Source organism: Salmo salar, chromosome 03 (assembly GCF_965601325.2).
Source record: "Salmo salar chromosome 03, fSalSal1, whole genome shotgun sequence".
In the NCBI taxonomy this organism is placed as follows: Eukaryota; Metazoa; Chordata; class Actinopteri; order Salmoniformes; family Salmonidae; genus Salmo; species Salmo salar.
In genome coordinates this window covers 39,576,885-39,648,973 of record NC_138293.1, presented here as the reverse complement: position 1 = coordinate 39,648,973, position 72,089 = coordinate 39,576,885, and the positions used below count along the sequence as shown (strand labels likewise).

Sequence of the window (72,089 nt, the reverse complement as noted above, 5' to 3'; positions counted from 1 at the left end):
AGGGAGTGAACTATAAAATGGATGTCTTTGTATTATGGACTTCAGAACGTTCTCTGAATAAACTGTACGGACCTTTTGCATAAGCTGAGTCTATGCCTAATTATTATTAAACCCAGGGTCTTACAAACCTTGGGGATTGGTCAAAGCTTAAAATAATTGTTAATTATCATCATTGGGAATGAAAATTCTCGTGACATAAATAGTTATATATTTGGGAGGGAATACTGTCACCTCCAGGTAGGTGTTTGTCCCCCTGTGTGCTGAGAGTGTCAGGTTCTTGTCCAGTTCTGGCATTTAGGTCACCACAGACTAGTACATGTCCCTGGGCCTGGAAATGGTTGATCTCCCCCTCTAGGATGGAGAAGCTGTCATCGTTAAAGTATGGGGATTTTATAATCCGGCGCAAACAGACATGGCCGCCTCGCTTCGCGGTCTCAGGAAACTATGCAGTATTTTGTTTTTTTTTATGTATTATTTCATTCCTTTACACTTGTGTGTATAAGGTAGTTGTTGTGAAATTGTTAGATTACTTGTTAGATATTACTGCATGGTCGGAACTAGAAGCACAAGCATTTCGCTACACTCGCATTAACATCTGCTAACCAAAATTGTATTTGATTTGATTTGATTTATTGGAGGGATATAGGTAATGCACGAGGAAATGTTTCTTTGTTGATATAATATCCTTATAAATTTCTAGCCAGATGTAAAATATTCCTGTTTAGACTAATTTAATAGAGTGGGTTACGTCTGCTCTATACCAAATTATCATACCCCCTGAGTCTCTTCTCTTTTTCACACCTGGTAGTTTGGTGGTTGGGACTACCAGCTCTCTGTAACCTAGAGGGCAACAAGTGGGTCCGTCTCCTCTATACCATGTTTCTTGTAGGATGACAATGTCTGTATTTCCAATTTCTTTGACGGAATCTCGGTTCCTGCTCTTTAGACTGTTAGGTTCAAATTTTTCAGAGTAAATAACTCACGGACACTAGAGAAGCTTAACCAAGTTTAATTCTTCCCAAAGGGTCGTTACAGCTGTAATTCAGACAAAGAAATGGTTTCCCCCGTGGTGGTATTCATACCCCACTTTGGGTGGAGTCTCCTCCTTATCTCTTAACATTGCATCATTCTTGCTAAGCAGGGAAATAAATGATATGACCCTTCAACGGTTTCTCCCCTTATCAGTACTGTCACATGCAATTGTTTTCCTTGCCATCAGCCCCTCCCAAGCTTCATTATGGCACCCGTCATGTCTCTTATGTTAATAATGTTCCTATACTTCTGAGTATAACCATGTTCAAAGTTTACCCCAGAATCCAACAAGACCAAAGGCAGATGACCTCAGACCTTGTATATTCCAGGATGAGAGAGTAAAGGTTTTGTGTCTAGTGTTGTTTTCAAGGGGTTTAGGACTGAAACATTACAGTAGGTGCGAGCAGAGCATGTTGAGCATCTGATACATACCTCTTAGGTCGCAGGATGGGGCTTGGGGTGGTGTATTAGCGGGGGTTGGGCCTGTTGCTCTGCTCACGGCCTTGGCATATGTGCAACTGTCTCTCTCTCTCTCCCTCTCTCTCTCTCTGTTTCTCTCTCTCTCGTACACACACACACACACAAGCACACACACACACACACGGAGACACACACCTCCTGTATTCCTTTTTACCCACAACTGTGTGACCGTGCATGACTAAAACACCATCATCATGATCACAGACATCGATGAAGCCTATAGGGAGGAGGTCCGAGACCTGGCAGTATGGTGCCAAGACAACAACCACTCCCTCAATGTCAGCAAGACGAAGGAGCTGATCACGGATTACAGGCAACGGAGGGGTGAGCACGCCCCTATCCACATCGATGGGGCTGTAGTGGAGCGGGTCCCGAGCTTAAAGTTCCTCGGTGTCTACATCACTAAAGAATTAACAAGGTACACCCCCACAGTTGTGAAGAGGGTACGACAGCACCTCATCCCCCTCATCAGGCTGAAAAGATTTGCCATGGTCCCTGCTGCAACATTGAGAGCATCTTGACTGGTTGCATTACCGCTTGGTACGGAAACTGCAAGGCACCCATCTACAAGGCGCTACAGAGAGTGCTGAGAATGGCCCAGTATGTCACTAGATCTGAGCTCCCTGCCATTCAGGACCTCTATATCAGGCTGTGTCAGAGGAAGAAAAGAAATTGCACCATGGTGAAGCCGGAGGACAGCTAGCTTCTGTCCTCCTCTGGGTACATTGACTTCAATACAAAACCTAGGAGGCTCATGGTTCTTACCCCCTTCCATAGACTTACACAGTAATTATGACAACTTCCAGAGGACGTCCTCCAACCTATCAGAGCTCTTGCAGCATGAACTGACATATTGTCGACCCAATCAAAGGAAATGAGAATGAATCTAGTACTGAAAGCATAAGCTACAGCTAGCTAACACTGCATTGCATAACATGTGGTGACTAGTTTACTGAAAGAGAAAGGAAGACAATAGTAGAACTGTTTTGAACAAACACATTTTTTCCAAAATTAAGGAGAAGCAAGAGAGAGAGACAGAAAGAGAGAGAGAGAGCTAGCTATATTTTGTAATATATTTTTTCACTTTCACTTTCCCTTACTTAGCCTGCTAGCATTGAATGCAGCTAGCTAGTTCAGCCTATTCAAACACCCAGGATGCGATGTTAGCTAGCTGGCTATGGCTATCCAACACTGGAACGCTTGCAAGTCAAGGTAAGCTTGAATTTGTCCAATAGAAACTCTTGTTTGTAACTGTCGGACTAATGATTTCACTCTAGGTCAGCTAGATGCAGGCAAGAGTGTGCAAGGCAGGATTGAATGTGTCACTGTCTGTCACCTTGATGACTCAAAATGCTCTCGAACCTGTGCACCTACGTTGTATACTTTCATTCATAGGCTAGGTTGTAGTAAATGATGGCTACAGGGAAAATTCGAGCATCATGTAGTAATCTAAACCTATCAACGTTACATTGAACTTGATTAATGTAATAAGAATGACAGTCATCCAATATGCTGTAATCAAATCAAATCAAATCACATTTGATTTGTCACATACACATGGTTAGCAGATGTTAATGCGAGTGTAGCGAAATGCTTGTGCTTCTAGTTCCGACAGTGCAGTAATATCTAACAAGTAATCTAACAATTTCCCAACAACTACCTGATACACACAAATCTAAAGGGGTGAATGAGAACATGTACATGTACGTATATGGATGAGCGATGGCCGAGCGGCATAGGTAAGGTGCAATAGATGGTATAAAATACAGTATATACATGTGATATGTGTAATGTAAGATGTAAACATTATTAAAGTGACATTATTTAGAGTGCATTGTATAAAGTGACTAGTGCTCCATTTATTAACGTGGCCAGTGATTGGGTCTCAATGTAGGCAGCAGCCTTTCTGAGTTAGTGATTGCTGTTTAGCAGTCTGATGGCCTTGAGATAGAAGCTGTTTTTCAGTCTCTCGGTCCCAGCTTTGATGCACCTGTACTGTCCTTGCCTTCTGGATGATAGCAGTGTGAACAGGCAGTGGCTCGGGTGGTTGATGTCCTTGATGATCTTTTTGGCCTTCCTGTGACATCAGGTGCTGTAGGTGTCATGGAGGGCAGGTAGTTTTCCCCCTGTGATGCGTTGTGCAGACCGCACCACCCTCTGGAGAGCCTTGCGGTTGAGGGCGGTGCAGTTGCCGTACCAGGCTGTGATACAGCCCGACAGGATGCTCTAGATTGTGCATCTGTAAAAGTTTGTCAGGGTTTTAGGTGAAATAAAAAAATGATCCTCCCTCATCTTAAACGGAATCGACCACCACTGGCCAAGCCATAGACTGTTCTCTCTGTTACTGCACTGCAAGCGGGACCCTGAACAGCTTCTACGCCTAAGCCATAAGACTGGTAAACAAGACTGCTACAAAGCTTATCAAATGGTTACCCGGACTACATGCACATAAACCACATAACCCGCAAACACATAACATGCGCACACATGCATACTGACGCCACACACACACACACACACACACACACACACACACACACACACACAGACACACACAGACACACACACACACACACACACACACACACACACACACACACACACACACACACACACACACACACACACACACACACACACACACACACACACACACACACACACACCCTACCTATAGCTAATGTACCTCAATGACCTCGTACCCCTGCAGATCGACTCGGTACTGGTACTCCCTATATATAGACATTTTACACATTATTGTTATTCGTTATTCACTGTGTATTTATTCCTTGTGTCACAATTTTCTGCATTGTTGGAACAGGACCCGTAAGTAAGCATTTCATTGTTAGTCTACACCAGTTGTTTACAAAGCATGTGGCAAATACGATTTTAATATTTAGATGTGTTGATAAATAGTGTTGTTCAACATATAGAAGGTCACACTAAGGTGAGTAGCTCTCTGTTTTCAATGTTTGGTAGACATTCTCCAATAAGGCGGCTAGCTTATTAGGGTTTCTTCATGTGTGATTGCTGTAGACCGTTCCCTACGGTATGTGCCTGCACATGTGATTTGCTATCATAGTCTGAGTCCAATTGCCAGAAAGAGAGAGACACCATCAGAAGCCCATTAATATGATAATTGGAGAGGCAATTACGTTGGAAGGAACCTGGCTGTTTCCTGTTCCCTTTATGGCAAAATAAATAATGTGAATCTCGCTGTGAAATTACTCTGCTTCTTATAATGGGCAGGAACAAATAAGGGAAATGGGGTTCAGGATATCACTATCCATCGTCCAGGACTGGGCCTCATTTATCAAAGGTGCATAAATGTATTACAAAATTCTGGCATAAGTGGAGATTGTAGCGCCATACTATTAGTGCGCTGGTGAACGAGTGCTACACACCCGCCTGGAAAACACCCTCCATTTACCTTTTACGGTAACAAAAAGGCCCTCATTTTCTGTATGATTTGGAAATGTTGGAACTGGGCCATGTCTGTTTCTAAAAGAAAGCCCAACAGTAACTTTGATCACATTTGTGGGTTGTGGGCAGAATGTTTCAAACTAAAAATGCATGCCGCTTAAATCGACTGCCAACACCGGCCGCCAATTCTGTATGATCGGTTGTCTATTTGAACTATTTAAAAGTACATTCTACAGCCCACACTTCTATCCAAAAGACGAACTGTAGTTTCATATTTTGTTTATCGAAATATGATTGTGTTTCAATCTCCTGTCTTGGTATAGACTCTGAGATTATATAGGCTACAGTATGTCACGCTCCTATCTCACAGCAATACTGTAGGCTACCTATACTGTGTAGGCTACTGGTTTATTTACTTGCCAGCATGCTTGGCTATTGAATGAGTGATGGACAAATGGTAGGCCAATATTTGATGTGTAGCAGGAATAAACCAGTCATGTCAGAAAATATGATTTGGGCCCATATAATACAAGTCAAAGAAACATATTAGGCTACGTGCATGCTGCTAAATGATCCAAATTCCTTTCCAACGGCAGATGCATCTGTTTTCAGGATTTTATTAGCTTACCATGATTATAATTGCTGTGCGTCACACACCTCCGTTTCCCCCAGAATAACAGCATTTGTTTGTAATTCTTCAACCACTGGAAGTTGTGCATACACATGGTCTGAGCTGTGCATGGAGATAGGTACACTTTCCCGTGAAATTCAAAATGGAGAAATACCAACCTTTGAGGGAAACTGGCGCACGCAAGGTCAACGCCTCATGTCCACCAGATGTATTAAACTCTTTGTGTTCCGGTGGAAGTCGTTCATTGTCAATGGAGCAACTCTACGTCGGGGATGCCGCACTAGGCTGCGGTGCGTTCTGTCTACCGCGTGGTTCAATATATTCAACTCGTGCATTACTTTAGCCTGCTGTGGTACAAACAGAAGTACACACACAGACTAGTTGAAAAGTGAGGCACATGTGCATCATGTATGGGAAATGTGGGCTAGACATCTGGCAAAACAAAAAGAATATGCATCTGCAGGACATCGGGCATTAGAGTATTTTTGTCCACAAACACCTTTGATACATTACGATTGAGGCCCCTGGCTTTTGTCCTGTGGTGCTGAACGTCCGAGTTCTGAATGTCTTTCTGACATCCATTTCACCCTCTGAGGACTGGTGACATTAGCAACCTTATACACACACACACACACACACACTTTGGTGCCATAATGGAGTAATTATCATTTCTCTCAGATCAGCTCTGATTGCAATTTGCATTTTTAATTAGCTGCTGCTTTCCAAGAGCTTTGAAGCATGAAGCGAGCCATACACCAGAAACACACACACACGATTAGTCAGTGTATGGAACAGATATGATTTGCATATTTGAGCAGCTCCATTGATGTTGCATGCATTGTGACATTACCAAAATAACCTTTGCTAAAATTATGCTTGATTTCATGAATCTGTGTATAATGATGTCATAACAACCCTTCAGTAGACAGGATACAAGTTCCACAATGATGTCACAATGTCCCAATTGCATTGTAATGTTCAGATTCTGGATTTCAGTATTCATCACAATGTCAGAACAACCATATAAAAACAATACAGTTTACTATGGAATACTATAGTACTTACTATATAGTTCTGTGGTAAACTGTAGTATACTGTAGAATACTATAGTAATTATTATTATTATTCAACTTCTATAGCACTTTGCATTACAAAAATAATTTCAAAGCGCATGAAAAAGGGAAACAATAAACGGGAATCAAATAAAACAGATACTGTATGATAAGAGTAGGTCTGGACTACGATTTTCAGCCGGAGTTGAAAGATTTGAGTGTTTCAAGCCTCCAACAGATGGAACTATAGTCAATAGGGCTTGAGCAGAGGGAGGTCAACAGGGGAGATGAGCCAATACAGGGGGAGATGAGCCTCTCCATTGAAGGAGTCTCACCGGCGCCTCGCCGTCCCCGCCGTCCGACTGCGACTTCTCCGTAGCCGTGGACTCTGGTCTTGTAGAATGAGATTAATTTTGTTTTTGAGCTCTCCACTCACTCAGCATTATGATGAAAGCCTGCTCAGAACTTCGGAGGATACCTCCAGACCGATGAAATTGTCACTGTCAGCTCGCCATGCATTGTAGTCCTCCTCATTGGGTTCAGGAGACTGTAGAAACAACAAAAAATAGGCTGGTGTATTCAAATCAAAATACACTCGCTAGCTAGCTTGATAGCATCACTAGCTAGCTATCTTTAGAAAGCTGATTTGTCATTAATTCACGGGAATTAAACCAATCGATGCAATCCAGACCAGATCTATACCCATTTGGCTATTCAAAACCAAAAAGAAAGTAAAAAGATATTTACAAAAAACACATAAAAGTGATTAAATATTTACAAAATATAAAGGAGCTCTCTGCCTGGGAAACGATATACTATATATGCACTATATACTACACTGTATACGCACTGGATAATACACACCAGTGGCGGTCAGTGTCCCCTCTTAATAAAACTTCTTCAGGATTGGTGTCCCGTCCACGGGACGGTTGAGCTAACGTAGGCTAATGTGATTAGCATGAGGTTATAATTAACAAGAAAATTTCCCAGGACATAGACATACCTGATGTTGGCAGAAAGCTTAAATTCTTGTTAAACTGCACTGCACTGCCCAAATGTGCCTAATTGGTTTATTAATACATTTTCAAGTTCATAACTGCGCACTCTCCTCAAACAATAGCATGGTATTCTTTCACTGTAATAGCTACTGAAAATTGGACAGCGCAGTTAGATTTTAAGCTTTGTGCCAATATCAGATACAGTGGGGCAAAAAATTATTTAGTCAGCCACCAATTGTGCAAGTTCTCCCACTTAAAAAGATGAGAGAGGCCTGTAATTTAGGTACACTTCAACTATGACAGACAAAATGAGAGAAAAAATCCAGAAAATCACATTGTAGGATTTTTAATGAATTTATTTGCAAATGATGGTGGAAAATAAGTATTTGATCAATAACAAAAGTTTATCTCAATACTTTGTTATATACCCTTTGTTGGCAATGACACAGGTCAAACGTTTTCTGTAAGTCTTCACAAAGTTTTCACACACTGTTGCTGGTATTTTGGCCCATTCCTCCATGCAGATCTCCTCTAGAGCAGTGATGTTTTGGGGCTGTCGCTGGGCAACACAGACTTTCAACTCCCTCCAAAGATTTTCTATGGGGTTGAGATTTGGAGACTGGCTAGGCCACTCCAGGACCTTGAAATGCTTCTTACGAAGCCCCTCCTTCGTTGCCCAGGCGGTGTGTTTGGGATCATTGTCATGCTGAAAGACCCAGCCACGTTTCATCTTCAATGCCCTTGCTGATGGAAGGAGGTTTTCACTCAAAATCTCACGATACATGGCCCCATTCATTCTTTCCTTTACACGGATTAGTTGTCCTGGTCCCTTTGCAGAAAAACAGCCCCAAAGCATGATGTTTCCACCCCCATGCTTCACAGTAGGTATGTTGTTCTTTGGATGCAACTCAGCATTCTTTGTCCTCCAAACACGACGAGTTGAGTTTTTACCAAAAAGTTATATTTTGGTTTCATCTGACCATATGACATTCTCCCAATCCTCTTCTGGATCATCCAAATGCTCTCTAGCAAACTTCAGACGGGCCTGGACATGTACTAGCTTAACCTCTATGGGCAAGGCGGGACGAATTCGTCCCACCTACGTAACAGCCACCTGAATTCAGTGGCGCGATTTTTGAATCGTTTGAAATACTATTACTTCAATTTCTCAAACATATGACTATTTTACAGCTATTTAAAGACAAGACTCTCCTTAATCTAACCACACTGTCCGATTTCAAAAAGGCTTTACAACGAAAGCAAAACATTAGATTATGTCAGGAGAGTGCCCAGCCAGAAATAATCAGACACCCATTTTTCAAGCTAGCATATAATGTCACAAAAACCCAAACCACAGCTAAATGCAGCACTAACCTTTTATGATCTTCATCAGATGACACACCTAGGACATTATGTTATACAATACATGCATGTCTGTTCAATCAAGTTCATATTTATATCAAAAAACTGCTTTTTACATTAGCATGTGACGTTCAGAAAAAGCATACCCCCGCAAACTTCCGGGGAATTTACTAACAGTTTGCTAAATTACTCACGATAAACGTTCACAAAAAGCATAACAATTATTTTAAGAATTATAGATACATTACTCCTCTATGCACTCGATATGTCCGATTTTAAAATAGCTTTTCGGATGAAGCACATTTTGCAATATTCTAAGTACATAGCCCAGCCATCACGGCTAGCTATTTAGACACCCGGCAAGATTAGCCTTCACCAAAATCCTATTTCCTATAAGAAAAATGTTCTTACCTTTCCTGTTCTTCGTCAGAATGCACTCCCAGGACTTCTACTTCAATAACAAATGTAGGTTTGGTCCCAAATAATCCATCGTTATATCCAAATATCCTCTGTTTTGTTCGTGCGTTCTAGACACTATACGAATGGTAAATAACGGTCGCACGCATGGCGCATGGCGTGACAAAAAATGTCTAAATATTCCATTACCGTACTTCGAAGCATGTCAACCGCTGTTTAAAACCAATTTTTATGCCATTTATCTCGTAGAAAAGCGATAATATTCCGACCGGGAATCTGCAATAAGCTAAACAGCCGAATGAAATTTCTCCACGGGGGCGAATCGTGCATGCGCCTCATTCAATGGTCCTCTGATCGGCCACTTGGATAAGGCGATAATCTGTTTCAGCCAGAGGCTGCCTCGTCATCGTTCAGGTTTTTCCCGGGTTCTGAGAGCCTATTGGAGCCCTGGGAATTGTCACGTTACAGCTAAGATCCTTACTCTTCAATAAACAGATGCAAGACGCACGACTCCTTGTCAGACAGGCCACTTCCTGCATGAAACCTTGTCAGGTTTTGCCTGCCATAGGAGTTCTGTTATACTCACAGACACCATTCAAACAGTTTTAGAAACTTTAGGGTGTTTTCTATCCAAACCTGAACAATAATATGCATATTCTAGCTTCTGAGTTGGTGTAGGAGGCAGTTAAAAATGGGCACATATTTTTTCCAAAATTGTCAATACTGCCCCCTAGCCCAAACAGGTTAAGCAGGGGGACACGTCTGGCACTGCAGGATTTGAGTCCCTGGCGGTGTAGTGTGTTACTGATGGTAGGCTTTGTTACTTTGGTCCCAGCTCTCTGCAGGTCATTAACTAGGTCCCCCCGTGTGCTTCTGGGATTTTTGCTCACCGTTCTTGTGATCATTTTGACCCCACGGGGTGAGATCTTGCGTGGAGCCCCAGATCGAGGGAGATTATCAGTGGTCTTGTATGTCATCCATTTCCTAATAATTGCTTCCACAGTTGATTTCTTCAAACCAAGCTGCTTACCTATTGCAGATTCAGTCTTCCCAGCCTGGTGCAGGTCTACAATTTTGTTTCTGGTGTCCTTTGACAGCTCTTTGGTCTTGGCCATAGTGGAGTTTGAGGTTCAACTGTTTGAGGTTGTGGACAGGTGTCTTTTATACTGATAACAATTCTCACTCCATGGAGGGCCTAGTGTCTGCAGGTTTTTAGTTTTTTTTCTTTCAATTGAGACCTAGACAACCAGTTGAGGGGAGTTTCTTACTAACTAGTGACCTTATATCATCAAAGTACAAGGGAGGAGCGAAAACCCGCAGTCACTCAGCCCTCCGTGGAATGAGTTTGACACGTGATTTACAGTATTGTCACGCCCAGATCTGTTTCACCTGTCTTTGTGATTGTCTCCACCCCCTTCCAGGTGTCGCCCATCTTCCCCACTATCCCCTGTGTATTTATACCTGTGTTCTCTGTTTGTCTGTTGCCAGTTTGTTTTGTTCATTCATACCTACCAGTGTTTTCCCCCTTGCTCCTGTCCTGTCTATAGTGCCTGTTTTCTAGTTTTTCCGGGTTTTGACCTTTCTACCTGCCCTGACCCTGAGCCTGTCTACCACCCTGTACCTTTGCCTGCCCGTGTTCAATTGAATAAACTTTTGTTACTTCGACATTGTCTGCACCTGCGTCTTACCTTCAAACGTGTTAGTATAGCATTTTTTTATGTGGGAAGTGACATCACTATTGAGCATTGTGATTTCTCAATAACAGCTTTGACAGCTAGTGTTGGTACTGAGATTTTATACCCGCTCACAACAGTTGTTGGTGCATTTGCATTCTATATCGAAAAAGTTTCTGGCCCCTAGCATATAAGTCTTGTGACAGGACTACACACACACACACACACACACACACACACACACACACACACACACACACACACACACACACACACACACACACACACACACACACACACACACACACACACACACACACACACAGCCTGCGAGTCAGCTGCAGGGGAAATCACAGAAGCATGAAATTATTCTGTTATCATGTCATCTGTCTGAAATATATTTCCCCCTCAACTTGCAGTAGCAGGTAGGTGTGAGTGTGTGTGTGCTCACTGTGACGCATGTGTTTGTTGATTCAAACATGCGCTCTGTCCATCTGGGTCTCACACTAGACAGAGCGTGAATTATACCGTGACATTCAGGAGGGCTTTTTTCTTCCCACAGCACCTCCCATTAAACGTTTTTATGAGCCTAATAATAAAGACATGCAATATAACGTTAAAACATTTGATTACCTTCTACTGTGGCACGAACATTAACAGTCATGATGTTTTCATCTGATTGTCAAACAAATCACTTCAAAAACGAGGCTACCTGCGCGCTCCAAAATAATTCCGGCATCCATACGGTGCACTGTGTACCCAGCCATTTGATAAATGGGAAGAGATATGTTACAAAACACCAAGTGTCATGACATTTAGCAAATTGTCATTACGTCTACACTCTTGTAGCCTGAATGAATTTGATGCATCTTGCTGACCAAGGGACCTTTTTTGTAGGAAGAGAAGTCGGGACACCTGAAAAGGGGTTGAAATACAGGACTGTCCCTCAATGACAAGTGCAGCAACATGGGGAAAAAATGGTTTTAACAACGAGACAGATGTGGGGGTGTTCGTTTAATTTGGAATAAGGTTATATTTTCATATTTACCACTGTAGTAGTACAAATTGCATTTTAAACAAATAGGAGAATGGTTAAATTAGCCCCGCCCCCAAAAAAGTGTTACTTTTGTTGCATAATTCACACTCTGCTCCTAGACATTGTCATAGTTAGGGTGTAGCTGGGATGATGATCTTATACCATGGCTTTCAGGCTCCAGTATATGAAAGTGAAATTATCCTAAAAGCTGGGGGCTCATCCCTTTCTGTGGACCTGCCTCTCTCATGCTTACTGTTACCGTGACAATGCATCTTTTGTTTCTTGCAACAAGACTGATATTATCCTTTCCTACCATTTGCACACGTATTGACACAGAACACACACACACACACACACACACAGACACACACACACACACACGGTTAAGGAGCATGGCAGTAAGTGGTGGTATCCCCAAGGGAGCATTTAGAATCAGCTGCCTCATTAAGGACCAAAGTGTGTGTGGGTGTATGTGCAGCTGATCTTTGAAAGGCTGTGGAGACACACATAAATCATCTAATGGGCCTCTGTCTAGCTCCTCAACCCTGTCTTGAGCTGAACCTGCTGCAAACTGACAGCGCTTCACATGAGAGAAGACACACCTGGGGATTTACCTCTCAGTCAAACAGAGTGACGAGAAGACTCTTTTCTATGTAAATCTAAAGGCACATACTATTGAAATTCCACCATTTTATTTTATGCAGAATGATTTGAGTTCTGCATCTGTGGTTGGTAAATTAACTGACCTGTCACTCAAATGTGTTTACCTTCTCCAATTTGAATGTGGTATTTATCTGTAGGCTACTCTATGCCATAGATTAAGCTACCCTACAGATAAACTCCACTGCCCTGGACTGGTGCATGTGCACATATTTTCCGGTAAGGGTCAGTTGAGTTCATTTGAAGGCATGAGCTGAGTTCAGGTACCCATGAGGTGTGATGATGGCGACAGGTGTACCTGTGTACATCACACTCGCTCCCAAGATCGAGCCCCACTCTCCTCTTGAAGACATTGCACGCTTCCTGACCTAATAGCAAGCCAGCAATTTCTGCGAAGGTGACTTATATTGTAGAATTTTGAATAAATAGTTATTTGAACGTACTCTGCCAGTTGTCCACTTGGTTGGTCCTCATCCCGTTGGAAATTTGAGACAAAATGTCCACAGGAAAGTAAACTGACTGTTCAAATGCTGGTAGGCCTAGGCTGCCGGCTAGCAGACATTAAAACATGCCACCGTATTTATACTAGGGTGTAGCAATTAAGCGGATCCCGTTGCAAAATTTTTCATCTGTTGCCTAACGTTATTTGCAACAGAAACCATTTACCTTTTACTCTAGGAACCAAAATGGAAGCAAACAGAGCAAATGGAACAAAAAGGTGATGGACCTACCTGAATTTGTCCAATAGAAACTCTTGTTTTCATTGCAAAACGTTTTCCGTTTGGAGTAAACAGTTTCTGTTGCAAAACGTTTTGCAACAGGCAAAACATTTTTCTACGGAATCCGACTAATTAATACGTCCCTGGTGTTAAACATGTGTAGGCTAGACTGTAACTATGAAGTCTTGCTCCCCATTTCCAATTTGATTGAGAAAGTCCTGTAAATATTATGTGATGTTATGAAGCTTCTACTTTATAGTCTTCAGCTTATAAATGAGGTTTATGTGCACCCCTGCTTGTTGAGGCAATGGTTTTGCCCAGGGAGTGGCTCAATGTTTTTCTAAGCCTACCTGGCTTTGCCCCAGACCAGAAATAACCTTTGCAGAAGTGGTAACCAGTAACCAATAACCGAGGAAGATGTGGTGAAATTAAACCCAACCCCGACTCTGGTCCACACCCACAAAACTGTAAACCTAGTCAATCCCTCCATTCCATCCCCCCTGTCGTCATTAATAACTTTCACCAAAACACCTTCAACAACGACAGCAAAATAACACAAGAGATCATGCAATGCAAACCTAATATTTTATTGCTAAAACTGATTCATCTGAGGAGGAGGGATCCTTGTATTTACAAAAGGCATCCCATCACTGAACAGGCACCTCACTCCCCGGCCTGAGGACACCTTCGCTGGGTCACAATTATCATGCCGTCTAGCCCAGCAGAGGAGGGATGGACACCCACAGGAGAGGCTGACGAAACAAGTCATCATCAAAGAGCTCCACACAGGACACTCCATCAAACTCCTCCACGAAGGCTTCTACAGAGTGTAAAAGGCAAACTCACCCACCGCAGCCTCAAGGAGCTGCCCCACCTACATAGCCCTCACCACCACCACAAACCAACCCAGAACATCAAACATTCACAGCTTCCAGCCCCTCAAAGGAACCATCTGCTCATGTGAGGAATCCATTTGGAAAAATCTGGAGAGTACGGACGTTTATCAAATCATTTCTGGGTAACAATTAAGTAACTTACTGTGATTGTTTGAAATTAAATTGGTTAAAAAGAAACCAAAATTGCGTCTTAGCAAAGAGCAATTTTCAAGCAATAATTTTGCTTGGACAATCTGGGAGTGGTCTGAGTGGGAAGGGGATAACTGAAAACTAGCTGTGATTTGCATTGAGGTTTGGAATTCTCTTTCTTACTCGTGTATTAATTAATTTACCACCTGAAGATGTCACCACCCACTGGGCATAGACGCCAATTCAATGTCTATTATGCGTTTGTTCTACGTAATTTCCTTGAAATGACGTGGAAACAACCAGTGTGTGCCCAGTGGGTAGGAATGCCAAAAATCCATCCCACCAAAACAGAAAGAATTTTCAAGCGGTCTTTTCACACAGGTCTTACACTAAAAGGGCATTATCGTCACCTTAAAAATGTCTAAGTATTATTCCAACCTCATAGTCTGGAAATATACACTCAGTGGCCAGTTTATTAGGTGCAGCACCCCATTCCCTAAAATGGTTCGCTCCCACAGACAGTTAGTCATCTGGCCGCGGCTTGCTATATAAAGCAGGCAGACTGGCATCGAGGCATTCAGTTACTTTTTGATTGAACGTTAGAACAGGCAAAAACAGCTTGTTGATGAGAGGTCGAAGGAGAATGATAAGAATCAAGCAAGCTAACAGTAATCTGCAGAATGACATTGTGGAACGCACAACTCGTCGGTCCTTGCCACAGATGGACTTATTGCAGCAGACGACCACACCGGGTTCTACTCCTATCAGCTAAAAACAAGAAGAAGCGGCTGCAGTGGGCAAGCGATCACCAACTCCGGATAACTGTGGAGTGGAAAAACACCACCTGGTACGACAAGTTCTGGTTCCTGTTGCGTCATGCTGATGGCAGAGTCAAGATTTGGTGTGGGCAACATGACTACATGGCCCCATCCTGCCTGGTATCAATGGTACATGCTGGTGGTGGTGGTGTAATGGTGTGGGGAGTGTTTTCCTGGCACATGTTAGGTCCCTTGATACCAATTGAGCAACGTTTCCATGCCCTGAAGAATTCTGGCTGTTCTGGAGGCAAAGAGGAGTCTGACCCAGTACTAGATAAGCTAGCACTGAGTGTATATAATAACACAGGAAAATCTCATTTTTGACTGCACTGGGCCTTTGAAGAAACCAACTTTTAAACCCTTTAATACCAGTTTTTCCATCTACTTTTAATCCACCCCAAGTCTCTTACCGTGTTTTGGCTGTGGATCCAACTTTTCTCTGACCTTTTACATTTCATTTTTTCATCGTCATCTATTTTCAAACATTCGCTAAGCAGGAGACAGGCTGTTCGAAGTTGTACTGTTCTTTTTTCAGCAACTCAGACTATGATATGACAAATAGCATTAGGCACTGGGCCATCCGGTGCCTAGTGCCCAACCCCACTGTCAAACTGGTTACCGGCTACACGCTTCGGCTGCTCAGAGGTGGAACAGCTGCTCTAGTGAATTTCAATCATAAACTGTCTATGAAATCGTGGGGTACTCAACCACTCAGGCTATTATATGGCAGCATAATTATAAATATTATAGACAGAAGGTTGTAGCCTACATCCTAAACTAGCCTACAAAATATATTTATTTTTGGAATGTTCATTCAAATAGACGCAGGGTTTTATTTCGGCTGTTCAGAAATATGAGGCAGAGACGTAGGCTACATCATCATGGCAATCAAATTGGTTGAGGGTTCGCAAGAGGGCGAGTAAAGAGAGAAACGTGAAGAGAGGGGGAGATTGAGCAAAAGATACGTAAGAAATGTGAAGCGAGGGGGAAGGTGAGCAGCAGGTACATAAAAAATCTACATAGAGAATCCTTCACTTGTGCAGAAACTTCATGACCTTTAGCCGGTGCGAGGTAAAATAAATGGTTCAAGAAAAGTTTTGAACCTTTGAACTCCCGTCCAGCTTCCGTTTTAGTCATAACCCCCTTCAAAAAACCCTATTTTTTACCTATTTTTATATATCAACATAAGAGGCATTAAAGGCAATAAGGCAGTTGGCCAAGCTAATGAGGGAAAAGGGTGTAAATATCGCTTCCATCAACCAAATGTTTTTAGCAATAAATACCACATTCCGGGTGCCAGTTTTTAATATGATCAGGAAGGAGCAGCCAGTAGGCACCCGAGAAGGCGTGGAACTCCTGGTGAGAAAAGACATTGAATGCAATTAAATCCCTTTTAACCTCACAGAAGCTGAAACAAACAGCAAAGAATATGTAACGGACAAAATCAACATCAACCACTACATAAACTTTTAAACATGCTCACCCAAAAAGGCAACCCCACCCTGATCTTGGTAGATTTTAGCTCAAAACACACCGATTTTTAACTGTAATACCACCAACCACCCCGGGAAGCTCCTTAGAGACATCATTGACAACACGTCACTCAGCATCTACATCACTAAAGATTTAACATGGTCTACACACACCCGCACAGTTGTGAAGAGGGCACGACAGCACCTTGGCCCCCTCAGGATGCTGAAAAGATTTGGCATGGGCCCTCAGATCCTCAAAGAGCTATATAGCTGCACCCTTGAGAGCATCTTGACTGGCTGCGTCACCGCTTGGTAAGGCTACTGCACCTCCTTCGACCGCAAAGCGCCAGAGGAAGGCCTGAAAAATTTCCAAAGACTTCAGCCATCCAACCCATAGACTGTTCTCCTTGCTACCTTCCGGCAAGTTCTCCCTGCTACCGACAGGCTCCAAGACAGCTTCTATCCCCAAGCCATAAGACTGTGAAATAGTTAATCAAATGATTACCTGGAGTATCTATAATGATCCTATTTTCCACTGACCATATGCACCCGCACAAGACTCTACCACACACCCACACAAATCCACACGATAATCTCACGCAAACGCACACACATACACTATATAACACAAACATGCATACTGACGCCACACACACACACGCACATATTTTCACACACATATCATACAGTATACACTGCTGCTTCTTTTTTCCTTTTTTTACATCCACAGCAATAACTCCTCCACTCCCATCCTTGACCTCATGCTCTGTTCCCCCGACTTGGCCTCAAAACTCCTCAACTTCTCTGTCAGCCACAATGTAGGTAGTGACCACCTCACCATCCTCGAGTCTTTCTTCCTTCAGCTCCACCAGATTCCCCCCAAAAGAAACAACTACAAAAAAGCTGACTGGGAAGAAATGAGTGGTAAGAATAAGTGGTAAGAAAAACACAATACATCCCAGCAGCCTCAGAGGACCCCCGGGATCAGCTGGCAGATGGGTTGGGGAGGATCCACTCACCACCACTAAGCCACCTTTACAACAGCTTCCGCCCCACCTCGATCAACTCATCAAACAAAAACAAAAACTAAGGAGAAAAACAAGATCACATAAAAACAGAAGTCAACTGGCTCCAGAACAAAATCGAACACCGACTCACCTTGCACAATCAGAACAAATTGACCACATTTTACCACCAACTGGACAAAGATGCCAACCCCCGAACTTTCTGGGAAAACATAAAATGTCTCAATGGAAACTAAGTCAACAGCACAACAGTCCTAGTCCAAAACATTTAGCTCCTGGAGAACAACCAGAGTTGGACTTGCCATCTGGCAGTTCTGGCAAATGCCAGAGGGGCTGGACCATCTTTTAGTTGGGTGATATGATCAAAATTGACAAAAAAACTAAACAATTCTGCAAAAAAAAGGGACACGGCCAATGGGCCTGTTAAGATTTTTTGAATGATTTTTGCACAATTTCCCTGTTGTCATAATAATATATAATGAGCATTTTGACTGATCAGTGGGCACTGGCCGGGCCCCACCAAGATGGTGATTAGCTGAGCTAAGGTCACACAAATTCACATTCAAAGTAACATTCAAAGCAAAGAGACCCACTCTGACTCTGTCATCATTCAGCCAAGATCAGTAGCGGTCGGTGCCATTTAAGATGAGGGAGGATGATTACCTTGGCTTGGAAGAGTTCCAGTGTTGGATAGCCATAGCCAGCTAGCTAACATATCATCCCTCTCTGTTTGAGTAGGCTAAACTAGCTGCTAAGTGAAAGTCAAAATGTTTAAAATACAACCAGATCTCTCTCTAATTTGTTCAAACCTGTTCAACTATTGTCTTTCTCTCTCTTTGCGTTAACTACACACCACGTTTTATGCGCTGCAGTGTGTAAGTCTATGGAAGAGGTGATAATGTATTTAGTATAGTTTTATCTAAAACTGATACATTTTTAATTTTTCCCTATTTTTATTTTTATGAAATTTACTGAGGAGCCTCCATTGGACAAAATCTTGGATTGTAAAAAACTGACAGGTTGTGCCAAAGTAGTAAGAGAGACCTAAAAAACACACCTCTTGAGGACTACGCTGCTAAATTTGTTAAGGTTCAGCTGGTTCTGCGTGCTGTGACTGTGTCTGTGACAAATTATGCTAGGCTTGGCACAGACAGATCAGCTGCTGCTGCAATCGAGGTCGGGAGAAAATTGAAAAAGATGTAGCTGTCACGATCGTTTGTAGAAACGGACCAAGGCGCAGCGTGAGTAGCGTTCCACATCTTTATTAATAAAGTGAAACTTAACAAAGTACAAAACAAACAAAGAATGAATAAATGAACCGTGACTACAGAGATACTACGTGCACTAACTCAAAACAATATCCCATAAACACAGGTGGGAAAAACAGCTACTTAAATATGATCCCCAATTAGAGACAACTATTACCAGCTGCCTCTAATTGGGAATCATACAAATCACCAACATAGAAAATCTAACCTAGAACCCCACATAGAAATAAATAAACTAGATAAACCCCCCAGTCACGCCCTGACCTACTCTACCATAGAAAATAAGAGCTCTCTATGGTCAGGACATGACAGTAGCCTACAACTGCCAGTTAATATTTTGGCTGTATATCGTATGAAATAGTAGGCCAATTAACACTCAATTAGGGTAGGGGCGATTCCGGGGAACACATATGACAGGCACTAATTTTGCAATCGCCTAAAAAGTAATTAGATTTGCATTTTATATAACACATATGCCAATAGACATATATTAGACATTTATGCAGTGCTTTTTATTAAGTACAAGGCATCATGTATGCTATTACAATGAAACACTGAATTAATGCATAGTAATTACTAAATAATCCTTATTAATCTGTTAAATGTGACTTTGGGGACTGTCTGTGGCTTTGAATTGTTTATCAATGTTTATTTGCTTCTGAATCTTAGTCTCTTCAGCCAGCAAGGCAAGGGTCTTAGTTTATGAACTGTAGTGACGAGTGTTGTGACGAGTGTTGTCAGATTACATTACATATCCAACACCATTGGAGGCTAGAAAGACCCGCCTAAAATGTTATTCGCTCATCCGAGGGCCCGTCACTTCTTGGTGGAAGGATACGCATAGCTGCGGCACTGTCAAACCAAGCACATTGCTGAAAATCTATCCGCATCCACAGCGACTAATCCCATTGTTCTATGACAAACACAGAAGTTTTTATATAAAATTCAATAGAAGAAAACAGAGAGAGGGAGAGACTGCCAGTTCCATAATGCTTTGGCTGTATATTTAAACTCTTAGCTAAGTGGGCAGGGGAGTACCCATGACAGGCATTAATTTGTTATTTAGCCTAATTAGTTAGGCTGTTAAAGTAATATAAGCCAATGGTCAGTCATCTAGAAGGCATTTATTCAGTGATTTTCCTCTTTCTCTAATATATGTTTTTATTCATTCAAAACTAGGCCGATGCTGGGCTCAGCACAGGCAGTGTTGTCCCCTGGTCTTCTTCAGTGTTAATTTCGTCAACACTAACTCAACAACCTGTTTTTCCTAAAACTATTATGTTAAGAGATGAGATGCCCTGGAAAAAAATTATAACATTTACAAATTACTTTTCATTTCAGTCGACAAATTTGATGAGATGAGAATTTCATGTGAGACTAATGGACATTTAATTTGACATGAAGCGCAATTTCATATTTTTTGTCCAATCATGAGCATGCATGCATGCAGAATATTTCATGCTATCCTCCCATTGGCAGAATTGACATCTTTCAGTTGCACAATCTGATTGAGTTGATCTGCGCGGCTGTCCCACACAGCCCCCAGACGGTGTCGTCAGTCACTCGTCAATCTTTTGAACTGATGCGAAGCCAGGACACTTCACTTGTAACTAACCTCAACTAGAAACAATCGTTTTTACTCTCTCTCTTACTTTCATGTAGGCATTTTTTGCTTTGATCACATCAGAAGCTTTATTTTCCCATGTGCACTGTTGTTCATTCATCTGGGTAAGCAAATGCGAGACGTGGTTGCTTTTTACAGATGGGAAAACTCACGTTATTTGTTTAATATTAGGAGTACAGTAATACTTACTAGGATTAGTAGCACAGACAGCTCACCTGCTGCTGCCTCAGAGTCAAGTGCAGTGGAAGTAGGAAAAAAACAGAGAGACACACTGATATTTTGGCTCAATATTATGTACAGTGCCTTCGGAAAGTATTCAGACCCCTGGACTTTTTCCACATTTTGTTAGGTTACAACCTTATTCTAAACTAGATTTTTTTAAACGCCCTCATCAATCTACGCACAATACCCCATAATGACAAAGAAAAACAGGTTTAAAGACATTTTTGCTAATTTATTAAAAATTAAAAATTGAAATATCACATTTACATAGGTATTCAGACCCTTTACTTAGTGCTTTGCAGAAGCACCTCTGGCATCGATTACAGCCTCTGTCAGGTTGGATGGGGAGCGTTGCTGCACAGCTATTTTCAGGTCTCTCCAGAGATGCTCGATCAGGTTAAAGTACAGGCTCTGGCTGGGCCACTCAAGCACATTCAGAGACTTGTCCCGAAGCCACTTCTGCATTGTCTTGGCTGTGTGCTTAGGGTTGTTGTCCTGTTGGAAGGTGAACCTTAGCCCCAGTTTGAGATCCTGAGCGCTCTGGAGCAGGTTTTCATTAAAGACATCTCTGTACACTGCTCAGTTCATCTTTGCCTTGATTCTGACTAGCCTCCCAGTCCCTATCGCTTAAAAACCTCCCCACAGCATGATGCTGCCACCACCATGCTTCACTGTAGGGATGGTTCCAGGTTTCCTCCAGACGTGATGCTTGGCATTCAGGCCAAAGAGTTCAATCTTGGTTTCATCAGACCTGAGAATCTTGTGCCTTTTACTGAGGAGTGGCAACGCAACACAGGCACGGTTATAGGGGTTAGTTGTGTCTCCAGTGGTGTTTCAACATGTTCTATTTATCTTAAACATAAGCTGGTTAAAAAAGGAGAACCATGTTTAGCCAATCACTGGTATAGTAAAAGTTGAGAAACGCTGTACTATGTTATGCGATGCTATGTTATGTGTCAGTTGCATTACCGGCTGTGTGTAAGTACTAATACTCCCTAACAACCCTTACAGAACCAGTGACACCAGAAGAACTCAAGACCCATATAAACGTGACTTAGGTAAAAGCCCCAGGAGAGGATGAGGTTGACAACAGGCTCCTCATAGAAGCTCCACAATATTACCTGAACCTGCTGGGTCAGCTCTTCTCTGCCTGCCTCCAAAACAGGCCACTTCCCCACACCCTGGGAGTCGGCACTGGTGACTATGATCAAGAAACCTGGAAAAGACCCACAAAATGTCACAAGTTATTGGTCCATCATCGGTCCATCGGTTTTTTAAGTAAGTAACCTGGTGAAACTTTTAGAATGCGTTTTTAACAAGAGACTGAGCGACCACATAGAGGCCTAGGAGGTGCATGGCATTCATCAGGATGATTTTAGAAAAGGGAGATCCGCAACGGACATTTTAAGAAAGTGTTTTGAAAAGATTTTAACAAAAAAGTTTTTGTCCTTGCTGTGTTTTTTGACATCGAGAAGGACTTTGACAAAATGTGCCTCCAAGGTCTTTTCTACCGGCTCCAGGACAACAAACTCAAGCTCTGCCAACAAACAATAAAGATCATCCAGAGCTTTCTCACCCACCAGATAATAAAAGTTGAAGTTGGTCCATCATTCTGCACTCCCTTCACCCCCGAGGCCGGAGTCCCACAAGGTGCAGTCCTGAGTCCACTCCTGTTTTTATTTTACATATCTGATATTTATTACCCTTACAGTAGGGAATGTGTCCCAATTTGTCGATGACCTCTGCTATTGGACAACACCCACGCACCCACAAAAAGCAGCGAAGAAGCTCCAAACATGCATAGACAAAAATGTTAAAATGGTCCAACACATGGCGAGTCCAGCTAAACCACAGCATGTCCTCTTCTGCAAAACAAACAATAAAAAATCGAAGTTACCACTCACCATAAAACTGCATGGGCAAAATCTTAAAACAGAGAAAACATCCAAATTCCTGGGGGTTACCTTTGAACAGGACATGAAGTGGACAATCCACATTATCGACATGGAGGAAAAAAATCTATCAACAACCTGAAAGCCCTGTGTGGGAGGAGTAGTGGCAGAGCCAACAACTGTATTGAAGGTCTACCAAAGCTATATCAAGACAAGCTTTAAAAAATACCTCTACTCTTGCTCAACTTAAGATGGTATCGGTCTCATCTACATTTTTTAAGTCCCTCTAACAAAACGAATCTGAGGTAAGTTGATCTAATATTTAGTAATTTATCAAAAGTAATATATAATCTAATTAACCCTTGTGTGGTGTTCATGTTTTTGTTATTCACCCAATGTTCGCGGGTCTGATGGACCCACAACATTATTGGGTTTTTAAAACAGTACAGCCTTAAAAATGTACGTACAAATACTCAGTACTTAATACTTAAATGTTGATTTATATCAATTGCAAGCAATATAGACAGCATACATGGTTAATATTTGACATTTACCTCTGCTAGATCACATTTATCAATAAAAGCGCTATTCGTTTTTTGGATAAGATTTGATTTTTGTCAACAAAAATCTGTTATAATCAAGACATGGGTGAAATAAATGTTTATCTTGAACAATATAAATGAAGCAAGGTTTTCATCACTATTGATGTTTATTGCTTAGAACTGTACAAATTGAAAGGACACATTTTACATACAATATTTTATGGAAATGATAAATAAGCCACATTGAACACAAATTCAGGCCGGTCTACACACCACGAGGGACAGAGTTTTACTGTGTGTATGTTGCAAATGTATTTATTGCATGACAAATTACATATTTACCTGATTTGTTTAATATTAATAGTTAATAATTATATGCTTAACAATAGTAAGACATTTCTATTCTACCAATGCTGTGCTTCTGAGATAGGATGGTCCCCTATTAGCTCCCCGCAGCTGGTCTAGGCGTGTAGTCAAGGACATTCTTGTCAACACCAGTTGGAGATAAACTTGAGGAACAGAATAAACCTGTATTGTTTCGAATCATCTTTGCTTCTGAATAACTTGGTCACACGGCATAAGACAAAGAGTCTCAGAGTTACCACAGTTCTTCACTCCATCCTGTTCTTTTACTATCTTCCAAGGGCACAGCTGTGTGGAGATATGAAGAGAACAGAGACTAGCTTGGTAGAGAAAGGAGTAACGGACCTGCTGTTATCACTTGTTTGTGCGCTACGACCTCACACACCTGATACACATAGCCACAAGAAGAAAACAAGGTAGCTTATGATGCCCCGATCTGCCGGGTAGGGGTGGAACCAACCATGACTAAGCAGTTTTTGCTTTTCTTTATAAACCCCTTGCGTTTCTGTATTATTCGGGCTCTCAATGATCACCTACGGCTAGTCGTTGACCAGCTCCATTGTTGCAATAATAAATCGATATTAAAGTATGATTGTTTGAAGAAATTAAGTCTCTTCTCCCTTACTTGATTAGAATTTCCACGACACTTCCCTCTGTTCCAATCTGGGTTCAACGCCATACAGACAGGGGCGGTTCTGGGGGGGGGGGGGGGGGGGCAGTGCCCCTGTGACAACAATTTTGGAATAACTCATTTTTGCTATTGTTCTTTTTTTTACATCCGTTATTAGACAGTGGCAACGCGGAACACTAATGATTATGAACATGGTATTTTGCCTGCTAATGCCTGCAATGCAGTGAAAAAAACAATATGACAACAATAACGTCTAATGTAACTGGCCCCTCTAACAGTACAACTGGCCCCAGCTTGGCCCCCCAGTTGAAATGGTCTAGAACCGCCACTGCATACAGATGACAAACGCGTTGTACGCCGAGTTGTCCAAGGTGTTGAAGAATATCACAAGTGGCTAGCGTAGGGTTCTTCTTTTGCAGCTGTAGCCAGTCACCAGCTGCACCACCTAAATTGTCCACCCCTCCTTTTGTGGCATTGTAATCCATTATGATTTATAGATTTTGATGATCCTGGCCGCAGATTCTCACATCCCTATGCAGTGAACTCATGAGTACCACATTTTGCCTTTCTATGACACGTAGGACACTAGGGCCGTGAACACAAACTTAGAGGAATTGTACTCTGTGTATTCAACAGCTGAGGTGGAAGCTCTGGCTTGTTTTTTCGTACTGCTCCTACCATCGTCAGCTTCCTCTTGAGGAGCTCCTGTCCCAGCTTGTGCGAAGTAAAAAAAAAAGTTATTGCATGTGATGTTCTGGCCACAGAGTCCCTGTGTCATGTCCAGGACAACCCGCATCCATTGGTTCTTCTCAGGGGCTCCTCCATCTGGCTTCCCCGTATACACTTGCAAGTTCCACGCATATGATGAAGCAGTGTCACAGGCAGCCCAGATCTTGATTCCATATTTTGCGGGTTTAGACGATATGTACTGCCTGAAGGGGCAGCGGCCCCTAAATGGCATAAACTACTCATCAACAGTAGCGTTGGGCCCAGGTTTGTAAAAACGGGACGGCGGTCCACCCACTTGTCCCACTGACCTGATTGCAGCTAGCTTGTCTTTCTGCCGCAGAGCTGGTCTGGTGTCTCGGTTATCGAAGCAGATAATCCTGGAAATAATGGGGAAGTTTTCCAGAGACATTGTTGCACAGAAAAGTTATCTGCCAGTTTCTGCATCCCACAGGGATTCTGTGTATTCCCCTTCAGATCTGAAAACACCAGCAAGGATAAGAACCCCAAAGTATGCATGTATATTAGTTTGGTCCATCTCCTTCCATCTCTCTCCAAAAACAATCCTTCCCTCAAAATTACTGCAGACCAGAATGATTTTCTGGACGGTGTCTTAGATGAACAGTTCAAAAGAAGACTTTATGTCCTGCACATGAGTAACCGCCATCTGTGTCGGCCCTGGTTGCATCCTTATCACTTTGGCAGCCATGCGGTGTGGCTCATTCCTTGGGCAAGAAAGACCATTCAATTTCACAATTATTTGACATCCATATTTCTCCGACTACAGGCTGCTGATGAGCTGGTTGCTGGCTGGCTGGTCCTGGGGCTGGCTGCTAACGGGCTGGTCCTGGGGCTGGCTCAGGGTCAATCTCATCCTCTTCTTCTAACTCACTGTCAGACTCCGAATTGACAGAGACATGGAAAATTCTTAAAATTATTAATCTTCCAAAGTGGAAGATGCTCCTTCCACGCTATTTTCTCTCTCTGCAAAAATGATTTCTAAGGCCCTTTGAGCAGAGATTATGTTTGCTATACTGGTTGATTGTGGTAAGGAGCCACACATGCAAAGGTATTTGTTCTTGTGTCCCTTCCCCAATTTGCAACTGGCTGGAGGAGTGTGGGAAAATACTGCATTTTTTTATAGAATGTATTGAAATAATGTTTCAAAATAATGTATTGTAATAACATTGTGCAGGTTCACGCAAGACATTGTGTAGTTTCACACACTACAAAGGGTAAAGAGTGCGAGAAAAGCGGGAGACAGGCAGACAGGCAGGGAGACAGACAGGTTCTTGGTGCTACAGTATGTTGATTCAGCAGGCCCAGGAAGGAGAAAGAGAGAGTGAAGGCACAAAGCAAACCTTTTTGTTTCATTTTTACTTGTTTTCACCTTCACACACACTTTCCCACACTTTTATTATCCTCGGGTCCAGTGGACCCGAACACCACATACGTAATATAAATGTGTAAGGGGGTGCACAGTATGCTCTCAATGAAAATGTGTTCTTTTACATGTTCTTCACAGAAAATGAGCCAAGGCCAATGAGTCTCAGGTTGAAATAATTATTCATTGTATCATTTGTATTTTAGTAAACATTGAAAATGGGTCCCACAGACCCGAACATCACACAAGGCTTAAGTTACATCTACAAACATTTTATATACATACCATTAGGGGAGCCTAAAGATAAATGAGTTGTTAGAGATATTTAATCCGTTTTTGATAAAGCAGTCAAATTTAAGGTGAGTGTGTTGGGAGCAACTAGCACCCCTGGCAATCCAATGGTACCTAAATTAGCATTTTCAAAATCATGTCCAAATCATCTAGTTATACAGTCATTTTTTTTGATACTTTAGGAAGATTTGGACATGATATGGCACGGCTATGAAAATAAGGACCTTACATAAAAACATCATTGCGTTTCTGTATTATTCGGGCTCTCAATGATCACCTACGGCTGGTCGTTGACCAGCTCCATTATTGAAATAATAAATCGATATTAAAGTATGATTGTTTGAAGAAATTAAGTCTCTTCTCCCTTACTTGATTAGTAAACTACAAAGTAAATTGTCTGTTGTACAGCAGAGCGTGACTGACTCCAAACTCCTACAAATGAATAGATAAGAGTGTATCATGAGCGCATAGCTAACAAGACAGAGCTGAGAGCTCTCCCTGCAGAATGGGGCCCATATATAAATATACCATGGGTTTTTTCTCTCCCTTACCCCAATCCCTGCAGCCTAAGTTTTTAATTCAAGGTTGTTTACAAATTAATCATTTATATGTTGGATTCAACCAAAAATCTAAGTTAAAGAATAGGACCAAATCAAATGTTTATTTAAAGTGCATATCAATTATGTTGGTTCCTTGGAAGCTGTGGGAACGTACATTTTTGGTTTCCTGTGGTTCTGGGAACACGTGTTGTATTCGGCACATGTGACTAATAAGATTGGATTTGATTTGACGCTGAAGAACTGAAATTCCCACAGAAGAACGTTGTTTTTAAAGATCTGTGAACTGTTGGAGAACATTCCCAATGTCAAACCAGTTGGAGCGTTACTCAAATGTGATTAAATGTAACCATGTTTGAACTTTTAGGAAACGTTCTATTAAAGTAATGAAATACTCAGCAAATAATGTTATTCTGTCAAATCCTTAAATGCGCTGAGAATGTTATAAAGCCAAATGATAAACGTTTCTTCAAAATGATTGATGAGAAATGTATGGTCCAACCCATTGGGTATCTCACCTCACCCTCATATGCCATGAAAAATGCAGATAGACGGATTCAAATAAATCTTAAATTGTAAAACTTCTGACAGCCAGCTTTTTGTATTATTATTATGTTTTTTGTGATGAGCGTGATGAGCCAAGTAAAGCCCCCCAAGGGCATACCCTCCCCTAAGCCGGACGATGCTGGGAGAGTTGTGCACCGCCCTATGGGACTCGCGATAACGGACGGTTGTGATACAGCCCGGGATCGAACCCAGGTCTGTAGTGATGCCTCTATCACTGCGATGCAGTGCCTTAGATCGCTGTGCCACTCGGGAGGTCCGACAGCCAACTTTCTAACTTACTTTCTAACTTTACACTATAGACATGACTCTGCCGTTGGGCTGTAGAATTTGTGATTTTTAAAAATCTTGTATACTAAATTCTATACATTAGTTTATACTGGATTAAGCGTACATTTTCATTAACTGTAATTTCATTAATTATGTTCCAACACTCCCTCCATCTTGTGCCAATATCAGTTATTTTTAAGTCTTGGTCCCAATAGTTTCTAATTCTTTCTAAGAGATTGTCAGTTGGATAGACTCTCTGCAAGGCTGTGTATATATTATCTATCATATTGGTATCATTTTCTGACTGAAACAGGATTCCCTCAACATTGCTCTGATGTCTGAAAGATTTCAAATTGAAATGTCATTAGTCCAAAATTGCTTTTTAATTTTGTCATGGAAATAATTGTATTTCCTATCACCAAGTAATTTATGGTTTCTATGCCTTTTAGTTTTCCATGTGGACCGATTTATCAGTGAATTGTGAAAAGCTATACAAGAATTGTTCCATAAGTGTGTGTTTTTTTGGGAGTGATATTGGTTCTTTTAGAATCTGTTGAATTTCCTTCCATATTGTTCTAGTGTTCTTAACTATAAAGTTGTTCATGTTCTTAGCTTTATCTTTTGAAAATAGGCACGGGAAAAGATTATGGGGATGAGCAGGCACATATTTAATATGTACCCATTGTTCCTCTTTAGTGCATTTAACAATATGATTCAAGTAAAAGCCTTGGGTGGTGAGTTGATACAATTCCAGGTCTGGAAGGTCAAAACCACCCTCATACTTAGGGTGAGTTAAAACGTTCCTTTTTATTCTATGAGTTTATTTGCCAATATAAAGTTTGTTATTGCCGAGTATACTTTTCCAAATAATTTTCTGTTGGTGTAATTAAGCATGATACAGCAGAATGATCCGATATCACGATGTCATAGATTTTTTTTAACCCGGTTAATTGTTGAGTGCATTTTTGGAGAAAAAAAATGTAGTAAATTCTTGAAAAGCTTTTCTTAGTTTGAGAAAGAAAAGAAGTAGTATTTTATAGTTGGGAATAGTAATCTCCAGGTGTCCTGTAAATTATTCATAGATATAAAAATTTTCAGCCTCTTTGGAGGCTCCTTGAATTTGTATTTTTTATTTCGATGTGATTTAGGTCACCTGATAAAATAATCTGGATTTGATCTAATATAATTTGAATTCTATCTAAAAACACCTGTCACGTCCTGACCCTAGTAAGATGTCATTTTCTACAGTAGAGTTGGTCAGGGCGTGACAGGGGGTGTTTTGGGGTTTTCTATGTTTTATATTTCTATGTTTAAGTTCTAGTTTTTCTATTTCTATGTTGGGATTGTTTGGGTTGATCTCTAATTGGAGGCAGCTGAACCTCGTTGCCTCTAATTAGAGGTCATATTTAAGTAGGGGTTTTTCTTCCTGGGTTTTGTGGGTGGTTGTTTTCTGTTTAGTGTAGTTCACCTGACGGAACTGTTGTCGGTCGTTTTGTTAAAAAGTATATCTCTTAAAAGTAAATATGAGCACTCTACACGCTGCGCCTTGGTCCCCTTTATACGACCCACGTTACAACACCAGATTTGCCCCTGGGGGGATATACAATGAAATCAATGTAAGGTACAATTCAACATTAGAAAACGTCCTTGGTCTGTGTGCAGGGATATAAGGGAATACCTACACCTCTGCTGTTACTACAGTAGGTGGCCGCATAGGCCTCTCCAACCAAGCTCTTCTTTAAATATTACATTTTTTGGAAATGTAACTCTTGCAGGAAAACCACATCTGCTGACAACATCTTTAAATGTTCAAGAACCTTATTCTTTTTTTTGCAATCATGGAGCCTGTGCACATTCCATGTTCCAAAGTTAATCTTGTCTGTTCCGTCTGTCGTTGAAGAACCAGATGAAACATTTTAGCAGACATGTCATATGAGGGTGGTGGACATTCCAAGGAATGGAAGAGTCATAGTATGAATACATAGTTATTGTATACATTACATATATAGAATGTGTGAACATGTAGTCTGAGCAGACAGTTAACAGAGAACACACCATTTTTATTTTTTACCTTAATTTAACTAGGCAAGTCAGTTAAGAAGAAATTCTTATTTATAATGACGGCCTAACCCGGACGACGCTGGGCCAATTGTGCACCGCCCTATGGGACTCCCAATCACGGCCGGTTGTGATACAGCCTGGAATCGAACCAGGGTCTGTATTGATGCCTCTAGCACTGAGATGCTGTACCACTCGGGAGCCCAAACATAAAACATAAAGCAACGTACTTCTTTGTATTTTGAGGCACTGTGCCTTTTAGGGCTTTTACACTCTAACTCCTCTCCAGAAGTCTGTGGATTATGTAATTGTACATACATTGGAGAAAGACTGCCACTTAAGTACTGTGGTCAGTTTGTAATACCTTGTGAATTAAATTAAAGTATAGTGGCTGGTTGGGCATTACTTGGGGAGAGTGGGTCCACCGAGAGACCGTAGTGAGATGAGTGGAGGCATCACACATACTTCAGAGAAGTGACTAATGCCCTCCAGCCACCCCGTCTCAATCCCTCAGATAGAGCCCATCAACCACTCTCACCAATAACCACCATTCAATTTTAGCTATAATGGAAAACAAGAAATAATAATTACTCGACATCCTCTCCTAATCTGTCCAGAACTCTTATTAAAAAGAAAAACTATTACATTCTAGTATAGATAAATCCTTCCTTCCCTCTCTCCCAAGCCAAACTCACCCCTCTGCACCTCCCGCTCCCAGTTTTCCTCTCCCGTTTACCCCACCCAAGACAAACTTGTCCCAACCTCGCATCCTTGCCCACGCTTCTCCATCCAAGCCAAGCTTGTCCCAACCTCCCATCCTTGCCCACCCTTCTCCACTCAAGCCAAGCTTGTCCCAACCGTCCATCCTTGCCCAGCTCTTCAGTAAGGCCATTCTACTGCCAGTGTTTGTCTATAGAGATTGCATGGCTGTGTGCTCGATTTTATACACCTGCCAGCAACGAGTGTGGCTGAAATAACCGAATCCTCTAATTTGAAGTGGGGTCCACATACGTTTGGCCATGTAGTGTATGTTGTAATATGGCTTTTTATTCTGGCTTCCACAGTGAATTTACGCATGCATCCTTTCCTGGCTGTGGAGGTTATATGCAGGTATATGCCGTATACCCACTTTTTTTCAGTGGGGCATTGAGAATACTCACTTCTTAATCCGCACTGATGTGTATCAAAGTAGTATAGGGAAGGTATATGCCGTATCAATGATGTAGTACAATAGAGAAATCATGCACAAGTAGCCTACACAAACACAAATCACGTGAAATATTTGGCAATATGGGTTCTAAAAAGTGCGAGTGTGAAACAGTAGCATAGGCCTTTATTTTTCAGCATCACGGGTAGGTAATGTGGCTTGGCCGGCACGGGATGTGTCACAAAAGTCAGATCAAAGATTTCAGCACCGGACAGCTCCGCACTCCACTCTCTCTGACTCCTCATATTCGCATTCACAACAAGAATTGTGAATTTATTCCCATGTCTCATGAAATCTACAGTCGTGGCCAAAAGTTTTGAGAATGACACAAATATTAATTTTCACAAAGTTTGCTGCTTCAGTGTCTTTAGATATTTTTGTCAGATGTTACTATGGAATACTGAAGTATAATTACAAGCATTTCATAAGTGTCAAAGGCTTTTATTGACAATTACATGAAGTTGATGCAAAGAGTCAATATTTGCAGTGTTGACTCTTCTTTTTCAATCCGCCCTGGCATGCTGTCAATTAACTTCTGGGCCACATCCTGACTGATGGCAGCCCATTCTTGCATAATCATGCTTGGAGTTTGTCAGAATTTGTGGGTTTTTGTTTGTCCACCCGCCTCTTGAGGATTGACCACAAGTTCTCAATGGGATTAAGGTCTGGGGAGTTTCCTGGCCATGGACCCAAAATATCGATGTTTTGTTCCTAAAGCCACTTAGTTATTTGCCTTATGGCAAGGTGCTCCATCATGCTGGAAAAGGCATTGTTTTTCACCAAACTGTTCCTGGATGGTTAGGAGAAGTTGCTCTCGGAGGATGTGTTGGTACCATTCTTTATTCATGGCTGTGTTCTTAGGCAAAATTGTGAGTGAGCCCACTCCCTTGTTGAGAAGCAACCCCACACATGAATGGTCTCAGGATGCTTTACTGTTAGCATGACACAGGACTGATGGTAGCGCTCACCTTGTCTTCTCCGGACAAGCTTTTTTCCAGATGCCCCAAACAATCGGAAAGGGATTCATCAGAGAAAATGACTTTACCCCAGTCCTCAGCAGTCCAATGGCTTCTTTGCTGCCCTTCTTGACACCAGGCCATCCTCCAAAAATCATCGCCTCACTGTGCGTGCAGATGCACTCACACCTGCCTGCTGCCATTCCTGAGCAAGCTCTGTACTGGTGGTGCCCCGACCCGCAGCTAAATCAACTTTAGGAGATGGTCCTGGCTCTTGCTGGACTTTCTTGGGTGCCCTGAAGCCTTCTTCACAACAATTGAACCGCTCTCCTTGAAGTTCTTGATGATCCGATAAATGGTTGATTTAGGTGCAATCTTACTGGCAGCAATATCCTTGCCTGTGAAGCCCTTTTTGTGCAAAGCAATGATGATGGCACGTGTTTCCTTGCAGGTAACCATGGTTGACAGAGGAAGAACAATGATTCCAAGCACCACCCTCCTTTTGAAGCTTCCAGTCTGTTATTCGAACTCAATCAGCATGACAGAGTGATCCCCAGCCTTGTCCTCGGCAACACTCACACCTGTATTAACGAGAGAATCACTGACATGATGTCAGCTGGTCCTTTTGTGGCAGGGCTGAAATGCAGTGGAAATGTTTTTGGGGGATTCAGTTCATTTGCATGGCAAACAAGGACTTTGCAATTAATTGCAATTCATCTGATCACTCTTCATAACATTCTGGAGTATATGCAAATTGCGGCAGCAGACTTTGTGAAAATTAATATTTGTGTCATTCTCAAAACTTGGCCACAACTGTAGAGTTTAGCCTCTTTATTTTGCTTCTCGATAGAAGAGCTTTAGGTACAGTCTATGAGGTTTATGCCCAGCCACACAGCAATTTCTGCCTACACCTGTCACGTCTTGTAACGCCCTGGCCATAGAGAGGGGTTTTTTGTTCTTTATTTTGGTTAGGCCAGGGTGTTACATTGGGTGGGCGTTCTATGTTCCTTTTTCTATGTTTTGGTATTTCTTTGTTTTGGGCCATGTGTGTGGCTCCCAATCAGGCACAGCTGAAGCTCGTTGCTGCTGATTGGGAGTCACACATAAGGAGCATGTTTTTCCTTTGGGTTTTGTGGGTAATTGTTTCTGTTTAGAGTATTTTCCTAACAGGACTGTTTGCTGTCGTTTTTGTTCATTTTGTAGTGTTCTCTTGCTTTTTTTAATTAAAATTCTAATGATGAACACATCCTCTGCAGCACCTTGGTTCCCTCTTACAGACAGCCGTTACAGAATTACCCACCAACAACGGACCAAGCAGCAGAGGAAGGAGCAGCACAAGGAGAGGCACCAGGAGAAAGGCTATCTGGAGTCATGGACTTGGGAGGAAATCCTGGACGGGAAAGGACCATGGACTCAAGCTGGGGATTATCGCCGCCCACAGTGGGAGATCGAGGCGGCGAGAGCTGAGAGGCGCTGGTATGAGGAGAGGGAGCGCAACGGACACGGGAGGCAGCCCCACAATTTTTTTTGGGGGGGGCACACGGGGAGATTGGCGGAGTCAGGTGGTAGACCTAAGCCAACTCCCCGTGCTTACCGGAAGCAGCGTGGTACTGGTAAGACACCGTGTTATGCTGTGGAGCGCACGGTGTCCCCAGTGCGTGTTCAAAGCCGGTGCGCTACATACCAGCCCCCCGCAAGTGCCATGCGAGTGCAGGCATCGAGCCAGGGCGGATGGTGCCAGCTCAGCGCGTCTGGTCTCCAGTGCGCCTCCTCGGTCCAGGTTATCCTGCGCCGGCGTTGCGCACTGTGTCTCCAGAGCTCTGGGAGGGTCCAGTTCGCCCAATGCCTGCTCTCGGCCCGTGCCGGGCCAAAGTGGGCATTCAGCCTGGAGTGTGGGTAAAGAGTGTCCGTACCAGAACTCCAGTGCTCCCCCACAGCCCGGTTTATCCTGTGCCTCCTCCTCGGACCAGGCCTCCAGTGGGTCTCCCCATCCTGGTCCATCCTGTGCCACCTCCCAGGACTAGGCCTCCAGTGGGTCTCCCCATCCTGGTTCGTCCTGTGCCACCTCCCAGGACTAGGCCTCCAGTGGGTCTCACCTGTCCAGAACAGTCGTCAGAGCTGCCCGCCAGTCAACAGTCGTCAGAGCTGCCCGCCAGTCAACAGTCGTCAGAGCTGCCCGCCAGTCAACAGTCGTCAGAGCTGCCCGCCAGTCAACAGTCGTCAGAGCTGCCCGCCAGTCAACAGTCGCCAGAGAGGTCAGACTGCGCTGAACTGCCGGAGTGGCCAGACTGCGCTGAACTGCCGGAGTGGCCAGACTGCGCTGAACTGCCGGAGTGGCCAGACTGCGCTGAACTGCCGGAGTGGCCAGACTGCCCTGAACTGCCGGAGTGGCCAGACTGCCCTGAACTGCCGGAGTGGCCAGACTGCCCTGAACTGCCGGAGTGGCCAGACTGCCCTGAACTGCCAGAGTGGCCAGACTGCCCTGAACTGCCAGAGTGGCCAGACTGCCCTGAACTGCCAGAGTGGCCAGACTGCCCTGAACTGCCAGAGTGGCCAGACTGCCCTGAACTGCCAGAGTGAGTCCTGTGCCTACGCCTAGGGCCAGGCCTCTGTCATGTCTCCCCAGCCTGGTGAGTCCTGTGCCTGTGCCCAGGGCCAGGCATCCATCATGTCTCCCCAGCCTGGTGAATCCTGGGTCAGTGCCGTCGGAGCCGCCAGGGTCGCCCGCCAGCCGGGCGCAACCAGGGTCGCCCGCCAGCCGGGCGCAGCCATCGCCGCCCGCCAGCCGGGCGCAGTCAGCGTCGCCCACCAGACCTTCTGCGCGGCCAGGTGCGCCACCTAAGAGGGCGACGCCAAGGGTGGAGCAGAGGCCACGTCCCGCACCTGAGCCGCCGCCGTAAGAAGGCCCACCCGGACCCTCCCCTTCAGAGTCAGGTTTTGCGGCCGGAGTCCGCACCTTTGGGGGGGGGGGGGGGTACTGTAACGCCCTGGCCATAGAGAGGGGTTTTTTGTTCTTTATTTTGGTTAGACCAGGGTGTTACATTGGGTGGGCGTTCTATGTTCCTTTTTCTATGTTTTGGTATTTCTTTGTTTTGGGCCATGTGTGTGGCTCCCAATCAGGCACAGCTGAAGCTCGTTGCTGCTGATTGGGAGTCACACATAAGGAGCATGTTTTTCCTTTGGGTTTTGTGGGTAATTGTTTCTGTTTAGAGTATTTTCCTACTAACAGGACTGTTTGCTGTCGTTTTTGTTCATTTTGTAGTGTTCTCTTGCTTTTTTGAATTAAAATTCGAATGATGAACACATCCTCTGCTGCACCTTGGTTCCCTCTTACAGACAGCCGTTACACGTCTGTTCAAAGGATCGGACCAAAATGCAGCGTGTTCGTAGTTCCACATATTTTATTTATAGTGAAACTAAATGCAATACATGAAAATACTTGAATACACACAAAACAACAAACCGTGACGCAGAGAGGAAAACACACTACTCAAAAGATAATCACCCACAAAAACAGGTGGGACAAACATCAACTTAAATATGACCTCCAATTAGAGACAACGACAACCAGCTGCCTCTAATTGGAGATCATACCAAACAAAACCAACATATAAATACAAAACTAGAAACTGAACATAGAAATACAAAACATAGACAAACACCCCCTGTTACGCCCTGACCTACTCTACCATAGAAAATAACCACTTATTATGGTCAGGACGTGACAACACCTCTGATCCTAGGCTTTTTTTGGTTTGGTTAAGAGACCATCAAAGTTGACAAGAAACATAGCAGCACCAAGATAGAAGAACAACTCTGGTAGCATATCATGAAAGCAACACAGTGAGCTAGCTAATGTTGCAAAAAAATCCATGAGAGCATAAGATTGTTTCATATTGAAATAGCCTATCGGTTCTATAACTTTGTCGGACTGCTCGGGTTGGTAGACATCGAGAATTGGCAGTCATCGAGAATTGGCTACATGAACCGGTGAGCCAGCAAAAGCTATTTAGCTACCATTAGCATTAGCGAGCTAGCTACCTAACGTGAGCTAACTAACATTAACTTTAATGGTTGCACGCATGATGTGTCAATGTATCAAATACAGTGCTTGCCATATTGTATCCCTGAAATGAAAGGCACGTTTTCAAATTAGACATTGTAGCCCCAAGATGAATCAACTAGGCCTAGCATTAAAATTGCAATTGTTAGCTTGTGTTGCTAGCTGTTAGTCTAACTGATGTTGTTTCCAGACTAGAATGTTATGGAAAGACCTTGCAAGGTCCCACAGAAGCAGGTAAAACGTGTTTATTTTGCTCTGTCAAAGACATGTTGAAGCAAGACTTGTTGGGAACATGATTTAATTTCAGAAGAAAATGTGTCTGTGAACAAATGAAATAAAACTAGCTAGCTAGATATTCATCTATTTATTTTTGTTTAAACATGCATTTGTGACATATTAAGTGCATATATGTTGCCTACATTTGATGGTACAGGTGGCTCCTGTACTTTTTGAGACACCCACTCTTAAAGGTACTGTATGTAATTAGCCTACTCCACGTGTAAAGATCTGGTATGCAGGGTGAAACAAACAACCACTACTGTGCTTTCTATTCTACCCTGACCTGGATTTATGAGTTGGTTTCAGACTGATGACTCCCTTAACTTATTTTGTACCTTTTTGTTCTAGAAACAGTGGAAGCAACGCATATTATTGCCACACCCATGTAAGGCTTCACCGCAAGACCAGTTCTAACTACATCATTCAACATCCGACATGGTATTGAATTCCCATGTGATGCATAAATGTGTTTTTTGTTTTTGTTTTTCAGAAGGAACCTTCCTACACAAGCAGTATCACATCCTGTGAAGGTAGGTAAATCAACACTAAGAAAGCACACACAAAAAATCCTAAGCTATTACATTTATCATTTATTAGACTGCAAATGTGATGTGTTATTCTCTCACTCAGGACTCTCCACTTGTGAGATTGGAAGTGCTCTGTGCAGGAGGTGAGAATAACATTAGTGTTGATTTCGCTGGATTGCCAGTGATCCTCGGCCATGAAGGCCAGCATCCCGGAGTCGCCTCTTCACTGGTGACGTTGAGACTGGTGTTTTTCGGGTACTATTTAATGAAGCTGCCAGTTGAGGACTTGTTCTGTTTCTCAAACTAAACACTCTAATGTACTTGTCCTCTTGTTCCGCTGTGCACCGGGGCCTCCCACTCCTCTTTCTATTCTGGTTAGAGACCGTTTGCTCTGGAGTAGTACACAGCGTTGTATGAGATCTTCAGTTTCTTGGCAATTTCTCACATGGAATAGCCTTCATTTCTCAGAACAAGAATAGACTGACGAGTTTCAGAAGAAAGTTATTTGTTTCTGGACATTTTGAGCCTGTAATCGAACCCACAAATGCTGATGCTCCAGATACTCAACTAGTCTAAAGAAGGCCAGTTTTATTGCTTCTTTAATCAGGACAACAGTTTTCAGCTGTGCTAACATAATTGCAAAAGGGTTTTCTAATGATCAATTAGCCTTTTAAAATGATAAACTTGGATTGGCTAACCCAACGTGCCATTGGAACACAGGAGTGATGGTTGCTGATAATGGGCCTCTGTACGCCTATGTAGATATTCCATAAAAAATCTGCCATTTCCAGCTACAATAGTCATTTATATTGTATAGTCACATATATTGCTTTATTGCGTCACTATGTCCTATTTATTGCCTTACCTCCCTTATCCTACCTCATTTGCACACACTGTATATAGACTTTTTCTATTGTATTATTGGCTGTACGTTTGTTTATCCTATGGGTAACTCTGTGTTGTTGTTTGTGTCGCACTGCTTTGCTTTATCTTGGCCAGTTGTAAATGAGAACTTGTTCTCAACTGGCCTAACTGGTTAAATAAAGGTGAAATAAAAAATATTTGTATTTAAAATATATAACATTAACAATGTCTACACTGTATTTCTAATCAATTTGATCTTATTTTAATGGACAAAGAAAATAGCCTTTGAACGGTAGTGCAATTCAATCCATTTTAGAACAAGGCTGTAACGTAACAAAATTAGGAAAAGGGGAAGGGGTCTCAATACTTTCCGAATGCACTGTTTATAAAGGTCTGTTCTGACAGGGTGAAGGGAGAACAAGTGGAAAGGAAGAGAAAATCCAAAAAGAAGGGGTGCGGTGAAAGAGGAAAGAGAGAGTGAAAGCAGGGGCATTAGGCAGTGGAGTGGACTGTGGACAGAACACTTCCCATTGGAGCCCTGCTGCTTGGGATAATGGGATGATAGGTCAATTCCCTAAACTTCCTCAGGTGTGTATACCTTAATCTTTTTCTTGTTTTACTTTTCAGCCTATGTAGGCTAGGAGGTATAGGATATCTATATGGACATGTTCCAAACAATATGCTGTTCAGCACAGCATAGGCAAGAGATTACGTGGTTTTCACCATTTTGGAAATAAATTCCATCAACGCTGCCTGACCACAGAGATCTGTGAACGCAGTCGAGGCGCCCCCTCGTGTCTAGAGTCATCATATCAGTCTAGCGTCGCAATCCACAAAACGAAATCTGGACAACAGCACAGAAGAAAATGAATAGGCTAGCACTTGTCCATTTCTCTGTGATAACATTTCATCGATATGCCTAGCCTTCTGAGCAAAATGGAGTCCATCCAAAGTCCATATCTGGTAGGCTACTAGTGTTGGCCAACACCATTTTGTCACATTTTTCCTTTGATTGACAGGTGCCAGTGACGCAAATAAAACCTCCGTTGTTATTTTTGGTCGTGTTGAACATCACCTAGGTCAGTAAGTAGGCTATTGAGGACTTGATTGCTATCAAACTTCATAAGAGTGACACTTCGTGATTGGGGATCGTAATGGAGCTATGCATTTCTCATGACAATCAAACCTGCTGAAATAAAGTATCCCACTCACAGAAAAGGGGACACGTCAGTAGTCGTGAAGAAGCTTAATTTCGTGCCAGAGGGAGGTAATGCTATGACTCACGTGTGCGTGCGTAAAAGTGGATAAATAGGCGATTCAGGCGCTCAGAAATAATAATTTAAAAAATGAAACATTCTTGAGGGAAAAAGGTCACTCGCACGCTGCTGGATGGAATTTTTCGTACTCCATTGGTATTCCGGTGTCGTTGGCTTTGGACTGTCTTGCGTCTCAGAACGTTGGGTGGATAGAGAACTGTAATTCGGTTCTTTAGTGATAGTTTCTGGACACGACAACCTGTGCACCCGCAGACGGTAAGGTAGCCTACAATCTCATAGCGCGAGCGCTCTCACGTTTCAGAAGAGCCTATATTGTAATATTGATTTATTTTTCCATAATATAACAGTGAGATTTTGTTTTTGAATGCTGCACAGCGCTCAACAACTGCTACATTGTTGCGATGCTCATTCTTATTGGAGTCGAAAAAAAGGATGAGATTGGTTTAGAATTTTTTGCAAAAGACCTGTCGCTTGAATGTTCCGATTTCCATATCTCTCTCGTTCAAAAGTTTGTAATTAAGAAACAATTAACATGTTATGAGCAATGGTAGGCTATTGTTATTTATAGCCTATACGAGTAGCACGATTCCATCATTAGCCTAACTATTCCTTCTTAACAATGACATTGACTGATGCTGGCTTCGCCGTGGTTATTCAAAGATCATCATAATTAAAGATCGATATGCTATGTCAATCCATTTTCCAACGGATTTCAGTAGGCTGCCCAATCAATTATATATTTTTCTTACGAAACCAATAATTGATTGCCAAATTGTGTCAAATAATTCCATTGCACATCATTGTGATCGGGTTTTTCGTTTATATTCCTCATTATGAATAGGTCTGTTCAGGATGATTTGTTTGTGGATTAGACCTAGGCCTATTTATTTGCTTTATATTGAAGGCACGAAAATCCTTTGTTTTCGTGCTCTTTGATCTAATTAAGTAGACTGAACGGTCTGGTGCTCATCGCTTAGCTCGAGCGCCCAAGACTGACGCCTCTGAGATGGGGATGATTTCGCTTTAACGACCCATAAAAACTTCACTAGGGACAGTTTTTTTCCCGTTGGTGTTTATAGGCTAAGCTTAGAATAGCGTAGCCTTAAATTTCTGTCAGGTTTGCAGACTTTATTTGGGTCCAGTATTGAATGCCCGCGATGTTATCGTCCGAATGCATTTCTGCATTTGACAGAGGGACCCACGCGCCCGGGTAGGCCTACGTGTGTGGCGCGAGACAAATCTTCTCAAAACGATCACCACTGATTTATCTCCCTTCGATCGGCAAATGCTAGCCATGTTCTAGAATAAATGATTCCCGTCAAAGAGGCAGATAATACAGCAAATGATGCATCATCCTCTTCGTTTATGGTCACTGCACGGATAATTAAAGCTCAATTTCATTGATTAAATTCAGCTAATGTTGCCTATTTTAGGCTATGTAAATAGACAAACTTTCAAACATGAATGCGGTTATTTATTTGTTTAATATTAGCCATCTATCTTAACACTGGGCCGTTTGTTTTCAGCAACCGGTTGGTTGTTTTCGTTGATAATCTGATAAGAGTCCCGGAGCGCACGGGAATAAAGGAGGACTGATGGCCACGTCTGAACCGACAGCCGCCGGCGGGGACCAGGACCCCAACTCCGCAAATGTACGACCTTCATCCACAAGTAGGTCTATCTTTCTTCTCATTCCTCTCTCTCTCCCTCTCCCTACCTCACTCCTTCTCTGCCTGATAAAAACGTGTCTCACTCTGGCTATTTACCGTGTGGGCGACGTCGTTAATCATTCCGGTTAAAAACAGAGCTATCACAACTGCCTGCCGCTGTCTAACGGATCAGCGGCGCGCACTGAGAAACGGACCTCCTGTAATTGCCTCATAGAGCGTCGTTATGTCTTCAGCGCAGGGCATCCGGAAGGAATTATTTTTGGAATAGAAAACACAATTATTTGGAATAAGCCTATCGAATTTCCTTAGGTTATGCCTTTTTTTAATTTGGCCTATCAAATAATGTTTAAAATATTCTCGATTTTAAAATAGGCCTAATAACCTAAACATTAAATGTAGGCCTATGCTATTATTTATTGGCAAAATATATATTCTGAATATTAGCATTCAAATTCGTGATACATTTTTTAAAATAATTTCAATCATTTATCCTCAAAATCTTTCCAATGTGTGGTCCTGCATCGCTGCATGAGAGTGTAGTCCTGCATCACTGAGAGCTCTTACCAGCGCAATTACGCAGGGAAATGGCTGGTAATTGCAGGCACTCCGTTGCTCGTGATGATGGCATGCTTTAGTTTTCTATGACATTGGCGAAGTGTACGCGGAGGAGGGATGTCAATGTAATAGAGACCCGCTTCGATAATTTTACCATCGAACACTGAAAGAAGAGGGCATTTAGTAGGTATTACTGAAATTAGCCTTTTAGTCTACCCACTGACAGTTACATTTTAGTTAGGAACAATCCCTAAACCCTCTTCTCTTTAGACCTAGGCCAAGTCATATTTGTTTTAGAAAATGGAAGCCTAGGCCTTGTTAATCAGCCTAAAATTTCTGCCAGTAAAGCCATTGGCGTAATATGGAAAATTGACTTCATTTGATAGGCTATGTGTTTGACAGGTTTTACAGAATGCATAACCGTTTCAAAAAGCCTGTGATGTTGTTTATACTCTGCCTGTTTCTCTGCTGCTACTGTTGATTGTTGCCATTGTCTCGCTGCCACGCTCTGTCTTGCATACATACCTGAGGCGGCCTGTGGTTCCTGTGTGCGAGTGTGTCTCGGGCAGCGCTTACCTTGCGCTCTGAGTGACACCTCGAGACGTTCTATCCGGGTCTTAAATCCTAGACAAACAACACCACCATAAGGCTCATATGCATATAGATGTGCCTTGTTACCGTCCCATTGCTTGACTCTGTGTGCTTGTGTTTTTTGTGTGGCTTTGATGCCATTTTCCATCTGTATGTTCATGCAATACCAAAATACGGTAGCTTAAAGGTCGTTTTCCCTATGCTGCAGTAGTTCTCCCTATACTGCCTGGTGTGTGCGTGTGCGTGTGCGTGTGCGTGTGTCCAAACGGCCAGCCAGACATCACCATCTCACGCCAGTCAAAATACTGTGTTACACCCAATTAATTTCTGCTCTCCTTCGCGAGCTAATTTCACGGGTGTTTATTTTAAAACGTCCCCTTTGCCGGGTGCGTGCCAGTGTGGGCCTCTAATGGCCCGTTTTGTTTGGACTGTGTGGATTCGGAACAATTCGAATGTTCATGGAATAGGCTAATAATCGCACTGATCTAAGGTCAGCGCTGCTTTGTTTCCTCCCAATGGGGTTTCAGAAGGGGTGGCGTGAGCTGTAGAGGCTGCTGCTTCTTCTGCATGTGAGTCTGCTTCATGCTTCTTCACTCCGTTGTGCCATACACTGCCACCATGCGCTTTATAAAGACGAACCCACTGTCACCCAAATCACACATATTCATTATACCAGAATCGAATTGTCAAACGTTCTCCCCAAACATTCTGTTTTAGACTATGACGCGTGGATGCAAGGATGCACGCGGAAACTGGGGATGAAGATATGTGGTAAGTTTTAGACCCATGAACCATCAACAACGGCAATCTAATTTGATTCACTGCAATAGCCTACGAGAAACGTTGTCATTTGACTTTGTAGGCATATGAAGCCTCATAGGTCCATCTCCATACCCAGCATAATGATGCTATAATATGCTAATGTTAGGGCAAGGCCGTCGCTGACTGTCACTCCACATTCTCATCTCCTAAAGGTCAGTTGGCAATTAGCTTTAGGCCAAGCACGGCGCGCCGGGGTTCCCGCCCCGACCCCGCGAGGCACCCCATGTCCCTTCCTATCCTTATCTCTGCAGTTGGCAATGGATAGGATACAGGCCTACACTACAGCAAGTAACAATCCGCCTCAGAAATGTCGAAAATGCCTAAACATTGAATATTTGTCGAGATAGAGCTGTCCAATAGGTTTTTAATGCAGAATTAGCTGCTAACATGGTGTGTGCATAAACTAAAGCTATAGACTAAATAATACATGTTTTAATTCCAGTTTTGTATTTTATTTTATTATGAACGCCTTATTATTTTTTAAAACATTAATTTCCTCGCCTTTCCGTTTGGAGGTGGTATGGATTTGGATCCCTTCATGCAAAACGTATTTTTCTTATATACCTTATAAAATGAGATGTGATGACGTCGATGAGTTGACGTGGGAGGGCGTGGGTTTGGTAAGTCTGGGAGGTTCCATAAAGCCTCTGTTATGTTAGCCAATCCAACTAAAACAAGGTGAAACGATTGAATCCAGTATTTTTCCTACAGGAATCTTAGAGGATCTTTTTTTCCGGGACCCTGTATATTTAATCGTTTTTCTATTACGTCTAGAATTACTTTGACGTCATCACACATTGAGAAAAATATATTTGCTTTAAGAAATCCTTCCTACTTTCATTGATTTCAGTCCAATATGTTTTGGTGGCATGGTTTTGATAATGTCAAGTTAACATTTAATTGCAAAAGTATGCATTGTCCTACCATTGGTTCAATCCAAAAACAAAGAAGAGGATGTCATTAGCCTAAGAATAAATGGGTTTTAGCTCGAGAGTTACGATGCAGAACTATAATTCGTACGGAGGGCCCACATAATTAGGTAACCTGCCCCGTAATGAGGACGCCCCCTGCCGGATAAAATTAACACAATTTAACCTCCCTTATAACCCTGCAAATAACCTTAATAACGAAATAATTTACCGCAATGTACGAGGAAACATGTTTATTCAATAAACTGACTGATTCATTTTAAAGAGGACATTGCTTAGGCCTTAAGTGTAATTTTCACATTTCTGTTCATTATGCACCAGCCCCAATAATTTACCCTCGTTTCTATAATATCCCCTTTGGGCTGATAAGGAATTGTTTTGTGCTCGGGGTTGAAATATTTTTTTTTGTGGGGAGGAGAAAACAGAAAAATCCCTCTGTGACAACAGTCATCATAAAATTGTGCCGAGTTGTTAGATGTTGGATTTACAGGCCATTATAGTCGTCAGCTCCTTTCAGTGAAGAGACGCGTCCTGTGGATGAGAGGGAAGATTAACGAGAACCAGTTGTCGAGGCTGCTGGTCTTGTAAAATAATCAGTGCCAATCTGCCATCCAAGATTAGGGGAGTACATTTAAATGAAAGGATCTCTGAAGCTCTGAAACAGAAAATGGGTTCTGTTTGAGAGAGCCTTGTCTGTTCGAGATTGAGAGAGCCTTGTCTGTTCGATATTGCAAAACATTTTAACATCCGATTTTGATAGAATAATTTAATTGAAACTGTATGACGTGAAAAGAAATGTTTAAATCCTTCCATAATGACCTTTTCTGATGGTGGTCTGCTATAGTTTTTTTCTCTAAAATCAATGGGCTATTAATACACACGGACTTTAGTAAAAAATAGACTAGCCTATCCAGAGCCCGTTAATACATGTCTCGCATCCATCATTAACCCCAGTCTGATTCGAATGGGTTGATTTAAATGCGGAGACACATTTTGGTAGAATCAATTCAGTTGTTCAAATAACGAGGTATCCCCTTTCCCTTCCACAATGTCTCCTCTACACACATTTTTTTGGCTGCCTTTAAGATTTGCTCTATCATATTTTGTTAACATTACACGAACAATTAATGTTTTATGGCGGAATGTAATTGTTTCTTGTAGAATTGACTGATTTATTAACTCGGTGGAACTTGATCTGCACCAGATTCATTCATGTAGAAATTAACTGAGCAAATTTTGTTTGGTCTAAGAGTTTGTCTTTTTAGGGGGCAGAGCTCTTTAGATTAATCGTCAGCATGCTTTCCAACTGTACATTTGTAAATTTACATTTTGGTAATTTGGCAGACGCTTTTAATCGAGAGCGACTTCAGTCAGTGCGTTCAACTAAGGTAGAGAAACAACCACATGTTAAAAGTTAAAAGTTTATGTAACCGTAACTGATGAAGTCATTGTAGTTAAACTGGTCTGTAGGTTAGTTCAATTGACAGGCTGCAGGCTCAGGAACTGGCAAAGAACTTCATGGCTGAGTAAGAAGCAGATGGGAGCACAAAGCTCCCTACTGACCTCTTCACTGTACCATTGTTAATTGGAAATGAAACTTTGTAATGTATTGGTGTTTTTTATTTCATTTAGTAGTTCTGACAAATGCAACTAAAAAAGAGCTAGAGCTGACAAAATTGATTCATTTGGGAGGTACTTGTTCAAATTCAACTGACACCTGATCACCTGAACACATTTTGGCAATCTGACATAATAATTAATAATATTTTTTTCTCAATAGTGTTTCAATAAACCAATTAAATTCAGTAGATATGTATTCATAATTTCATATACAAATACCCTGTTTCCATTAGGTGTAACTACCGTCCAAAAGAACGTGTTTCCATTAGGTGTAACTATAGTCTGAAATAACAGATTTCCAATAGGTGTACTTACTGTCCAAAAGGACCTGCTTCCATGAGGTGTGACTACTGTCCAAAATAACCTGTTTCCATTAGGTTTGACAATTGTCCAAAATAACCAGGTACCATTAGGTGTACCTACCGTCCAAAGTAACATGTTTCCATGAGGTGTGACTACTGTCCAAAATAACCTGTTTCCATTAGGTTTGATAATTGTCCAAAATAACCTGTTTCCATTAGGTGTAACAATTGTCCAAAAAAACTGTTTCCATTAGGTGTAACTGCTAGCCAAAGTAACATGTTTCCATTAAGTGTAACTACCGTCAAAAATAACCTTTTTCCATTAGGTTTGACAATAGTCCAAAATAACCTGTTTCCATTAGGTTTGACAATAGTCCAACATAACCTGTTTCCATTAGGTGTAAATAGTGTCCATAAGAACCTGTTTCCATTAGGTGTACCTACTGTCCAAAATAACATGTTGCCATTAGGTGTACCTACTGTCCAAAATAACATAGTTCCATTAGGTGTAACTACTGTCCAAAAGCACCTGTTTCAATTATGTGTAACTCCACTGTCCAAAATAACCTGTTTCCATCAGGTTTGACAATTGTGCAAAATAACCTGTTTCTGTTAGTTGTAAATACTGTCCAAAATAACCTGGTACCATTAGGTGTACCTACTGTCCAAAATAACATGTTTTCATTAGGTGTATCTACTGTCCTAAATAACTTGTTTCCATTAGGTGTAACAATTGTCCAAAAAACATGTTTCCATTAGGTGCAACTACTGTCCAAAATAGCCTGCTTCCATTAGGTGTATCTACTGGCCAAAATAATCAGCTTCCATTAGGTGTAAATACTGTCCAAAATAACCTGTTTCCATTAGGTGTAACTACTGTCCAAAACAACCTGCTTCCATTAGGTGTAACTACAGTCCAAAACAACCTGCTTCCATTAGCTGTGACTACTGTCCAAAATAACCTGTTTCCATTAGGTTTGACAATTGTCCAAAATACCCTGTTTCCATTAGGTGTAAATTTCTGTCCATAAGAACCTGTTTCCATTAGGTGTAAATACTGTCCAAAATAACATGTTGCCATTAGGTGTACCTACTGTCCAAAATAACATGGTTCCATTAGGTGTAACTACTGTCCAAAATCACCTGTTTCAATTACGTGTAACTACACTGTCCAAAATAACCTGTTTCCATCAGGTGTAACTACTGTCCAAAATAACATGTTTTCATTAGGTGTTTCTACTGTCCTAAATAACCTGTTTCCATTAGGTGCAACTACTGTCCAAAATAACCTGTTTCCATTAGGTGCAACTACAGTCCAAAATAGCCTGCTTCCATTAGGTGTGTCTACTGGCCAAAATAATCAGCTTCCATTAGGTGTAACTACTGTCCAAAATAACGTGTTTCCATTAGGTGTAACTACTGTCCAAAATAACCTGCTTCCATTAGGTGTAACAATTGTCCAAAATAACATGTTGCCATTAGGTGTACCTACTGTCCAAAAGCCTGCTTCCATTAGGTGTAACTACTGTCCAAAACAACCTGCTTCCATTAGGTGTGACTACTGTCCAAAATAACCTGCTCCCATTAGGCGTAACAATTGTCCAAAATAACCTGTTTCCATTAGGTGTAACAATTGTCCAAAAAAACTGTTTCCATTAGGTGTAACTGCTAGCCAAAGTAACATGTTCCCATTAAGTGTAACTACCGTCAAAAATAACATTTTTCCATTAGGTTTGACAATAGTCCAAAATAACCTGTTTCCATTAGGTTTGACAATAGTCCAAAATAACCTGTTTCCATGAGGTTTGACAATAGTAAAACATAACCTGTTTCAATTAGGTTTGACAATAGTCAAAAATAACCTGTTTCAATTAGGTTTGACAATAGTCAAAAATAACCTGTTTCCATTAGGAGTAAATACTGTCCATAAGAACCAGTTTCCATTAGGTGTACCTACTATCCAAAATAACATGTTTCCATCAAGTGTATCTACTGTTCAAAATAACCTGTTTCCATTAGGTGTACCTACTGTCCAAAACAACCTGCTTCCATTAGGTATTGCTACTGTCCAAAATAACTTGTTTCCATTAGGTTTGACAATTCTCAAAAATAGCCTGCTTCCATTAGGTGTAACTACTGTCCAAAACAACCTGCTTCCATTAGGTGTTGTCACGTCCTGACCAGTAAAAGGGGTTATTTGTCATTATAGTTGGTCAGGGCGTGGCTGTTTTGTGTGTTTGGGTATTGTGGGTTTAGGTTCTAGTTTTCTTATTTCTATGTTTAAATCTAGCTTTTCTATTTCTATGTGAGTTTTGTCAATGACCTCCAATTAGAGGCAGCTGGTTGTTGGTGTCTCTAATTGGAGGCCATATTTAGTTGTGTTTGTTTTCACTGGTTTTTGTGGGTGGTTGTTTCTAGTATAGTCTGTGCACCTTACTGGACTGTTTTTGTCATTTGTTTATTTTGATTAAGTGTTTTCTTTAATAAAAATAAGAAGATGAGCACCTAATCGCTGTGTTTTGGTCCACTCAATACGACCCATGTGACAGGTGTGACTACTGTCCAAAATAACCTGTTGCATTAGGTGTACCTACTGTCCAAAATAGCCTGCTTCCATTAGGTGTAACTACTGTCCAAAACAACCTGCTTCCATTAGGTATTGCTACTGTCCAAAATAACTTGTTTCCATTAGGTTTGACAATTGTCAAATATAACCTGTTTCCATTAGGTGTAAATACTGTCCATAAAAACCTGTTTCCATTAGGTGTACCAACTATCCAAAACAACCTGCTTCCATTAGGTGTACCAATTGTCCAACAAAACCTGTTTCCATTAGGTGTATCTACTGTCCAAAATAACCTGTTTCTATTAGGTGTAACTACTGTCCAACCCAGCATGGCTGGGTTATGGGTTGATGTCACTGTGCAGGGTTGGGCAGGGCACCCATGCAAGCATACACACACACTCACATACACAGACACACAGACACACAGGCAACCCTCATCCATACATTGATCCATAACCCTCCTGCTATATGGGGATTACCACCCTGGTATATAAGCGTTGTCTGAGAGAGGACACCACAAAGCCCTGTGTTGCATTTGTAGCTGATAACAAGGATAGATAAAACTCAGGTCTTTCAATAAAAGTTATTATCAAGTTATTTATCTAGCGATGTTGGGCAGTGGTAACCAAGCGTGTTCCCCCACTCATGCGCCTCCATGCAACACCCTAGGGTTCCTGCAGAAGAATAACAGTCTAGGGGAGGAAGGCCGGCTCGCAGGCTCGCTCTCAGAACGCCAGAAGAACCTGTTCTCCTGTGTCAACAGCGACCGGGATGCGCGCTTCCGCCGCACTGAGACCGATTTCTCCAACATGTTTGCGAGAGGTAAGAGAAGTTTATTCTTGCCAGACTTTCAATATAGGCCTACTCTTTTTTATCTTTAATTTTCTAGACATGTAGTGAACGCTGGTCTAGGCCTACAATGTTGCTGGTTTGTTATAGCCGTTACAGGCCCCCTTATCTATGAGGGAATCCAGCCTCTACATACATTTGTTTTTGTTTTGTAAATGCTTTTCCTCTAATTCTTCTAGACTTACTTCCCGCCAAAAATGGAGAAGAGGCGACTATGCAGTTCTTATTGGAACTTGTGGACATCCTCACCAACTACGTCAGGAAGACGTTTGACCGTTCCACCAAGGTTCTGGACTTCCACCATCCGCATCAGCTGCTCGAGGGCATGGAGGGCTTCAACCTCGAGCTCTCTGACCAGCCAGAGTCCCTTGAGCAGATCCTTGTGGACTGCAGGGACACGCTCAAGTACGGCGTGCGAACAGGTACGTACTGTACAACATAGACCACTAAACTGGCCACAACATAATTACATGAAATATGTTACAAATTTTAAACCAGATGTTTGCTTTTCATGCTTTTAGGACAGTTTTTGTGTGTATAACTTTTTTATTCTTTGTATTTCTTATAAAAGCAGTTATCTCTCACCAGGCCAGGCAGACTAAAAGCTTTTCATTGGAAAAGGCCTTAACTTATAAAGCGAATTAAGATAGGCTGTTGTTTTTCTCCTTTGTTAATTGGAAATGAGATTAGAAACAAACACGGTTCATTCTGCTCTTTAGGCTACATTCCAATCCAAAACAAACAAGATTGCTATAAGCTTAGGTTATATGAAACTCAACCAACCTATATACTAGGACTATAGCCTATAATATTTTTATATTGTATAGGCTATCTGGAAGTGTTTAATGCACTGTTATATTGTACATATTGCATGTCATGTTTTTCACATTAATTAGTGCATTGGGCTACAATATGTTTTATCGTTGTCACAGTCATCTGCTCGTGTTCACACCAGATGAGCAAAATGGAATACTACACAAAACCATTTACGCATTTCCCTCGATAGGCTACAACCAATCACAATGACGGGTTACAATTCCCCTGGTAATTCTGTTGACAACCTCTTCTCCTTCTCTCTTCTTATTAAACCAAGTACCGCCGGCAGGGATGCAAGCCTGCATGTGCTTTTACAAGCCATTAGGAACAACAAAAGTCAAGCTGTCCCTTGGGTTTTCCTTCTTAAAGACCTTTAGCTTAATTAATTTATCATTTACACACACAAAGTGATGATAGCTAAGAAAAAATTGTCTGTGTTAATTAGCCTACCGCAGTTGATTCCCATGCCTTCATTCCAATGACTCTCTGTCCACGGTGCTGCACTCAGCCAACAGAGTGGGAGCAAATCCGCTTCGCCTTTCATATCTCCGATATTGCGCTCTTCAGCCAGTCATTCAGTCAGTCCGTCTAGGGGGCTACATGACATACAGTTGAAGTCGGAAGTTTACTTATACCTTAGCCAAATACATTTAAACTCAGTTTTTCACAACTCCTGACATTTAGTCCTAGTAAAAATTCCCTGTCTTAGGTCAGTTAGGATCACCACTTTATTTTAAGAATGTGAAATGTCAGAATAATAGTAGAGAGAATGATTTATTTAATTTATTTCTTCCATCACATTCCCAGTGGGTCAGAAGTTTACATACACTCAATTAGTATTTGGTAGCATTGCCTTTAAGTTGTTTAACTTGGGTCAAACATTTCGGGCAGCCTTCCACAAGCTTCCCACAATAAGTTGGGTGAATTTTGGCCCATTCCTCCTGACAGAGCTGGTATAACTGAGTCAGGTCTGTAGGCCTCCTTGCTCGCACATTCTTTTTCAGTTCTGCCCACAAATTTTCTATAGGACTGAGGTCAGGGCTTTGTGATGGCCACTCCAATACCTTGACTTTGTTGTTCTTAAGCCATTTTTCCACAACTTTGAAAGTATGGTTGGGGTCATTGTCCATTTGGAAGACCCATTTGCGACCAAGCTTTAACTTCCTGACTGATGTCTTGAGATGTTGCTTCAATATATCCACATAATTTTCTTCTCTCATGATGCCATCTATTTTGTGAAGTGCACCAGTCCCTCCTGCAGCAAAGCACACCCACAACATGATGCTGCCACCCCCATGCTTCACGGTTGGGATGGTGTTCTTTGGCTTGCAAGCCTCCCCCTTTTCCCTCCAAAGATAATGATGGTCATTATGACCAAACAGTTCTATTTTCATTTCATCAGACCAGAGGACATTTCTCCAAAAAGTACAATCTTTGTCCCCATGTGCAGTTGCAAACCGCAGTCTGGCTTTTTTATGGCGGTTTTGGAGCAGTGGCTTCTTCATTGCTGAGCGGCCTTTCAGGTTATGTTGATATAGGACTCGTTTTACTGTGGATATAGATACTTTTGTACCTGTTTCCTCCAGCATCTTCACATGGTCCTTTGCTGTTGTTCTGGGATTGATTTGCACTTTCCGCACCAAAGTACGTTCATCTCTAGAAGACAGAACGCATCTCCTTCCTGAGCATTATGACGGCTGTGTGGTCCCATGGTGTTTATATTTGCATACTAATGTTTGTACAGATGAACGTGGTACCTTCAGGTGTTTGGAAATTGCTCCCAAGGATAAACCAGACTTGTAGAGGTCTATATTTTTTTTCTGAGGTCTTGGCTGATTTCTTTTCATTTCCCAATGATGTCAAGCAAAGAGGCACTGAGTTTGAAGTTAGGCCATTGAAATACATTCACAGGTATACCTCCAATTGACTCAAATTATGTCAATTATCCTATCAGAAGCTTCTAAAGCCATGACATAATTTTCTGGAATGTTCCAAGCTGTTTAAAGGCACAGTCAACTTAGTGTATGTAAACTTCTGACCAACTGGAATTGTGATACAGTGAATAATAAGTGAAATAATCTGTCCGTAAACAATTGTTGGAAAAATTACTTGTGTCATGCACAAAGTAGATATTCTAACCAACTTGCCAAAACTATAGTTTTTTAACAAAGAATTGTGGTAGGTTGAAAAACTAGTTTTAATGACTCCAACCGACTTCAACTGTAAATACAACAGTGGTAGCCTAGTGATGATGATTGTTGTTTGTTTAATATCTTTCAAACTTAAACTTCAAGCTTTGTGAGCATCTTTATGTGAACTCAGACAAAGTGGTTGTTATGTAACCTTGTTATCAGTGGATACGTGCTTTGTGTCCCCAGTATAGTTTCTCTGCACCTCCAAGGCAAATGTTTCACTGTGGCTCGGGTCACAATAGGAATACAGAGAAGAGTGAATGTGTTTTTTGTTTTGTTTTTTTGTTTTAACTTAAAGTGGTTTGTTTTAATAGCAGAAAAGAACACACACACTGTTTCAGCCCCCAGGGTAAACCTTTTTATAAGGTTATAGAAACCTTCCAGGCAAATATTCCACTACGTTCTTTTGTTTCTTTATGAACCTTTATTTAATCCAGGAAGTCCCATTGAGATATAATCTCTCATCTCCCTCTCTTTGCTTCCCAGGTCATCCGCGGTTCTTCAACCAACTCTCTACTGGGCTGGACATCATTGGGCTGGCTGGGGAGTGGCTCACCTCTACAGCCAACACAAACATGTGAGACATACACTGCTGTTTTGTGTGTGTGTGTGTGTGTGTGTGTGTGTGTGTGTGTGTGTGTGTGTGTGTGTGTGTGTGTGTGTGTGTGTGTGTGTGTGTGTGTGTGTGTGTGTGTGTGTGTGTGTGTGTGTGTGTGTGTGTGTGTGTGTGTGTGTGTGTGTGTGTGTGTGTGTGTGTGTGTGTGTGTGTGTGTGTGCATGGCTAGCCAACGTTTGCAGGAAAGCCCCCGTGGGTTGTGATTGACATTTAAAGGATTTCCGCCATGCAGAAAAAAATATAATAAAATCATTATTTCTCAGGAAGTGTGGTTCCCCTCAGACCTGCTCAGTTACAGAATCGGAATCGGAAATCTTTAACCTCAGGGGTAAAACGAAGGCCAAGGCCTCTGATTGGTTAGATCAAAGGTGTTTAAAATGAAGTTCCTATAAGACCGTTGTATACAATTTTGGTTTTGACCTGACTGATGGTGGCACTGTACCAACCGTGTATCGAACAGTAGGCCTGAATACTGTACATCTCAGATAACACACACACGCCCCACAGGCTGGTTATTGAACATCGATCAGAACTCAGTTTTAGTTGGTGGCCCACTCTGACAGAGGGCATGAAGCCCTGCAGAGCTAAACAACACAGGATACAGGACACACAATACAGGACTGGGCTACAAGAGAGAATGCAACGACAACACATATGTAGAGAGGAGAAACGGGTTAATAACTTAATAGTAATACAGGACCGTGCAAGACCAAATATATAACAAAGACAAATGACTACAGCATTACAAGAGAGAGCATGCAGGGCAATGCCAGAGCTGCAAGAGAGACATGCACATACAAGAGAGATCACAGACAATACATGACTATAAACTGGGTAGTTCGAGCCCTGAATGCTGATTGGCTGACAGCCGTGGTATATCAGACTGTATACCACAGGTATGACGAAACGTTTATTTTTACTGCTCTAATTAAGTTGGTAACCAGTTTATAATAGCAATAAGGCAGCTCGGGGGTTTGTGATAAATGGCAGATATACCACGGCTAAGGGCTGTGTCCAGGCACTGTGCCTTGCATCATGCATAAGAACGGCCCTTAGCCGTGGTATATTGGCCATATACCACACCTCCTCCTCCTCCTCCACCTCTTATTGCTTAATTATAAACTGGGTGGTTTGAGCCCTGAATGCTGATTGGCTGACAGCCATAGTATATATATATATATATATATATAAATATATATATATAGTATATATATATATATATAAAATAAAGGTAAAATAAATAAAAAAAATAAAAATATATATATATATATTTTTTTTTATTTTTTATTTTACCTTTATTTTACCTTTATTTTACTAGGCAAGTCAGTTAAGAACAAATTCTTATTTTCAATGACAGGCTAGGAACAGTGGGTTAACTGCCTTGTTCAGGGGCAGTCGTGACTGAGAACAGTCCTTAGCTGTGGTATATTGGCCATATATCACACCACCTCGGGCATTATTGCTTAATTAGAACACAGGATTTTGAGAGACCAGACATGTTCATTAATGGTAATAAAACAAGAAGAATTCAAGATCAGAGTTTGATAGTAACAGAACAAGATTGAAAAGAAGAGACGCTTCACTTCTTTCTTAAACATTAGCTTAGGCAATCACCCTGCTTGGAAAACTCCATCTCATCTCTCGGTTGGAAACTTGGAACCATGCCGAGAGAGAGAGACTCAGAGAGCAGGGACACTAAATAGTGATACACACTGCACACTACACACTACACACTACACACACACACACACACACACACACACACACACACACACACACACACACACACACACACACACACACACACACACACACACACACACACACACACACACACACACACACACACACCAGTTCAGCCTGGCCCAGATTCAGGAGATAGTGTTAACGCCCCATTGACTGCAGGCTCATTGTGAGCTGGTCTTAGCAGATATCCCAGCTGGGCCCCACACACAATGGCCGCCCGGCGGCACTGAAAACCCTGTCACACTCAGCGACTGACTGCCCCGGCTCCCTGTGGAGGACTCATTCTGGCTCTATTGTCCCTGTAGATAAAGACTGATTTTCCTTTGCACTTGCACACACAAACACACACACTCACACACACATGCACACAACTGACACAATGGTGCTCAGAGTCACTTAGGGGATCTGAGTTGAGGATAATATGAGGGCATTTAGGGGCTGTCCCATAGGACAGGCAGGTGACTGAAGGGTAATTTTCATCCTGAAAAGACCAATGATTGGCTGTGATTGTGATAATGATCGCCATTATAGATATTATTGCCCGAGACGAGGAAAAATTATTATCCTTTGTTCTCAGCCAAAATCGGCAGATTTGTCAAAATATTCTGTCTTCCTTATATAAGATTATGCTCTGCTGGTAAGTAAGGCAAATAGGATGTTCTAACAGTGACATTTTGTAACATGGTTACAACATTTAGTCTGTGTTTTCTGAGTCATTGAGCCCTTTAATATATATATATATATGTATACACACACACACACACACACACACACACACACACACACACACACACACACACACACACACACACACACACACACACACACACACACACACACACACACACACACAGTACACACAGTACCAGTCAAAAGTTTGGACACACCTACTCATTTGAGGGTTTTACTTTATTTTTACTATATTCTACATTGTAGAATAATAGTGAAGATATCACAACTATGAAATAACACATATTGAATATTTTAGTAACCAAAAACAAAAAAGTTAAACAAATCAAAATATATTTGATATTTGAGATTCTTCAAAGTAGCCACCATTTACCTTGATGACAGCTTTGTACACTCTTGGCATTCTCTCAACCAGCTTCATGAGGTAGTCACCTGGAATTCATTTAAATTAACAGTTGTGCCTTGTTAAAAGTTAATTTGGGGAACGTCTTTCCTTCATTTGAGCCAATCAATTGTGTTGTGACAAGGTAGGGGTGGTATACAGAAGAACAGCTCAAATAAGCAAAGAGAAACGACAGTCCATCATTACTTTAAGACATGAAGGTCAGTCAAATTTCAAGAACTTTGAAAGTTTCTTCAAGTGCAGTCACAAAAACCATCAAGCGCTGTAATGAAACTGGCTCTCATGAGGACTGCCACAGGAAAGGAAGACCCAGAGTTACCTCTGCTGCAGAGGAAAATTTAATTTAAATTAACTGCCCCTCAGATTGCAGCCCAAATAAATGCTTCATAGAGTTCAAGTAACTGACACATCTCGACATCAACTGTTCAGAGGAGACTGCGTGAATCAGGCCTTCATGGTCGAATTGCTGAAAAGAAACCACTACTAAAGGACACCAATAAGAAGAAGAGACTTGCTTGGCCAAGAAACACGAGCAATGGACATTAGACCGGTGGAAATCTGTCCTTTGGTCTAATGAGTCCAAATTGGAGATTTTTGGTTCCAACCATCGTGTCTTTGTGAGACGCAGAGTAGGTGAATGGATGATCTCCGCATATGTGGTTCCCACCGTGAAGCATGGAGGAGGAGGTGTGATGGTGTGGGGTGCTTGCTGGTGACACTGTTGTGATTTATTTAGAATTCAAGGTTTAACACTTTTTTGGTTACTATATGATTCCATATGTGTTATTTCATAGTTTTATTGTCTTCACTATTATTATACAATGCAGAAAATAGTGAAAATAAAGAAAAACCCTTGAATGATACGCTTTGTCCAAACTTTTGACTGGTACTGTGTATATATATATATATATTGCCTGCTAATATTGTACAATCTGTGTGTCGCTTCATTGGCCTGGGCTATTCATTGTTTGAACTGAAGACCAGATTGATCTCAGTTTGTCAGTCAGAGTTGCCAATCATGATTTCTTAATCCGACCGTGTGTGTGTGTGTGTGTGTGTGTGTGTGTGTGTGTGTGTGTGTGTGTGTGTGTGTGTGTGTGTGTGCCTGTCTGTCTGTCTGTCTGTCTGTCTGTCTGTCTGTCTGTCTGTCTGTCTGTCTGTCTGTCTGTCTGTCTGTCTGTCTGTCTGTGTGTCTGTCTGTCTCTCTTTGTGGTGTGTAATTAGGGCTCATCAGTCATAATCTGTGCTGGCGTATTGACTGGCACCTAATGTTCTAATCAAACTCTCCCTAGGATGGCTGCTACAGCCAGAATAAATGCACATTAATTATAAGGCTGCTGCCGAGATTTATCTCTCTCGTTCTCTCTCTCTCTCTCTCTCCCTCTCTATTCTCTCGCTCTCATTCTCATTTCCTCTCCCTTTACTTTTCACTCCCTCCTTCCTCCTTCTTCTTGGGGCGGCAGGTAGCCTAGTGGTTCGAGCATTGGGCCAGTAACTGAAAGGTTGCTCGATTAAATCCCTGAGCTGACAGGGTAAAAATCTGTCGTTCTGCCCTTGAACAAGGCAGTTAACCTACTGTTCCTAGGCCATCATTTTAAATAAGAATTTGTTCTAACTGGCTTGCCTAGTTAAATAAAGGTTAAAAAAATGCTCTCTTCCCCCTACTATCCTCTTTGCCACAAATGTCTTTCATTACACTCTCGGTCATGTCTTATTCCCCTTCCCCTCTCTCTTCCTCCCCTCCTCTGTGTATATTTGTGTGACTGTCAGTGCGGCTCCCCTGTCCCCAGATGAAGAGGGGAGGGCTGTGAAGGGTAGAAGGGGGGTTGTGTGTGTGTTGTGTAACTGGCCTTGTTAGACAGTAGTGCTGCTTTCCCAATGAGATTTACCCCCAAAACTAGTGTGCTGCTAATGTTATCGTGTTTCCATCAGGAGTGTGACACTAAAGACTTGTGACGAGCAGAATCAACAGCCTTTGCATCATTCAAGACTTTTGCTTTTGTGAGAAGGTGTCAAAGTTTACAGTTAGCCATTGTTATGTAAATGCTAGCTGAAATATACCCAGAGCCTTGCCTTGGCTCCAATTTAGTCCGCCAGAGCTATGGCAGAGTGAAACAGAAAAGTCTGAGCCTTTTGCGTAAAACTCTGGGGTAAATTATAATTGGAAATGCGCCATAGCTGGAGGGGCGAGAGAGGCGGGGAAGGAAGGGGAAGGATGTGGGGAGGTCAGGCATCAGAGGTACATAGCCTTAGGGCCACAAAATTCACACATCCCAACCCAGAGTTGCTTACAAATGTCATAGATCATTTCAGTCAACCAGAGATTTTGCCCTCTCTTTCTGAAATGATCAAATCACAACATCTCAGCCAGGGTGGGGCCCAATTTAGAATGTTTGAATTGACTCCCATTCAACTCATTGAAATTAGAATTGGCCACTCCCCACAGGATGTAGAATTTTAATTTGATTAACAGGAAGTAGAATTTAATTCAGTGCATTTCAAATAAATTCCACTCAGTCATAGAACATGAGAGTTTCATTGAATCTGAAAGGTCACACTTCCAGATAACAAAGAAAATATAATTTTCCTCTGGAAACAATGCTCATGTACCTTTTTACCTTAGTGCTTAGAATAGACCATTATTTTTCCACCGACCATTTCATTTGTTTTGCTTCTTTTTGAAGGCCTCGCGGTTAACTTGAGGGTTAAACTAATGCCTTCTGGGAAATGTTGTATTTTCCCCATATTGAAAAATGTAAGTGATTAATTAAAAATAAGTAATTAGAATATTTGCATCACAGCAGGTTGGTGGCACCTTAATTGGGGAGGGCAGACTTGTGATTATCGCTGGAGCGGAATTGGTGGAATGGTATCAAATACATCAAATACATGGTTTCCAAGTATTGTTGCCATTCCATTCGCTCCATTCCAGCCATTATTATGAGCCGTCCTCTCCTCACCAGCCTCCACTGATTCACATACAAGTTTTGTTTTCCTTGACCATTAATTTCAAGATTAATTTACATTTTTACAACAATATTTTATATGCATGTATATAACGACCTGTTTTATGTTTTATGTACAAGATGTATATTTATATAGACTACACCTAATGCGGAATAGAAGAGGCATTTTAATTTCATTGAGTTTCACTGAATTCAATTATTTTTCCATTGATTCAAATTTGAATTGTGATTCTGTATCCTGTTTACTACTTCAATTCAAATGTAATTCAAATTCAAGACTTGAATTGGAATTTATGAGGCATTCTCAATTCAATTCTGAAATGAGCCAAACCCTGATCTCAATATTCAATAGAGATTGAAACAAAGCCTCTCTGTTGTCATCTGTCTCCTCTCTCCCTCTGTCTCTACATCTGCGTCTTGTCTTCCCTTTTCTCTCCATTCCATTGGTTCCTCCACTCTGAAGCAGGAAATAGATTTGGGGCTAAAGCCTTCTTATCTCTCCTCAACACACGTCCTCCCTCCCTCCCTCCCTCCCTCCCTCCCACACACACACACACACACACACACACACACACACACACACACACACACACACACACACACACACACACACACACACACACACACACACACACACACACACACACACACACACACACACACACACACACACACACACACACACACCCTTCAGCCAGTCGCATCAAAAGCCTCTGTTGTGATTGACAGAATTGACAGATATCCATCAGAGCTTTGTGTGCTTTAATTAAACGCTGACTGATACTTTAAAGGGATTTGAATATGAATGTCTGCTCCCTGTCTCATATCAGGCGGTTTTTAATTAGTTCAACTCTGTCAGCAAAATTTGCTTATGTGTATGTGTGTGTGTGTGTGTGTGTGTGTGTGTGTGTGTGTGTGTGTGTGTGTGTGTGTGTGTGTGTGTGTGTGTGTGTGTGTGTGTGTGTGTGTGTGTGTGTGTGTGTGTGTGTGTGTGTGTGTGTGAGGCTCATTTAATGGAACGTTGAGTCCATTGGGTTGTCTTGCAGTTCTAGCAGTAGCTCTGGGTTCTCAGCTCAGTTTAGCCGTGCAAAAATAACATCCTTGAATATGTTGAACTTTTGTTCACCTGAAGTAAAGTCTTAGCTGGAATGTAGGAAAAGGGTCAAAGGTCTATGTGACCGAAATATTTTAAGTGAAATGTTGCAATAAATATTGTTTTGAGTGAATTGATAGTTGTATGAATTGATTGATTCATGTATTAATATATTGACCGGCAGGTTCACCTATGAGATCGCTCCAGTGTTTGTCCTGATGGAGCAGCTGACGCTGAAGAAGATGAGAGAGATTATTGGCTGGCCCTCAGGAGAGGGGGACGGCATATTCTCACCAGGTATGTAGAATATGGAGTGTGTGTGTGTGTGTATGTGTGTGTGTGTGTGTGTGTGTGTGTGTGTGTGTGTGTGTGTGTGTGTGTGTGTGTGTGTGTGTGTGTGTGTGTGTGTGTGTGTGTGTGTGTGTGTGTGCGCAGGCAGGCATACAGTATGTGAGTACGTTATGTGTGTTACTACATGTCCAATACTGTTTGATATCTTTTCAATATAGAAGTGATCATGTACAACAGGACTGGATAGCTTTATTGTCATGTTATGTGGAAATGTATCATTGGATAGTGCGAAAATCAGGTGGTCATGTCTGCCTGTATTGGACTAGCTGCTGTCCAGGGTCCTGTACTGACCAGTCATTCTCTCTCTGTCCACAGGGGGTGCCATCTCTAACATGTACAGTGTGATGATCGCTCGCTACAAGTACTTCCCTGAGGTCAAGACCAAGGGCATGTCTGCCGCTCCCCGCCTGGTGCTTTTCACATCAGAACATGTACGTCACACGCGCACACACACACGCACACTCACAAGCAAAAACACACTCTGAAGAAATCCTCAATAATGTTGGTTTTAAATTGTTTAAGTTCCTGTATTTTCCTGTAATCCCACAGAGCCACTACTCTATCAAGAAGGCAGGGGCAGCTCTGGGCTTTGGTTCAGAGAACGTGGTTCTGCTGAGCACAGATGAGAGGTACACTACAGCTACACACAAAGGTCGCACCTGACCCACCGTAGATATACATTAAGATAGATCAGCTGATTCTCTGTTCCTGTTCTTTCTCAGGGGGAGAGTTATTCCTGCTGATCTAGAAGCTAAGATCCTCGATGTCAAGCAGAAGGTGATTCTCTCTCTCCTTCCCTCTGTCTCTGTATCTCTCTCTCTCCGTCTGTCTCTCTCTCTCTGTCTGTCCCTCTGTCGTTTCCTCTGTCTCTCTACCTCTTTTTGTCTCTCTCTGTCCGTCCGTCCGTCCCTCTCACTCTCTCTGTTTCTTACATGAAGGGTTATGTCACTTTGCGACTCCTGTGATATTGTGTTCCTCCAGGGTTATCATCCACTGTTTGTGAACGCTACAGCTGGTTCCACTGTTTACGGAGCATTTGACCCCATCAATGAGATCGCTGACATCTGCGAGAAATACAACATGTGGTTGCACGTAGACGTGAGTACAGTGTGTGTGTGTGTGTGTGTGTGTGTGTGTATAGTTTTTTCCTATTGTTCTAATGGTGCGTGTGTCCTTTCTCCAGGGTGCATGGGGAGGTGGTCTCCTGATGTCCAGGAAGCATCGCCATAAGTTCAGCGGTGTTGAGAGGTACTGACAAACACACACACAAACACACATACACACACTCCTTAATTCACACAACAAACACAGTAACGGCTGCTGTTCCTCTTTTAGGGCTAACTCTGTCACATGGAATCCTCACAAGATGATGGGAGTGCCTCTACAGTGCTCCGCCATCCTGGTCAGAGAGAAGGTGAGGACAAACACACGCACGCACGTGCGCATACACACAGACACTCTCGCTGTCACGGCTGTCGTAGGAAGGAGCGGACCAAAGTGCAGCGTGTGTGTCGTTCCACATTTTATTTACACTGTGAAACTATGCAATACATATAAACAAACTGAATAACAAAACAACAAACCGTGACGCAGAGTAGAAACATACACTAACTCAGAAACAATCTCCCACAAAACCCAGGTGGAAAAAAAACCCCTACTTAAGTATGATCTCCAATTAGAGACAACGAGGACCAGCTGCCTCTAATTGGAGATCATCTCAAACAAAACCCCAACATAGAAATACAAAACTAGAACCTGAACATAGAAATAGAAAACATAGGGGGGAAAACCCTGTCACGCCTTGACCTACTCTACCATAGAAAATAACATCTTTCTATGGTCAGGACGTGACACTCGCTCTCTATATTACCCTGTTCTTTCTCTCTGTAGGGTATTCTGGCGGGCTGTAACTCGATGTGCGCAGGGTACCTGTTCCAGCCTGATAAACAGTATGATGTCAGCTATGACACAGGTGACAAAGCCATCCAGTGTGGGCGCCACGTTGACATCTTTAAGTTCTGGCTCATGTGGAAGGCCAAGGTGAGTCAATGTTACATGAATCTAGTATTTTGTCATATCCAGGCTTCTAATTACATATAGACCCCAATGGGGTTTCAACACTTATAGGAATGCCCTGCTGTCCCCAGCCAGCACCTCTGTATTTTCAGCTCCTATTAATCATTGTAATATTATATTTTTTTTCCGCAGGGCACCGTAGGATTTGAGCAGCACATAGACAAGTGTCTGGACCTGTCTCAGTACCTCTACGACAAGATCAGAAACAGGGAGGGATACGAGATGGTGTTCGAGGGAGTGGTAAGCAACTGTCCTACTTTTTCCTTTCCTCCCTCAGTCACCCCCCCCCCCCCCTTCCTTCCATAGCCGCGGGAAGTAGGGGTGCTGAAAAAAGAATAATAATAAAACAAATCCAAATATTCTAAATGTGTGTCTTCTCTCTGTAGCCCCAGCACACCAATGTGTGTTTCTGGTACATTCCACCCAGCCTGAGAGGCATGGAACACAACAGCAAAGAGTATCGAGAGAAACTTCACAAGGTAATTGTTATACGGTCTTCTATCTTTTCAAATGTTCCAGAAACGTTATTCCAGTATTCTAAAGATGTTCTATTCCCCTCCCATCCTACAGGTGGCACCCAATATCAAAGCAATGATGATGGAGTCTGGTACGACCATGGTGGGCTACCAGCCTCAGGGCCAGAAGGTCAACTTCTTCCGCATGGTCATCTCCAACCCTGCAGCCCTCCAGTCAGACATCGACTTCCTTATTGACGAGATCGAGAGGCTGGGGCGTGACCTGTAGATAGCGCCAACACAGTAGCCGAAGGCCGGAACGGCAGTTTTCAATGTTATACCTGTGACCATGTGACCACACTAATCGGGCTCTGAGAGAATTTTGGAGCTGTTCTTGATTTGTCCTAAACAATTCTCTCTGTAGGTAGGATGTGTAAACCACAGCTTTTATGGCATGTTGGGTACACATTCCAATACTAAAGTTTGACTAATGTTTTTATGTGTGTGTTTGCAGTAGAGTACTGTGTTGTGTGTGTGTTCAAGTCCGTAAAGCAGTCATTTGTCTGTGTTGCACAGTAGATTCAGTAGATTAAATTATGTAAGGTAAGGTAACACAGGGAAACCCTCTACATCGGTGTGTGTGTGTATGCGTGTGTGTGTGTGAAAACAAAGAAATGCCTGAGAGCACATATAGTATACAATATACTATGATATATGAATATTACGATATACACGATGCATCACTTGCGCTCAGCATATATATAATTCTAGAGACAGATGCACCAACCCTTTCTCCTAGCGTTAAACCTTGACCTCCAGTGTGTGTTTCGTGGAGGTGTGTGTTTGTAACAGTGTATGTACCCCATGCTGTAACATAATGTTGTATTGACCTTTGAACTATGACCTTAGTGTTGACTATTGGCTGAAAATGCCCCTAGTTACTGATCAAGGGTCAGTATTATGTTTTTCTCCCTAATGGTTAATATTATTAATTTTAGGTATTGGGGAGGGTAAGCTGATCCTGAATCTATGTCTAAAGGCAAATTATACTTGCAGAGTGTAAAACACTGGCTCCTGGCCTGTGCGGAACAAGCAAACAGTATGCCATTTTTGAAGATGTTTAAATACTAATATGATAACTATAAATATATATAAAGTTAAAATATGAGTTATTTATGACATTACCAGTGTTTCAAAAGTCAAGTATTTTCCTCCATTTGTAAATGTATATTTTATGTATATTCTATAGCCTCTATGTAATCTGTATGTTTTGATTAATAATGTTATTAGTCCATGATATATTAATATATTATAGTGAATGTGTGAGCCAAAGAAAGTGAATCGGGAACGTACAGCAATCCACAGCCCTTGAGATTGCAGAAATACACTAAATCACATGTAAGATATTCTAAATATGTTGCTTAATTACCCTGATCCTCAATGCAATCTGTATAGTGTGTATCTGTGATTGTGTCTCTCTGACTGAATGTTTTGCAGTGATCAGATTGACTGTATGCTACTTAATTATTATAAGATTATAAGGAGATTATACATCTATTCATATGCCAAGAGCCATATATATGGTACTGATGGTGTCATTTGAGAAACAACCTTACTGGCTATAGTGTCAACTCTGGTGTTAACTTGTCAGTCCTTCATCTAGCAAGAAGCACAAGGCAATCGAGAGGGGAATGTACTCTTCAAAGAAGGAGAAAAAGAGGATTGTTCCTGTCAGAAATATAATTACAAAAATGTAATATACTTACTTAAGTTACATATTTCCTGTACCTTCAGTGTTTTGGGAACTCATTGGAAAATCTAAGAGTTTCAGTTAGTGTCTTTGCACAGTAATATCCTTCTTTATTTCTTCCACTTTAAATGGATGTGTATTGCAGTAATTTAAGAATGATGTGATTATAGAAATAGGGACCAGCTAAGGGGACCAGCTAAGTAAACTGCACAGTGACCTAAACCATGTGACCAATCTTAATGTGTATGAAGCCGTAGTGGGGGAATTGTCTTTGGGAAGGTACAGTAGGCACTTTAACTCACAATCATGCAATGTGCAGCTACAATAAAGTCTATTAAGAAACAGAGTGTGTCTTATTGTCTGCTAAATGACTTAAATGTAATGTAAATGTTATTGTTTCAACTGTTTCTGGTAGGATAGGAGTGTGTAGACTGTACCTGTCGGATAGGAGTGTGTAGACTGTACCTGTCGGATAGGAGTATGAAGACTGTACCTGTCGGATAGGAGTGTGTAGACTGTACCTGTCGGATAGGAGTGTGTAGACTGTACCTGTCGGATAGGAGTGTGAAGACTGTACCTGTCAGATAGGAGTGTGAAGACTGTACCTGTCGGATAGGAGTGTGAAGACTGGACCTGTTGGATAGGAGTGTGAAGACTGTACCTGTCGGATAGGAGTGTGAAGACTGTACCTGTCGGATAGGAGTGTGTAGACTGACCTGTCGGATAGGAGTGTGTAGACTGTACCTGTCGGATAGGAGTGTGAAGACTGTACCTGTCGGATAGGAGTGTGAAGACTGTACCTGTTGGATAGGAGTGTGTAGAAGACTGTACCTGTCGGATAGGAGTGTGTATACATTTGTATCATTCCACGGGTTTTCGCTCCTGCCTTGTACCTGATTGATGAATTAAGGTCACTGATTAGTAAGGAACTCCCCTCACCTGTTTGTCTAGGTCTTAATTGAAAGGGAAAAAGACAGCAGATGCTAGGACCTCCATGGAATGAGTTTGAAATCCCCGCTGTACATGTTGATAAATGTACAGAAAATACACATACACACACAAAATAGACTCACACCTCATTCCAGAGTGACACACGACAGCACATTGCAAAATGAACTTCATCTAGAAGAAAGAAGACAACACCATGTTCCTCCTTTACAGTCAGAAGTCAGTTCTCTCCTCTTATCGTTTTCACTTCTCTTTCTCTCTGTACCACCTGAAGGAAACTTCACTCCTCTGTGTCCTACCCACAGTGTTCTCTCCAGCTCCAAAATCTCAGTGGTAATCACCCCAATTGCCCTTATGCTATCACACACACACACCTAATCACCCAGGGAAATTATTTGGTTGGCCCCAGCTGTCTACCGCTGCCTGATGAGCTGTTGACAGCTCCACATCTTCTCTCAGCCTCCTCACCTCTCTTCCTCTCCTCTCCTTTTAATCAGCCTACTCTCCTCCACCTTTATTCCTCTCCACTCCCTATGGCTGTCAGCCACTCATCTGAGTGGTCTGATGCGGCATGACTCCCCCTGGTGGTGGCTCTAGACCGTGCGTCAATCAGAGGTACTCAAGTGTGCCAATTGCCGAATAAGGAACCCTGTGTAGTTCTGACCTCAGAGTAATGAAGATATAGATGTCTAGTGAATTGAGATTCCTATTCAAGAACAGAAACATTGTCATTGACAATGAATTCCACTTTTCAATTGTTGATTTGGAATTCCATTGAATGTTCTATGTTGACGGTAACCAAAAAGCCTATCAGCAGCTCGCACACAGTAGAAAGTGTTAATATAGTCTGGACTGTAATTGGTCATTACAGCAGTAATTTGGAAGCAGGTGTTCCAAGCCTGCAATAACAATGATAACTAATGAATATGGAGGAGACAGCCATACAGTAGAGCGAGAGAGAGAGAGAGAGAGAGAGAGAGAGAGAGAGAGAGAGAGAGAGAGAGACAGACAGACAGACAGACAGACAGACAGACAGACAGACAGACAGACAGACAGAGAGACAGAGAGAGAGCAGACAGATACCACATTTTCTGTCTGAAATGGGTATGTTACCTGTAAAAAATATAAGGCAATGTTTATATGACCCCCTTTCAAACAGACCCTTATTTACCATCATGGGTGCTGGTTGCAGTTCAAATGAAGGAGGCGTTAAACAATGGAAGGGTTAATGAATTTACCTGCCAAATCAAATTGTGTTCATCACATGCTTCGGAAAACAACAGGTGTAGACTAACAGTGAAGTACTTACTTACGGGCCCTTCCCAACAAGGCATAGAGAGAGAAAATATAGAAATAATAGAAAAGTAATAACACGTAATAATAAAAGTTATAATAAATACACAATGAGTAACGATAACTTGGCTATATCTCTAGCGAGACCTGAAAATAGCTGTGCAGCGACACTCCCCATCCAACCTGACAGAGCTTGAGAGGATCTGCAGAGAAGAACGGGAGAAACTCCCCGAATACATGTGTGCCAAGCTTGTAGCGTCATACCCAAGAAGACTCGAGGCTGTAATCGCTGCCAAAGGTGCTTCAACAAAGTATTGAGTAAAGGGTCTGAATACAGCCTCCCGAGTGGCGCAGCGGTCTAAGGCACTGCATTGCAGTGCTTGAGGCGTCACTACAGACCCCAGGCTGTGTCACAACCAGCCGTGACCAGGAGTCCCATGGGGCGGTGCACAATTGTCTGGGTTAGGGGAGGGTTTGGCTTGGGGGGCTTTACTTGGCTCATTGCGCTCTTGTGGCGGGCTGGGCAATTGCAGGCTGACCATGGTCATCAGTTGAACTGTGTTTCCTCCAACACATTGGTGTAGCTGGCTTCTAGGTTAAGTGGGTGGGTGTTAAGAAGCGCGGTTTGGCGGGTCGCCTTTCCCAAGCCTGTTGGGGAGTTGCAGCGATGAGACAAGATCAAAAAAGGGGTGAAATACAAAAAAAGGGTCTGAATACATTTCTAAAAATGTTTTGCTTGTGTTTCATTATGGGGTATTGTGTGTAGATTGATGAGGGGAAAAAAACGATTAATCCATTTTAGAACAAGGTTGTAACGTAACATAATATGGAAAAAGTCAAGGGGTCTGAATACTTTCCGAATACACTGTATAACTTAGAATAAAGTGACTAGGCAACAGGATAGATAATAGACAGTAGCAGCAGCGTATTTGATGAGCCAAAAAGGTTGATGCAAAATGGGTCAATGCAGGTAGTCCGGGTAGCTATTTGGTTAACTATTTAACTATTTTAGGTTCGTGTGTATGGACCATGAGAGATCCTTACCCTCTGTAGCGCCTTGCGGTCGGATGCCGAGCACTTGCCATACCAAGCAGTGAAGCAGCCAGTCAAGATGCCTTCAATGGTGCAGATGTAGAACATTTTGAGGATCTGAGGGCTCTTTAGTGCCCTTGCGGTCAGATGCCAAGCAGTTGCCATACCAAGCAGTGATGCAGCCAGTCAAGATGTCTTCAATAGCGCAGATGTAGAACTTTTTGAGGATCTGAGGGCCCATGCTAAATCCTTTCAGCCTCCTGAGGGGGAAGAGGCGTTGTTGTGCCCTCTTCACAACTTTGTTGGTGTGTATGGATCATGATAGATCCTTAGTGATGTGGACACCGAGAAACTTGAAGCTCTCAACCCGTTCTACTACAGCCCCGTCGATGTGAATGGGTACATGCTCGACCCTCCATTTCCTGTAGTCCACGATCTGCTCCTTTGTCTTGCTGACATTGGAACCACACTACCAGGTCTCTGACCTCCTCCCTATAGGCTGTCTCATCTTTGTTAGTGATCAGGCCTACCACCATCGTGTTGTCAGCAAACTTAATGATGGTGTTGGAGTCGTGAGCAACGACATGTTGAGGGTCAGCGTGGCAGAGGTGATGTTGCCTACCTTCACCACCTGGGGTCGGCCCGTCAGGAAGTCCAGGATCCAGTTGCAGAGGGAGGCATTCCTGTCCCAGGGTCCTAAGCTATATTAGTGTGTAGCCCAGACGTTTTCGTGAGAAGAACGATTTTCAGGATGTCTCATGGTCTGACAAACTACGCTCTAGCTCTGCCACCTTTTACCACAGATGAAGAACAATGATATCGGCAGATACGGTGGATTGAGACGCAGCCCATGCTCTATCTTAAACAGACGGATGGGGGGGCGTGGAAATTGTAGCCTAAGGGTTGCCATAACCAGCCTCTCAAAGCACTTCATAATTACAGATGTGAGTGCTCCAGGGTGGTAGTCATTATGGCATGAAGCCTTAGAGTTCTTGGGAACAGAAATGATGGTGGTCATCTTAAAACATGGGGATTACAGACTGGGACAAGGAGAGGTTGAAAATGACTGTGAATATACCTGCCAGCTGTTCTGCGCATTCTCTGAGAGCACGCCCTGGAATACCATCGGCCTTGTGGATGTTGACCTAATTAAAAACTCAAGTCGGCCTCGGAGAGCAAGATCTCCCAATCTTTTGGGTCGTTGGCGGGCCTCACATCAGATCACGGCTGGGTCTTCCTTTGTAATCACATTGGCTATGGAGATTGTGATCCCGCAGTGATCCAGAACAGCTGGTGCTCTCATGCATGGTTCAGTGTTGCTTGCCTCGAAGCGAGCATAGAAGGCATTTAGCTTGTCTGATAGGTTTGCATCACTGAGCAGCTCGCAGCTGGGTTTCCCTTTGTAATTTGTAAACTGGTAGAAAATAACAGGCATGGTAAATTAGTGGGATTTTGGTCTGTGTATCACTTATCCCCAGACCAAAATCCCACTAATTAACCATGCCTGCATTTTTATACCAGCTTTTTGTATATCTCTTGAGTGGCTCCCGAGTGGCGCAGCGGTCTAAGGCACTGCATCTCAGTGCAAGAGGAGTCACTAAAGTCCCTGGTTTGAATCCAGGCTGTATCACATCTGGCCATGATTGGGAGTCCCATAGGGCGGTGCACAATTGGCCCAGCGTTGTCTGGGTTTGGCTGGGGTAGGTTGTCATTGTAAATAAGAATTTGTTCGTAACTGACTTGCTAGTTAAATAAAGGTTATAATTAAAAAAAAACATTCTTAAAGGGGGAAAAAACATGGTAAAATAAAATCCACCTAAAGACCTAGTCATGATTCCTACATTTTCACAGATCCTGTAACCAAAACACAGGTATTGGGTCTGTGTGAATGGTTCTCTGCTTTTTTGCAGGTAAATTTCTTAACACTTCCATTGTCTAACACAAGCCTGGGCAAATGCCGGCCCGGGGACCTTATGTGGCCCAGCCCGCGGAATCACGCTCAGATCACATAAGAAATTAGCGATATTAAAGTTTTGAAAAATGTATTTGTTATTCCAATTAAAAGCCCAAGGAATACTCGCCTTTGTGTAATAATTTAACTCCCACCGATTGTGGGACATTTATTTGGAAGGCACGTATAAATAACAACTTCACGAGGACAGACAGTGACTGACATACGTCACAGTTACAAATAGTAGCTAGCTAGAAATTGCTCCCCAAAATTTTTTTTCAAAGATTTCAAATAAAAGGAATGTAGACAATGAATGTAGGGTGTTCCAGCAAGAGTGGACATCGAAATATTTCTTTATTGAGGTATCAGGGAAAGCTGTGTGCTTAGTGTGCAAAGAGAGCATCATTGTATTGAAAGACTACAACTTGTCCCGACACTTCCAGACGAAGCATGAAGAGAAATATAGGAATATGTCTTTTGAGCAGAGGGCAAGTGCATCGAAAGAGTTGCTTTCTCAGTTGCAAAAGCAGCAAGGACTTTTCACAAAACTGCATTCAGCAAATGACGGAATTGCGAGAACTCGCTATGTACTTTCCACAAAATTGCTAAATATAGCAAGCCATTCGCTTTGCCCCGACAAGAAAGAGCTGTTTGAAAAGGTTTCCCTGTCAAGACGAACAGTGACATGGTGTGATGAGGACATCGCAGAGAATATGGAACAACAGTTGAAAGACAAGGTAAAGGATTTCCCTTATTTCTCCTTGGCCCTGGATGAGAGCATTTGTTGATATTCTTACGAGGCATAACCCCAGAATTTGAAATTACAGAGGAGCTTGTTTCAGTGCAGTCAATGAAGAGCACAACCTCAGGGAAAGATTTATTGGAGGATGTTAATAAGTGTGTGGCAAAGCTGGGGCTGAGTTTTGAAAAGTTATCCAGTGTGACCACTGATGGGTGCCCTAACTTGACAGGAAAAAACATTGGCCTTTTGAAAAGGATACAAGATCAAGTAGCTGAGCTGAACCCAGATCAGAAAATTATTTTCCTGCGTTGCGTTATTCATCAGGACGTGCTCCGTAAATGTGTTCTGAAAATGAACCATGTTGTGGATACAGTAACTAAAGTGGTAAACTTCATAAGAGCAAAATCTTTAAACCACAGGCAGTTTGTTTCACTGTTGGAAGGGACAGAGTCGGGTCATGAAGATCTCCCCTACCACACTAACATGAGATGGCTGAGTTTGGGGAAGGTGACATTGGAAAACTATTCAAAACAATCACTGCATCAGACTGAAGATCGATACGCTCTAGTTGCAGGTCAGTGGGAGCGTTATCCACATTGAAGGTGAAAGGAGAGGAAACCAACAGCATTTCATTTTCAAACACTTCGAAATCCTCAAAACGATGAGAAAACTCACCGTTCAAAGCATGAAGGTGTGGGACCTGAAGTCGGAGATTGCAGGGTTTTTGCAAATTAAATTAAAATATGTGGATTTCCCTCAACTGCAAGATAAAGAATGGTTGGCTCATTTTGCCTTCACCATGGACATCATTGTCCTCATGAATTAACTGAATTCCAAACTACAAGGGAAGGGCCTTTTTGCACATCAGATCTACAGCCTTGTCAAAGCCTTCAAGGGGAAATTACTCCTCCTGACCCGCCAAGTAGAAGCCAACAATCTCACCCACCTTCCAACACTACTAGTCTGTTCCCTGTCAGATGACCAGCAGGGAAAAGTATACATCGCTGCTGCATGCTTTGAACGTCCAGTGAACAGGTCAGGGATCCATAGCCGCAGGCAGAACAGTTGAAACTGGAGCAGCAGCACGACCAGGTGGACTGGGGACAGCAAGGAGTCATCAGGCCAGGTAGTCCTGAGGCATGGTCCTAGGGCTCAGGTCCTCCGAGAGAAAGAAAGAAAGAGAGAGAGAGAGAAAAGGAGAGAGAGAGAATTAGAGAGAGCATACTTAAATTCACACAGGACACCAGATAAGACAGGAGAAACACTCCAGATATAACAGACTGACCCTAGCCCCCTGACACATAAACTATTGCAGCATAAATACTGGAAGCTGAGACAGGAGGCGTCGGGAGACAGTGTGGCTTCGTCCGACGATACCCCCGGACAGGGCCAAACAGGCAGGATTCCTGCCTGCAAGAAAGTGGTAAATAATAGGCTGTTTGAAAGTTACAATTTTACAGGTAATGGAATGGGTATATGTCTGAAATGGGTATATAAGCTGCACCAGAGGCTGCTTAGGGGTAAACGGCTCATAACAATGGCCGGAATGGAGAGAATACCATTCAACAGATTCTGCTCCAGCCATTATCACGAGCCCGTCCTCCCCAATTAAGGTACCACCAACCTCCTGTGGTAAGCTGTCATTCTCTGACCCCGATAATAACACATAACACATTC

General features: G+C 42.3%; 1 protein-coding gene across 4 annotated transcripts; it reads left to right on the top strand.

Moving 5' to 3' along the window:
- Positions 1 to 38,554: 38,554 nt before the first annotated feature.
- On the top strand, positions 38,555 to 64,792 carry LOC106600054 (glutamate decarboxylase 1). 4 transcript variants are annotated; one of them, XM_014191393.3, is made up of 17 exons: positions 38,555 to 38,699; positions 40,915 to 41,059; positions 42,922 to 42,975; positions 49,113 to 49,265; positions 49,472 to 49,714; positions 52,787 to 52,877; positions 59,999 to 60,111; positions 60,481 to 60,596; positions 60,715 to 60,794; positions 60,888 to 60,942; positions 61,147 to 61,263; positions 61,349 to 61,413; positions 61,501 to 61,579; positions 62,056 to 62,205; positions 62,374 to 62,481; positions 62,628 to 62,720; positions 62,812 to 64,792. In XM_014191393.3, exons 2-17 carry the CDS (start codon positions 40,984 to 40,986, stop codon positions 62,983 to 62,985), a joined length of 1,767 nt encoding a protein of 588 aa, XP_014046868.1. In that variant the 5' UTR covers positions 38,555 to 38,699; positions 40,915 to 40,983; the 3' UTR covers positions 62,986 to 64,792. The 4 variants fall into 4 exon arrangements, with proteins under 4 accessions (XP_014046868.1, XP_014046866.1, XP_014046865.1 ...); XM_014191391.3 differs by lacking the exon at positions 38,555 to 38,699 and adding an exon at positions 39,205 to 39,378; XM_014191390.3 differs by lacking the exon at positions 38,555 to 38,699 and adding an exon at positions 39,412 to 39,643.
- Positions 64,793 to 72,089: the final 7,297 nt, after the last annotated feature.

What these genes read in the sequence shown, in the direction of transcription:
- LOC106600054 (XM_014191393.3), top strand. Translation starts at nt 40,984, where the DNA reads ATGGCCACGTCTGAACCGACAGCCGCCGGCGGGGACCAGGACCCCAAC. An exon ending in CTCCAACATGTTTGCGAGAG is followed by an intron (nt 49,266 to 49,471) that starts GTAAGAGAAGTT and finishes TAATTCTTCTAG; the next exon opens with ACTTACTTCCCGCCAAAAAT. An exon ending in TCTACAGCCAACACAAACAT is followed by an intron (nt 52,878 to 59,998) that starts GTGAGACATACA and finishes ATTGACCGGCAG; the next exon opens with GTTCACCTATGAGATCGCTC.